Raw genomic sequence first — 72,089 nt, 5'->3', positions numbered from 1 at the left:
TGTGCCATCCTCCTCATCATGCAATATAGCAGAGGTCACACTGTGCCACCCTCCTCATTATATCATATTGCAGAGGCCACACTGTGCCATCCTCCTCATCATGCAATATAGCAGAGGTCACTCTGCGCCACCCTCCTCATCATACAATATAGCAGAGGTCACACTGTGCCACCCTCCTCATTATATCATATTGCAGAGGTCACACTGTGCCATCCTCCTCATCATGCAATATAGCAGAGGTCACTCTGCGCCACCCTCCTCATCATACAATATAGCAGAGGTCACACTGTGCCACCCTCCTCATTATATCATATTGCAGAGGTCACACTGTGCCATCCTCCTCATCATACAATATAGCAGAGGTCACACTGTGCCACCCTCCTCATTATATCATATAGCAGAGGTCACACTGTGCCAGCCTCCTCATTATATCATATTGTAGAGGTCACACTGTGCCACCCTCCTCATTATATCATATTGCAGAGGCCACACTGTGCCATCCTCCTCATCATGCAATATAGCAGAGGTCACTCTGCGCCACCCTCCTTATCATACAATATAGCAGAGGTCACACTGTGCCACCCTCCTCATTATATCATATTGCAGAGGCCACACTGTGCCATCCTCCTCATCATGCAATATAGCAGAGGTCACTCTGCGCCACCCTCCTCATCATACAATATAGCAGAGGTCACACTGTGCCACCCTCCTCATTATATCATATTGCAGAGGTCACACTGTGCCATCCTCCTCATCATACAATATAGCAGAGGTCACACTGTGCCACCCTCCTCATTATATCATATAGCAGAGGTCACATTGTGCCACTCACCTCATCATACAACATAACAGAGGTCACACTGTGCCACCCTCCTCATTATATCATATAGCAGAGGTCACACTGTACCACCCTCCTCATTATATCATATAGCAGAGGTCACACTGTGCCACCCTCCTCATTATATCATATAGCAGAGGTCACACTGTGCCACCCTCCTCATCATACAACATAGCAGAGGTCACACTGTGCCACCCTCCTCATTATATCCTATAGCAGAGATCACACTGCGCCACCCTCCTCATAATGCAATATAGCAGAGATCACACTGCGCCACCCTCCTCATCATGCAATATAGCAGAGGTCACACTGTACCACCCTCCTCATAATGCAATATAGCAGAGGTCACACTGTACAACCCTCCTCATAATGCAATATAGCAGAGGTCATACTGTGCCACCCTCCTCATTATATCATATAGCAGAGGTCACACTGTGCCATCCTCCTCATCATACAATATAGCAGAGGTCACACTGTGCCACCCACCTCATCATACAATATAGCAGAGATCACACTGCGCCACCCACCTCATAATATCATATAGCAGAGGCCACACTATGCCCCCCTCCCCCAAGCTAACTAATACCTGGGGGTACTTCTAGCTGCTTAATACTGAGGATAGCTCTGGCTACCTATTGCTAAGGGACACCTGTAGCTATCGATGACAGGCAAGAGAAGTAAGGAAGAAAAATGACAGCTGAGCCAGCCAGCACACTTGCTGTGCGGTTTGGCGTGGGTTTATAGGTTCCTGTAGGGTGAAGACCAGGGTGCCAGGACATCTGTGCCTACAGGCTCCTGTGATGTAAATCTATATATAAAATAGGAGCCATATATTGTCAGTTTTGCCATGAGTGGAGAATGGACAAAAAGCATGCATACACATTAGTATGCAACACATTGGCTAAGTGGTTAGCACATTCGCTGCAGCGTTGGGTCTCGAGTTCGAATACCAGCCAGAACACTATCTGCATGGAGCTTGTATGTTCTCCCCATGTCTGTGAGGGTTTTCTCTAGGCACTCTGGTTTCCTCCCACATCCCAAAAACATACAGATAAGGGAATTGGCTTCCACCTAAATTGGCCCTAGACTATGATACATGCACTACAGAATACATACATAGACATATGACTATGGGAGGTATTAGATTGTAAGCCCCTCTGAGGAACAGTTAAGTGACAAAATAATATACTCTGTACAGTGCTGCGGAAGATTTCAGTGCTTAATAATAATAGTAATAATAATAATTGATGGTGCCTTAATTGGCTGCCATGGCCACAGGATTCTAGCTTTTTCTTGTTTGCCTTCCCTTTTCCCTACCAATTCACCTTTTTATTTGTTCCCCTCTGAAGGTGTGTACAATGGTCCGGTGTAGCTTGGGACACTGGTGCGGGTCACAGGGAGTTCAGGACCTGGAGTGTTTTTCACCTGGCCGCTGCCTGGGTCCGTTGTCTGTGCAGGTACAGCCCTTGTGGAGTCCACCACTGCTACCCAGGAAGTTGGGGCTCCACTGAGGTAGGAAGACACCGCATTGACCAGGAAACCTTTGGCCTCTCTGGATGCTGGCTACATCCATCCATCCATTAGCTGCTGCTCGACCGGAGCAGGGACACCTCTGGTTTAGCCCCTCCATGATGCCAGCCTCTAAACCGGAAGTAAGGGCCGCTGCAGCTGGACCTTTTGTGACAGATTATCTTGACCAGCCCTGCCGAATGCTGCCCAGGAGTCAGGACCCACCACAGAAATGAACACTACTGCATCTTTTGAACTAGAACACCTTGGCCAGCACTGCCAGATGTCAGCAATCGGGATCCTCAGCAGCCTCAGCCATCACCGCAGGTTTCTATATGAGAACTGGGTCATCACTGCTGAATCTTCACCTCCCTCTGCCTTCTCCCCCATGTCTCCTTAGGGATGACAGATGATTGCCAATTGCGACTGGTGGCGCCGTAGTATGGCAGCCCTGGCTCTTGGCTTTTGGATATTATCCTCCCCATCCTTTAGAAACCACTTAACGACCGCCTAATGCCGATAGGCGTCGGCAGGTCTTAAGTGGATTTACATGGAAACGTTGTCAGTTCACGGAGGGTGTCTCCGTGAACAGCCTGCGAGCCTCCGATTACGGCTCGCAGGCTAATTGTAAACACGCGGGGAGGAAATCCCTGCTGTTTACATCATACGGCGCAGCTGCGCAGCAGCACCGTAAAGCAGATCGGCGATCCCCGGCCTCTGATTGGCTAGGGATGGCTGCAGTCTGATACGCTGAAGTCTATTAGAGGCGGTGCAGGACGGATCTCCGTCCTGTGCCGCCCATAGCCTACAGGAGAGGGAGGGAAGGAGAGGGAGCACAGGATATCACTCTAAACACTCTAAACACATGTAGCCGGCGGTGATCAGACCCCCCCAGCAGGACATCCCCCTAGTGGGGAAAAAAGGGGGGCAGTCTGATCACCCTGCCTAAAAGCTGATCTGTGCTGTGGGCTGGAGAGCCCACGCAGCACAGATCAGCCGAAAATGCGCTGGTCCTCAAAGAGCAAAAACCAATTCCAGGTACAAACTCCCCATTTGTACTTGGCAAAATAAAAGATTCTGATCCTTATGTGCGTGAGGAGGTGCCCATCATGTGCATTAAGGTACGTTCACACTATGTGCATTGCAGTGCTTTCTAATATGTTATAAGTACAGCAACGTGCTGCAATGGTCCCACAATGGGCTCATTCACATTGATGTGTTGGCTCTGTGGTGCATTGGAGGCAAGCTGTGTGCTACTGTACAACAAGCTACTAAATACATTGTCCCACTGTTCTCAATAGCAAATGGGTGCATAGAGGGGCAAATGAAGCACGAGTTTCTACTGTACTATACTTTTTTTTTGGGGGGGGGGGGGCAATTTGTAGCCATTTGCTAGCAGTTTCAATTATACAATTGTTTTTTTACTTAAAAAAAAGAAAGAAGGAGGAAACGATAAATGGTGGTTAAAGGTGTATGTGATGTGCCAGCAGAAAGGACTACAGACAGAACTACAGACAGTATGTTATGCACAGAGGGGACTCTGTGCAGGACAGTGTGGATCTCATGCACCCAGGTGACTGTTGGCTTCCTATGCAGTGCCAGATAAGAGCTGCTGCAGCCTGATTCTGTTGTCAGGTCGCAGGAAGCACTTACAGGAAGGTGTCCATATGCCTGCAGCCCTTTTACCTCCAGGAAGCAGGGGGCTCACTCCCAGCGGAGATGCCTGTTATTTTTCATGTTTATATCCTACAAGTAATAAATCAGCCATCTACCTGTACCTATATATATATATATATCTTTCTCAAATGGCGCTACAGCCAAATTCAAGCCCTGGCCTCCTTCAGTTTCCTACCGCATCCATCTCCGTCTATCACTGCCAGTTTCCAGTTGTGCACCTTTAGTAGGTCTTTGGTATTGGTATTTGTCAATTTTATCTGCCCATCTCTTTCTTCCAATTGGTCTTTGTCCATCCATGCTCCTTGTAAAGATCTTTTCTAGGATACTATGTTCATCCATTCTAACCACATGTCCAGCCCATCTCAGCCGTTGAATCCTAATATAACCTGATAGTGGGAGGTCTTCATATTACTGACAGCTCATGGTTGTATTTGAATCTCCATACACCATTCTCATAGATGGGGCCATAGACTTTGCTTAAAGGGACACTTAAGCCAGAAAAAACTGAGTTTTACTCACCTGGGGCTTCTACCAGCCCCCTGCAGCAGTCCTGTGCCCTCGCAGCCACTCACTAATCCTCTGGTCCTCCGCTGCCAGCTAGTTTCGTTTTTGCCGACAGGCCCGACAGGACTGGCCACGCGTAGCTTCCTCCGCATTCCCGACTGCAGTTAGCGCTATTGCGGGCCGAAACGCGTACAAAGATACGCATTGCCGCATCACCTACACATAGATATTTTTGTACGCGTTGCGTCCCGCAATAGCGCTAATTGCAGTCAGGAAAGCGGAGGAAGCTACGCGTGGCCAGTCCTGTCGGGCCTGTCGGCAAAAACGAAACTAGCTGGCAGTGGGGGACCAGAGGATTAGTGAGTGGCTGCGAGGGCACAGGACTGCTGCAGGGGACTGGTAGAAGCCCCAGGTGAGTAAAACTCATTTATTTTTTCTGGCTTAAGTGTCCCTTTAAAATCTTCCTTTCCAGAGCATCAATTTTACTTGCTAAATTTTGAGTGAGGATCCTTGCTTCACACACATAGGTAGCTATTGGCCTGATTATGTCTCATATACCCGGATTTTGTTGTTTCTTTGGATATACAGTGAGTGAAAATGTATAACAGATCAAAGTAGGCTCTGTTAGCTTGAGTTATCTATCCTTCCATGAATTTCTAAGTTTTCACTCCTGTGATTTCTAGATTGACTCCCAGATACTTAAAATGATTTACAGATTCTAGATTGTCGTTACCTATTATTATGCTTCTTGTCTGTCTTAGAAATTTTGTTTTATCAATATTTATTACCAGGCCTACCTCCTTGGCCTGGTTATTTAGATTGAAGTACGTTTCTCTTACCATTGCCATTGTTTAGCCCATTATATTGATGTAATCTGCATAAGCTATTATCTGTATGGATTTATTTATTAATATATTGTTGGGTTTAACATTTTTCTGATGACATATTCTAAGGCCATAGTAAACAGTACCAGAGCCACACCATCTTCCTGTTTTCACCATCTTACATGATTTTGACATGGTCTGTCAGTTGATTTTCTAGCCATACATAAGCCTTTGTGTCTTTATTGTGATATTTATTACTTTTATCAGTTTGTTAGGAATGCCGAACTCTCCTAATAATTCATATATTAATAAAGGCATATCCTTGCCGAAAAGCTACAAAAATTTGATAGATATCAATATCATATTTCCTTGCTTTTCTAAGACGTTCTGCAACACTAAAAAGTTGGTCTAGTGTGGACCTGCTTGGTGTAAAACCTGCCTGGTATTCGCCAACAATAGGGTTGTTTAATATATATATATATATATATATATATATATATATATATATATATATATATATATATATATATATATATATATATATAATGGACCAAAAAAAATTGTCCGTTTACTGCAATAGTAGGAAAAGAGCCTACTGTATGGTTGCATATCATCGCAACACAATGTGCACACTGAGCAAGGGGTCGATAAATAGAGCCTCAGTCAACTGAGTTTGATTACATTTGAAAATTCCTATGTTGTTCTCACTTACAGTAGCAGGCACATTCAATGTCACATTTTATTTGTTATTGTTCTTTATTAATATTAATAATTAATATTTGTGATATTTTCCTGACTGAATCAACCCCCTCCCCCCAATTTATTAAGGCCACATTCACAGTAATGTGCTGTGGTGGGGTGAACTGACACTTAACCTCCTTAGCGGTAACCCTGTGCTGGACACGGGGTAAGCCGCCGGAGGGTGCCGCTCAGGCCCTGCTGGGCCGATTTTCCTAATTTTTTTTTGCTGGACGCAGCTAGCACTTTGCTAGCTGCGCCAGCACTCTGATCGCCGCCGGCCCCCGCCCGATCGCCGCTATCTGATGCGGCGCGCGGCCCCCCCCCCCCCAGACCCCATGCGCTGCCTGGCCAATCAGTGCCAGGCAGCGCCGAGGGGTTGTTCGGGACTCCCAATGACGTCCCGACGTCGCTGACGTCGGTGACGTCATCCCGCCCCGTCGCCATGGCGATGGGGGAAGCCCTCCAGGAAATCCCGTTCTTTGAACGGGATTTCCTGATCGCCTATCGCCGGAGGCGATCGGCGGGGCTGGGGGGATGCCGCTGAGCAGCGGCTATCATGTAGCGAGCCCTGGGCTCGCTACATGATTTAAAAAAATAAATAAATAAAAAAAACTGCTGCGCTGCCCCCTGGCGGAATTTTTCATACCGCCAGGGGGGTTAATAAGGTGCCCTAGCGCACTGCAATTTACCGCCTATGTGATGTTCACAGTGCAATGGGTGCATTGCGGTATAGTGATGCCTCTGAAGGCTCTCTTAGCTCATAATCCTATTTGGCTTGGAACTGCTTTTGGCCTGAGGAAGCGGGCTTAGACCCGCGAAATGCGTTGCCTGTGCTACCAATAAAATCCTTTGTTTATACAAACGTTTGTCATCATTGAGGTAAGCAACCTCAAACCTTTTTTCGTTTTTAAACTGTTTTTAAACGCTTTTATCTACAACCAGGGCGCCTCTTTCAACCATATAGTTGTTAAGTATACATTATTATCATTATTTAGTATTTATATAGCACCAACATCTTCTGAAGTGTGTACAGAGTATATTGTCTTGTTGCTTGACTGTCCCTCAAAGGAGCTTACAATCTAATCCCTAACAAAGTCATATGTCTATGTCCTGAAGTGTATGTATTGTAGTCTAGGGCCAATTTTAAGGGAAGCCATTTAACTTATCTGTATGTTTTTGGGATGAGGGAAGAAAATGGAGAGCCCAGAAGAAACCCACGCAGACACGTGGAGAACATACAAACTCCATGCAGATAGTGCCCAAGCCGGAAGCCGGGGACCCAGCCAGCACTGCAAGGTGAGAGCGCTATCCACCATGCCACCGTACTTTACATTGAGTGTATGCTTCACTGTACCTGACAGGACATGAGCATAATGCCCAGTGCAGCTCTCCCGATCCTCTGCATCACATTCTGATGCTGCAGGGAACACAATACAACAGGGACTGTGACACATGTTAAATTATAGGTAAACTTAATAAATCCCAAATTAAAAATGTAATTATTTTTCAGTAGTGATGTTATGCTGGGTACACATGATGCAATTTTCTGTAGTTGCAGTTGCATTGTATGTACATGCCCAAACTGCTCCTGATTGATAATAAGATCGATTTTCCTGTGATAACTTCAGGAAATCGATCTCATTAACGAACAGGAGCAGACCACACATGATTGAAATAATCATCAGATTCCTCTCATGCGGATGGGAAATTGCATCGTGTGTACCCACCATTGGGGGGGGGGGATGGGTGAAGCTTGATGAAAGCCACATATTGTTTCTAAAGCAACTGGAGAATCCACTTGGAGGCCTCGTTCACATCTAGGGCCTGATTCACAAAGCGGTGCAAACTTTTTCGCGGACTTTTGCGCGCGCAATTTGCCGCAATTCGCGCGATCGCGGACTTTTGCGCGCGCGGCTAATTGCGTGCGCAAAAGTCCACAATCGTGCGAATCGCGGCAAATTGCGCGCGCAAAAGTCCACGAAAAAGTTTGCACCGCTTTGTGAATCAGGCCCCTAATCTCATAATTGCAAATGCAAGTGATTTTGTGCGCCTTTTTCTCCCCCTCCCGGCACTCCACTGCACACTGCACTGTTTTCTAATCCCTTCTCCAGAGCGGTTTTGTCATTCACTCCTTGATGCAAGTCAGGACGTGAACTCTTTGACCCGGAAACGAATAAATACAATGTATTCTAAAAAACGCAAATGCAATCGCCGCATGAAGCAGTTTTGTGAGCGTTTAGCTCTTTTCCTATATCTTTCATTATAGCAAAAACGCCCCAAAAATGGTACAGGCACCGCTTTGCGGACCGCAAAGTGGACGCAACATGCTGATATGAACCTTCTCATAGAGATTCATTGCTCAAGCATTTTGTGGGCGATTTTGAAAATCGCCTGCGCTGGAAAAAAGGGCAAAAACGCCCTTAGTGTGAACGAGCCCACAAATCCGGTGTATAAAAATAACAATCGGACTTGTGTATACTCATGCACACCTTTCATAGGTTATCCTATATAGTGCTGTGTATGGGATTGTCGTCCTATCCCCTAATGTCCTGCCGGCCTGTCTGGGCAGCCGGAGTGCCTGAATATTTTATTGCCTTCCAGCCAAAGTCTAAACACAATTCATGGCTGGGCACTGAGGCTGTGCTGTCTCCATGGGCAGACAGGACCAGGAGCCAAATGAGACGAGGAGCTCTGAAAGCTGATCCTGTGGGAGCCAGAGAGGGTAAAGCCTGCTCTCTAAACACACGCACAGACCCTGCTCTCTGGCTAGGTGTGCTTCCTCTATAGAGAACACAGTCTGATTATAATAACCTGGCTGCAGAGTCGCCTCCTATACAAGTGTGTGCCTATAACAATCTGGACCTCTCCATCCTTCTCGTCTCCATGGTAACCCCAGAATCTCAATAATGATCTTACAGAAATCTATCCCTAATATGGTGCCAGGCAAATACATGCTAGACCCAACAACAGCTAGCTATGAGGTTTTATTAGACAAATGGTTAGTGATGGATATACTGCTCCCCCTCTCACCGAATACAGAGGTATTGCGAGTGACACTTCTGCTCTCAGGCACAATACACATCACAGGATTGGGTTACCCTAGAATTAATCATTTCTAATACACAAACAAGTGTTAAAGCAATGATAAATTCCCCAGCTCGGGGCTCCGCCGTGGACTGGGAATAATTACAGCATTCATCTAGTGTTTGATTTTTCAGTTTTGCTAGTATTTCTGTCTTCAGCAGTGTGCAGACCAGAGAGGCACAGATGATCCCCCCTTACCCACCCTACCCGGCATAGGGGGCCTGTGTCATGGCTGGGTAAGTAGCAGGCTAGATGCAGGAGCACTACAAGTCCCAGCACACCGCACTCCCTGTACAATACTCTGCCGGTGTGTCACCTTCTAGGCACTAATCAGAGAGGGAGAAAAGCAAACAGAGCCAGCAATGAGCTGAGGAATTTTCTCCTGTATATAATCCAGATTGGCAGAATATGGACGATGTTTACTTAGTGGGTTTGACAGGAAAATATCGCTATAAACCCGGGGGAGGCGTTCAGTATAATCGCTCGCTCTGCTTTTCTTTGGGGTCTGGTTTTTGAACGCATTTCCCACAAAACAATACAGAGGGACAATGTTACTTCCATAGCAAAACATCATAAACCGCAATGCGAGTGATTTATACATCAGTGCCACCAGCCACTCAGGGCCTCCGTGCTGAATTATTCATTATAATTATCAAATAAACGCTTAAGTTATTGCAGTTCTATTTGCAGCAGCGCCTACTAAACTTGCTAATGTCCTAATTGCTGATTGCCGAGCAGCATTCAGTTTGTAACAATATTAATAACATAATGTAACAATAATAATGATAATAATAATAACAACAATAATTAATAATAATAAGGACAAAGTGAGCACTCCACCTTCCTTTAGCTCTACAATTATGGATAAGACCCTTTTGAGAGTTTTCTGATTATCAGATATTAGATAATAGGCCATATGCAATTCCCTTTTTCTCCTAAGCTTTCTCCTAGGTGATATTTCACACTTTAGCAATACAATGCCCTTTAAGCCATTAAAAAACAAGAAAATACTCAGAATAAGTTTTACAGTACCTTTTCACCTACTTATTAGTATTGTTTCAATCACAGCTAAAAAATAATGCTAAGAAGCTATTTTAAACACAAGATGAAAAGGATCTGCTAGGAGAAAACATAGGAGAAAAGGTGAATTGCATATGGCCCAATAAGAACTATTTGTCATTTCACCATTTTCACCAGTAGGCGGAGCTTCCTAAAAACTGAATGGTTTCCTGGCAACTGGAGATCAGGGCCCTGGGGCTATATGCAATTAACCTTTTTCACCTGAGTTGTCTCCTAGGTGATATTTTCACACCTTGTCAATAAAATGTCATTCAGACCACCAGCAAGCAATGAAATACTCAAAATAATTTTGACAGTACTTTTCCACCTACTTTTTGGTACTTTTTTTAAGTGCAAAGTGCTGAAAATTATTGTAAATAGAGGATGAAAAATGATGTCCTAGGAGAAAACTCAGGAGAAAAAGGTAATTGCATATGGGCCCAGATCAGCAGAGGATGGATATTTTTGGTGAAATTACTTCCAACATTCAATAAACAACAGTGAAGTCATTGGATTGACTTTACACATTCTATCATTTGCAGAGATTGTTCCTTGGTTATTGAAGTCAACAGAGTTATTGCCCAGCCCCTCACTGCACCTTTCTGATGTCTAGTAGGGGAGTTGCCACTAGAAATGGGATATGTATTTTTGGAAATACCATCTATAATGTTTAAAATGACTGAAACAGACTAGATAAATGTAACATATAGTCATATTTAAAGTAAGAAAACTTCACATTTTAATTTCCTTCAAGTATCATTATTATTATTTAGTATTTAGCGCCAAGTAGCATCATGTTTGCTGGTAATGAAATCTACGGTGTAGAAATAATTGAGATGAGGTGACAAACACTAGGAGGTCAGTGGCTGTGACGGAGGACCATTTGAAGCTCACTTGAGAAGCTCTGATTAGGGAACCAGTGAAGTCCTGGAAGTGGATATATTTTCATGCAATCGCATAGCAGACTAGCCAGCTCCATAACGTGAACTGGTAATCTAATAACGTGAGCTATCATCACTGCACACAATGTTGGAGTGTATCTGATGATAATTAGAGCAGAGACGTGTAATCGCTGTGTGTAGGTAATCTGAAGGCCCTCTGATCTGTGACTGCCCCCAGTGTCACAATGAATCCACATCTAGCAAACACCTCTCCAGAAATTGGAAGAATTACATTAACCTCCTCACCCCTGGCCCCAGCAGTGGCTCAGTTTAAACACAGCCAGAGATAACATCCCGCCGCCGTTTGAAGCCTTCTCGATTAAGAAGCAATAATGTTCTCAAAGCTGTCAAGGTTCAAGGACCCAGACTGACTGAAGCTGAGGGATTCCTGCGTGGTTCTATTCTCACAAGTGGACCTGTCAGGGTACAGCGACCGCTAGAAGAGATTGCAAGCTCCCTGGGACAGAGGTCTCGGCAGGGGATTTCGTTCTGCACGGATTTCCAGCCTGCTAAGAATTAGTGTGGGTGAAACTCTCGGGATGATGGATGATGGAGAGTCCAGGAAGGGTTAAGGTCCTGAACGTTCTATGGAGACTCGGTGAGAAGAAGCAGGTAATTAGATAGCCCATAACTATGGCGATGAGTATACAGCCGTAATGATTCATTCTAACGATGAGGATAGTGCCCTAGCATTTATGACTGTAATTTACTAGCAGATGTGATACATAATGTTCCAGGGTGGCTTTCTCTAATATTAATCGCCGTGTTTAATATGGAGGAGAGTAATGATAGAGTTATGGGTGTTGGAGATTGGAGAACAGCGGCGGTTTCAGGGCCTGTTACTGCAGTGTGAAATATCAGCTGCACACTGCTTTATGGAGACTTTAAAGAAAACTCATTTATGGTGATAAAAGATTTGGGTTCCTCATGCTATTACTGCTAAGAAGCCATGGTTATGTGGAGACAGGGCTTGTCAGGCTTGTGGCCTTTTTCCTTGGTCATTCCATAAAAAATAATGGCTTTCTTTTTGTACAAAATATAGTCTATCTGGAAAATAACCTAAAACAGTGATAGGCAACTGATCAGAATGCAAATATTAGTATAAGAAACCCACACCTGTAATTTAGTGCATATAAATATGTTTTATCTTAATTTTATATTCTATTTTATATATAGGAATAGAAAAATAGATCTGAAAAATAACATTTTTTTAGACTTAATTTTCTAGAAAGGATGGTCAAGGATCACTTAATACAGCACTGCTATATTATACCTATGGGCAGTACCATATATATATATACGATATAACTATGGGTAATGCTAGAGTAAGTAGAGGCATATGTAGTATGTCTATGGGTAGTATGGGGGTAGGAAGAGGTATGTGGTATGTCTATGGGTAGTTCTGTGGTAGGCAGAGGCATGTGGTATGCAGGGGCATAACCTCCTGTTGACACTTTGGATGCATCCCCCGCCAACACTCCCCCCCCTCTGCCAACCCCCCCCAACAGAAATTGAATAGCAGACATGTTATCATATTTAGAAAGGGGGAGCCGAGAGTGCTGGAGGTGGGCCTGAGGTGAGGGAGGGGGGACTAGGGCCACCCTCCCCACCGCTTTGTGCCTACTGCACCCCCTCCAGCACTGCGCCCCCTCCAGATAAAAATGGCCCTGGGTGGGCCTCCAAAAAGGCTTCACCCCCCACCATTGGCCCCCCTGCGCCTGTATTCCTGGCAGGGGCTATTGTTATGGCCTTGGTGGTATATCTATGTGTAGTACTGGGTAATGTAATATGACTATGTTTAGTAGTAGGTTAGAAAAATGCATATGGTATGTCTATGGTTAGTAGTACTGGGGTACATAGAGGCCTGTGATATGTCATTGGGTAGTACTGGGGTATTTAGTGGCCTGTGATATGTCTATAGGTAGTGCTGGGGTAGATAGAGACCTGTGATATGCCTATGGGTAGTACTGAGGTAGGTTGAGGAATGTAATAGGTTTATGGGTAGTACTGGGGTAGGAAGAGGCATATGGTATGTCTATGTGTAGTAGTACAGGGGTAGATAGATGCCTGTGACAGGTCTATGGGTAGTACCGAGGTACATTGAGACCTGTGATATGTCTATGGATAGTACTAAGGTAGATTGAGAACTGCTATATGTCTATGGTCAGTTCTAGGGTAGATAGAGATATGTGATATGCCTAATAGTACCATTAAGGTTAGTAGAGACTTGAGATATATATGGGTACCGCTGAAGTAGGTAGAGACATGTTTTATATATACCTATGAAAAGCAGAAGTATGTAGATATATGTGGTAGACAGGAAAGTTTCTAGGCTATAGAGCTCCCAGGGCAAGGGCCTATAAATAGCCAAAGAGCCCCCACTGTAGGGAGCCATGTAGACCTCCTTTAGATAGCTAGAGATCCCCTTCATAGATAGCCAAAGGGGTTAAAGGAAACCAGGGAGACCCTCTTTAGGTAGCCAGCCAGAGACACCCTTGATAGGTAGCCAGAGACACCTGTTTTAGGTAATCAGAGAGCATCCCCTATAGGGAGCCAGGAAGACTCTATTTAGGTAGCCAGAGACCCCTTGTTTGGTAGCCCCAGAGTCCCCATTGTTGGGAGCCAGTTAGACCCCCTTTAGGTAGCCAGGGATCCCCCCTCCCCGTAGGGAGCCAAAGAGACCCCTTTAGGCAGTTATAGACCCCCTTGTTAGGTAGCCAGAGAGCCCTCCCCTGTAGCCCTGTAAGTAACCAGGTAGACTCCCTTCAGGTAGTCAGAGACTGCCTGGTTAGGTAGCTAGAGAGTTCCTGCTGAAGGGAGCCAGTGAGTCTCCTGTTAGGTAGCCAGGGATCCCCCCTCCCCGTAGGGAGCCAAAGAGACCCCTTTAGGCAGTTATAGACCCCCTTGTTAGGTAGCCAGAGAGCCCTCCCCTGTAGCCCTGTAAGTAACCAGGTAGACTCCCTTCAGGTAGTCAGAGACTCCCTGGTTAGGTAGCTAGAGAGTTCCTGCTGAAGGGAGCCAGTGAGTCTCCTGTTAGGTAGCCAGACATCTCCCCTCCCCGTTGGGAGCCAGAGAGACCCCTTTAGGCAGTTATAGACCCCCTTGTTAGGTAGCCAGAGAGCCCTCCCCTGTAGTCCTGTAGGTAGCCAGGGAGACTCCCTTCAGGTAGTCAGAGACTGCCTGGTTAGGTAGCTAGAGAGTTCCTGCTGAAGGGAGCCAGTGAGTCTCCTGTTAGGTAGCCAGGGATCCCCCCTCCCCGTAGGGAGCCAAAGAGACCCCTTTAGGCAGTTATAGACCCCCTTGTTAGGTAGCCAGAGAGCCCTCCCCTGTAGCCCTGTAAGTAACCAGGTAGACTCCCTTCAGGTAGTCAGAGACTGCCTGGTTAGGTAGCTAGAGAGTTCCTGCTGAAGGGAGCCAGTGAGTCTCCTGTTAGGTAGCCAGACATCTCCCCTCCCCGTTGGGAGCCAGAGAGACCCCTTTAGGCAGTTATAGACCCCCTTGTTAGGTAGCCAGAGAGCCCTCCCCTGTAGTCCTGTAGGTAGCCAGGGAGACTCCCTTCAGGTAGTCAGAGACTGCCTGGTTAGGTAGCTAGAGAGTTCCTGCTGAAGGGAGCCAGTGAGACTCCTGTTAGGTACCCAGAGAGAGCCCCCCACCCCATAGAGAGCCAGAGAGACCCCTTTAGGCAGCCAGAGACCCCTTGTTAGGTTGCCAGAGAGCACCCCCTCCTCCATAGGGAGCCAGGGAGACCCCATTTAGGTAGCCAAAGGCCTCCTTGTTAGGTAGACAGGGAGACCCTCTTTAGGTAGCCAGAGACCCCCTTGTTAGATAACCAGAGATGCCCTTGTTAGGTAGACAGAGACCCCCTCCTGTATGGAGCCAGAGAGACCCTCTCTAGATAGCCAGAGTGCCCCCCCCCCCCCCCCCCCCGAGACATGAAATATCTTCAACAGGAGAATTATGAGGGACAATTTGCATTCTTATACATAGGCCAAGGGAGTAACTTACTTTGTGCTACAGACATGCTGTGTGTGAGAGATCGTGGAAAAGCCGCCGCATGTACTGGCAGTAAGGCAGCTGTTTCCACGTCCAATGCGGCGGTTTGCATGCAGCAGCATGCGTCTGGTGTGGCTGGGTCTGTTAGTTCACACAGATGGAGGAGAGCTACGCGCGCCAGAAGTCAGGATTTTTATACCAGCAGCAGAGGTATCAGCTGATCCGGACGATCAGCTGATTCCTGCTGGACTCCTGATTGGCTGAGTGACTCGGGCGGGGCGGCAGAGTCCTGCAACTATATATACAGCTTGCTTGTCAGTTGCTGGTTGTCTGCCATTGCGAACACTTACGTGGAAGCATTCAGACCGTAGTCAGATCCTACAGTGTGCTTGAACCAGGAGGACCTGGGAATTCACACTGAGCCAGATTACTTTTGTTTATCATTGTATTATACTCCAGACTAGTTCCAGGGTGCTGAGACCACGGACCTCGCACCCAAGACTAGGGAACTGTATTATCATTTGTGTTATACTCCAGACTAGTTCCAGGGTGCTGAGACCACAGACCTCGCACCCAAGACTAGGGAACTGTATTATCATTTGTGTTAGTCTCCATACCTGCTTGTGACGCCCATCTTCCAGGGGTCACTAGCCACCGGGTCTTCTTGCTATTCAGCCTGGGACTCCGCCCCTTGGATGTCTCAGGCTGCTGCAAGATCTCTGCACTTCCAAAGGGGGGTATTTCTCATACTGCCAAGGACCACCTGCTCCTCGGGTGGTCCTCACTCAAAGTTATTACTGTTGCACCAAACACTCACACTATATAGGTGTCCAGAGGTTAGTAATATATCTGTATTATCAGTGATTCTGCAGATCATCAATAATCGGGTGTATATCTGTATTCTTGGTGATACTGCAGATCACCAATAATCAGATTCTCTCTGCGTGCTGACACCAATCGTTACACTGTGAAGAACAGTTTGATCACATCAAGGACTCAGTTATGTGTAGAGAAGTTCTTTGTGTATTCTCCTTTCTCTCCATTTAAATGATTGATTGTTACACATGAACCAGCTTATTGTATAGAAATTATGAATTGAGGATACTCCACAACCCCATAGTGCATCACAACTGCCACTTGCATTTGATCTTGGTGTTTATCTGGTGCTTGTGTGATGGTCATAAATGGAATGCAGCTGCAGGAGTAAGGATGATAAGCAGGTGATTGCAAAATGCTAGCAAAATTTATAAAGCGCCTACATATTCCATGGCGCTGTACAAAGTAAGAAATGAACACGGGGTACATAATAATACAGACAATGGTGAACATTGGATATTGGACATTTTTGCGATTTTTTTTTTAGCAATCATCATTCGCAGTTCTTACATTTCTGTTGCGATTGCTCTAAAATCGCGAAAAAGCTCTGTTTGCACCATGTTTGCATTCACCACAAATGATAACTGCCTTATACTTTTAATTACACTAGCGCTTTTTGAAGCGCTAGAGATCTCAAATTGCCCCAGTGTGAATGAAAACATTCACACTGGGCACCAAGCGAAACACTTGAAACACTTGAAAAAAACTGTGTTTTCTGCTCCTAATGCTGGGAATACACGGCTCGTTTTTGAGCCATTAAGATGGCTCGATAGATAATTTCCGACATGCCCAATCTTCCACTCGATCATTTCGCCGCTCGATTCCTGATAGCAGTGAATGGAAAAAGATAAGAAAAACAAGCGGAAGATAAGAGAATCGACTGCAGAATCCAGCGGCGAAATGATCGAATGGGAGAATCGTGCGGCAAAAACAAGCTGTGTATGCCCAGCATTAGACAATGGAGTCCCAGGTGAATTCTGTCCCTGATGTTCCTATAGACTACTATGGCACTTATTTTCAAAGTGACAAACCAATACTTTTTGATATGAAAATGAGCACCAAGACATTTGTGTGACTAAGTTCATTACTTCATCTTACTGTTATTCGCTGCATATCTGCTCAATAGTAGAGATGGCCTGAACCTCCGATTTTCGTTTCGCGAACTGGGTTCGCAAACTTCCGAAAAAGTTTGGTTCGTGTGAACTTCCGCGAACCGCAATAGACTTCAATGGGGAGGCGAACTTTGAAAACTAGAAACATTTATGCTGGCCACAAAAGAGATGAAAAAGATGATTCAAGTGGTCTAACACCTGGAGGGAGGCATGGATGAGTGGGATAGACGCCAAAAGTCCCAGAGAAAAATCAGAATCTGATGCAAAGCAGCGTTTTAAGGGCATAAATCACATTGCACGATAAGTGGCAGGCCTAAAGTTCTTTAAAACATCTTGCATGTGTATACATCAATCAGGGAGTGTAATTAGTGTACTGCTTCACACTGACACACCAAATTCACTGTGTAACGCCAAGCAAACAGCTGTTTGTGTTGTGATGGCCGTGCTGGACTGGTGCGCACCATGGCCAGAGTGCAGGCCGTGGCGGTTTTCAAGCCCAGTGCTTTAAAATATCTTGCATGTGTATACATCAATCAGGGAGTGTCATTAGAGTACTGCTTCACACTGACACACCAAACTCACTGTGTAATGCACCGCAAACAGCTGTTTGTGTTGTGACAGCCGTGCTGGACTGGTGCGCACCATGGCCAGAGTGCAGGCCATGGCAGTTTTCAAGCCCATATGGTCACTGCGCTGTGGTAGCTCAATGATAGAATAACATTGACTGTCAGGTAAGTATATGCAGTGATGGGTATTACAATGTTCACCTGTCACACACAGACAGGTACCGGACAGGCACAGTGACACTGCGTGCGCTCACATAGGTGGGTGGGTGCACAGTGAACAACAGGTATGCAGTGGGTATTACAATGTGCACCTGTCACACACACAGGTAGTAGTCACTGAATGTGCTGGGCCTGGCAGTGGCACACACAATAGGAATTAGCAAGGCTGTCTATGCAACACAAGTGTCAGTGGGACACACAGAAAAAAAAATAGATCACAAGAACAAGATTAGCTCTCAAAAGAGCTGTGTTGTGGGGTGCTTTTTTAACAATAAGAATCAGCAAGGAGCAAGCTAACAAGCCTACAAGAGCCTGCCTAACTAAGCTTTCCCTATGAGAGACTGAGAGTCTGCAGCAGCTCTCCCTTCACTAATTACTGAAGGCACACGAGTGAGTGAAAATCCTGACGTTGCCTGCCTTTTATAAGGGGGTGGGGCTCCAGGAGGGAGTGTAGCCTAATTGGCTGCAATGTGCCTGCTGACTGTGATGTAGAAGGTCAAAGTTGACCCTCATGATGCAGTATGGGGGCGAACCGAACCTATGGAAAAGTTTGCGGTTCTTCACGATTGCGAACCACGGAAGTTCGCCGGGAACCGTTCGGGCCATCTCTACTCAATAGATCACCCCCACAAAAGGTCCCTTTTGCTTATTTGATCAATGGTAAACTGATGAATAATGTCTATAATGCCCTGATAAACATGGAATATTTTGATGTTTCCCTCTCTGTGTAATTACCTGTAACAACTTTTCACCACTACCATTTAAGAAATAAGGTGATTTAACACACAAAGGTGAAAAAAAGTTGATAAATAATCCACTCTAGTTATAAAACTGTCCACGGTTAATTTTGGTATGTCAGATCATCAAAATTTACCAACAATTCATGTTCTCATTGGGTTACATCAATTATCCATTGTTAATGATTGTGGGATGTTTATTGTGAGCAAATGATTGCTAAAATTATAATACTAATGCTAGTAAAATACCAGAGTGAGTATATGGAAATTGTTTTTGTAGACCCTGAAACAACATTTTAACCAGCATCACTTGGAAGATGTTGTCTGCCTGATCCACATGCTTCTGGCTGGACTGGGTAATAGCGCCATGTCTGTGAGCACTTTGTAGACTTTGTAGACCAGGCTGCCTGAAGGCCCTAAAGAGATGAATGGACCCTTCCAAGCCAGCACCAGCAATATGAGGAAAGCACACCTGAATGTTATTATTTCAGCATCAGAAAGACTTCTATAGCTTTATATTTCTGTTCATTATAAGTAACTACGCCCTCCAAGTGATGCTTAGCCTAGGCTGACTAGAATGTGTAATTTTCAGCCCCAGAGTATTCTGGGAGATATTTTGTACTGGCTCCGTAAATCTCAGAAACAAACATTCCACAGAGATCACCTGTCAGTAGTAAGTATGTGGCTGCCTGTGATACATTTCAGAGTATAAATCGGGGAGAGGAAAGATTTTACAATGGACAAACACTGACTAATTAATTTATAATTAGCAGGAGGCGGCGAATCAGCTTGGTGTGCGCTCACGCGGAAGTCTGGACGCATGGCCGCATGAACGGCGTCTAACAGGAAGCATACACGAAGTCCGGATCTGTAGGAGTCCCAGCTAGGGGAGCGGTGCAGATAGTAGGGACGCCTCTCCGCAAGCCCCCTGAAGTTGCGAAGGGTTTGAGACCAGAAGGTGAGATAAGGACCCTGTGCGGCCGAACGCAAATACAAACACGTTGAAGTCTCTCCACCACAGTTAAACGCCACAAAACCGTGAGTCATCATTGAGCAGCCGCAGTGCCATGGTCAGAATATTACAAGTATATGTGTATATCCCCATTGAGATCAATCATGTTGAGCTGAATTTAGGGAGTTGTGACACAGTTCCAATCGTGTCCTTTTGGGAAACTGACTTACAGCAAGCGATTTAAAGGGGACATTGTCATACAATTTGAAAAAATCTCAGATTTTAACAGGGAATGAACTACCCAAGTCTGCACTAAAGTTCCATCTAGGACAGTGGGCATGCTCTTAGGCCTCGATGTGCGTCGGTGGTGGGGCCACATACGACCAATTAAGATTGGTAGGCAGTCCATTTTTTGCATAGGCTGATGCTGGGCGATTTTGGACAGACCATATACCATCTTTTGGTTCGGTGGCAAATTATAGACACGTTATATCGGTTTGACCGAGGAAGATTGTAGTGCCTCCCATCTTTGTGCATAGGTTTGACACTAGGCGATTTGGGCTTCATTGCACACAATCCAAGGTCTAACAAATTACAATCAAATGTGCTCACCAAGCTGATTCATGTTTTTAGGCAAGTTTTAAAGTTTTTGTCCTTGTCTTGACCAGTACATGTTGTAGTAATCGTCACATAATAAAATTTGTATCTTTTTTCAGCACATGCAGCAGTATTAGTTATCCATGAATGTTTTGTCACAGTATACCAGTATTTAACCAATACAGCTCCTCTTCGCGGAGTAGTGCATTTTTCAAATTGGGTTGGACGCTCATAGTATATATATTGTCGATTAAATTAATTTATAAATTCATATTGTAAAAAAATTAGCAATTTTATTGAATACGTTATTTTCACTACAGTTCCTCTTTTAGCTTGTCCAGCAATAAAACGTTAGACATGCAGGTGGCAGTTGGAAATCATAACTGCCGTTCAGTAAGTGCTCTTGAAAATAAAGAAAACCATGAGAATGCCCCATGAGGAGATGCACTGGTCCAATATTTCAGATCTGTCAGCTTTACACTACCTACTGTAAGGCCCGGTTCACATTGGCGGTCGCCGTCCGGAATCGCCGTGCCGGAGCCGGACCGCATGCGGAACGGACGGAACGGACGCACGGCATAGCAATGAAAGTCTATGCGTCCGTTCACATGCGTCCGTTCCGTCCGGACCGGAGCCGGACCGGATCCGGACTCCGGCGTAAGACCCAACATGCGCTATTTTTTGGTCCGGCTCCTCCGGCTGACGTATCCGGAGCGGAGCCGGACTGTTGCATCCGGCCAATAGAAACCAATGAGAAACGGAGAGCGCACAACACACTGGCTATAAAAACCGGACGTTCTACCCCACTTCCTATGCGTATTGTAGCGGCGATTTTGGATGGGGACACATGGGCAAGCATTTTGGAGTGGAGCAGCAGTGACTTTAAATGTGCTGGAGATGTTGGCAGTATGTCGGAGGTGGAGGTGAGTGCTAAACAGCGGAGGGCCTGATTCCACAGGTCCACCTTCTGCTGACCTCCCAGATCCCAACATTTTTATTTTATTTCTACTATCTTTTGCCAAACGGATCCGGATCGCATCCTGATGAACACCTGATGCAACCTGACCGCATCCGGATCGGATCCGGATCAGAACCGTACAGTTCCGATCCGGATCCGGTCAGGTCATCCGGTCCGTTTGGCAGAGAACCGCAAGTGTGAACGGGGCCTTAGTGACAGCAACATAAGAAGAAGGTGATTCATCACAGTATGTATTTTTACTTTTACAATTTTTCAGAATAGTAGTTGTTTAATTAATAGCTGACAAAGTAATGCCCCTGCAGATTATTACAGTGAGGGAATAATTATCCTAACATCCTGATCATCCTCATCTGGAAGGCAGAAGCTGAGCTAGCAAATATCTACTTAATTAATACTCCAGTTGGATAAATGAAGCAGCTGCTACAAACTTTGATTTGCTAATCCACACTCCCCTCCTATCTTCTTTGTAGGGCTAATTAGCAGATTGGGAGAATGTTCTGCTTGATCACTAGACCCCATCTCACACAAAATGAAAGCTCTGTCTATCAGATGTCGTCTCACTTAAAAAAAGGAGGCAACAAGGGTGTTAGCAATGAGATGGCTGAATTTGTATGAATGAGTTCTAGAATTAGCACAGTTCAGTACATTTTCAGCCATGGCTGCTGGCTGATGAAATGAGAATGATCAGTCAGATAGAAAAATTGTTCCAACTGCTATTGATCCTCAGTTTTCCCAAGAAAAACAGCCCTGGCAACATGTGGTAACATGTGGCTGCACCTTACTCAATAACTCTGTATAGGACACACACGCTCAGATGAACAAGAAACTCCATGCTATTTACATTTCATTATTATTCTATTATTTTTAGTATTTATATAGTGCCAACATCTGCTGCAGCGTTTACAGACTATGGGCTCGATTCAGTAAACGGTGCTAACCCAGTTAGCACGCCTAAAGGCTTTGGGCATGCTAACTAGGGTGCTAAGTAGTTAGCACATACAAACTACTTAGCACCGTAGTTAGCACATGCAAACTTAGCACCGTAGTTAGCACATGCAAACTACTTAGCACCGTAGTTAGGACATGCAAACTACTACTTATCACTGTGCTAACTAGGGTGCTAAGCTCCATGGTTAGATACCCCTGGTCTTGCTAATTATGATCTTGTAAAAGATAGAATATTTGGAAATTTAAATTCAATCTGAGCTCTATATATTATGTGATGATCATTATATTATTGTTAATTACACCAGAGAGAAAATGTGTGCATCAACCAAGTGAACCTGACAAATCTGGCTTTGCAAATTTGGCCTATTGGCTAATCACGAGACATTGCTCATGCAAATATGCATTTGCTTTCACATGCCTAAATATGCAGGGTCAAAAACCAAAACCGCAAAACAATCGCCCTACGGGAATTAGTTCATGCTGTATTAGCACTATCCAGGGGCACCACGAGTAGGCTTCCCATTGCCCTAATACAACCGGGGGGCCGCGGGGGTCCCAGGCTCTCTCACCGCCTGGAACCCACACAGCGGCACCCGGAGGGGGAGGCTGGGGGGTGCAGGTGATCTCCCCAGCGTGGCCAGCGCCGGGAAGAGCCGTCCGCACACACCTCCCAAGATTAAAAACAGGCACTTACCTTAACGTCCATTGCGTTCTGCTACATGCGCATGACCTGGGCGCAACACATAAGGGGAGGACAGGCGCAAACAGCCTACTCCTGGGCTCTCACCTCCTAAAACAAGCCATTCACCACTTGCCTCCAAAGGAAAGAAAATGCAATGCTAATTACAACAGAGAGAAAATGTGTGCATCAACATGTAGCAGAATGCAATGGACGTTAAGGTAAGTGCCTGTTTTTAATCTTGGGAGGTGTGTGCGGGCGGCTCTTCCCGGCGCTGGCCACGCTGGGGAGATCGCCTGCACCCCCCAGCCTCCCCCTCCGGGGTGCCGCTGTGTGGGTTCCAGGCGGTGAGAGAGCCTGGGACCCCGCGGCCCCCCGGTTGTATGGGGGCAATGGGAAGCCTACTCGTGGCTCCCCTGGATAGTGCTAATGTAGCATGGACTAATTCCCGCAGGGCGATTGTTTCGCGGTTTTGGTTTTTGACCCTGCATATTTAGGCATGCGAAAGCAAATGCATATTTGCATGAGCAATGTCTCGTGATTAGCCAATAGGCCAAATTTGCTAAGCCAGATTTGTCAGGTTCACTTGGTTGATGCACACATTTTCTCTCTGGTGTAATTATCATTATATTATTGTTAACAATACCTCTCATCTTCCACAGTGATAATTGATGCTGAAGCTACTGTTGGAATAGTTATGAGGCGCACCTCTACACTGCATATTCTGTCATATGTTCCTTTTCTTTGTTGAATAAACACTGATTTTTTTAAAAAAACTAGGGTGCTAAGTAGTTTACATGTGCTAACTACGGTGCTAAGTAGTTTACATGTGCTAACTATGGTGCTAAGTAGTTTGCATGTGCTAACTACTTAGCACGTGCAAAGCATGTTAGCACATGCAAAGTGGCTTTTCACTGGCGTGCTAGCACTTAGCACCCTTTTCTGAATCAAGCCCTATGTATGTTATTGTCACTAACTGTCCCTCAAAGGGGCTCACAAACTCATCCCTACTGTAGCCATATGTCCATCGTAGACTTGGGCCAGATATTAGGGAGAATTATTTATTTTATTTATTTATTTATTATATTTATAGGCGCCAACATATTACGCAGTGCTGGACATTATTTAAGGTTACAGACAATATTTAGGAGTGACATACAGCAATATGACAATACAGGAATACAAGAAAAACCAGATCACGCAGCACAGTATGAGTACAAGGTAATGCTTAGCCAGTCACTGGATGGGAGCATGGAGATTAGGCAAGTTGAGTTCACTCAAATGCATAGCATGGTTGCACAGTAATTAAGGTTCATGATCAGGTAGGATACAAAAGGAGGAGGACCCTGCCCAAAGGCTTACAATCTAGAGCAGGCATGGGCAAACTTGGCCCTCCAGCTGTTAAGGAACTACAAATCCCACAATGCATTTGTCTTTATGAGTCATGACTGTGGCTGTCAGACTCCTGCAATGCATTGTGGGACTTGTAGTTCCTCAACAGCTGGAGGGCCAAGTTTGCCCATGCCTGATCTAGAGGGAGAAGTAGGGACACAAAAGGTAGGGGACCAGAGTTCAGCTGCTGGTTTAGAGCACTGGTGAGGGGTGGTAGGCCAGAGTTTTGAGGGCCTTCTTGAAGATGTTGAAGGAGGGGGCTGCCCTAATGGGTGGAGGTAGGGAGTTCCATAGTGTTGGAGCAGCTCTTGAGACGTCCTGGAGGCGTGCATTGGACTGGGTGATGTGGGGGGAGGGCGGTCAGGCGAAGTTCATTCGAGGAGCGGAGTGAGCAGCTAGGTGTGTACCTCTGAGTAAGATCAGAAATGTAGGTTGGACAGGTTTTGTGGACAGATTTGTAGGTCAGACACACTATCTTTAATCTGATTCTGGATTGGATAGGAAGCCAGTGGAGGATACATGGAGGGGAGCCGCCATGGTGGAACGATGGGAGGAGTGGATAATTCTGGCTGCCGCATTCATGATGGACTGCAGCGGGCTATTCGGGTCATAGGGAGACCAGACAGAAGGGCATTGCAGTAGTCAAGGTGGGAAATTATGAGGGCATGGATGAGGAGTTTGGTGGTGGCAGAAGTCAGGAAAGGGCACATCTTGCAGATGTTACGAAGGTGGAAGTTGCAGGACTTTGTGAGGTTTTGGATGTGGGGAGTGAAGGAGAGTGCGGAGTCCAGGGTGACACCCAGTCAGCAGGCTTGAGAGGTAGGTCGAATGGTAGTGTGGTTAACAGTGACATGCACATCTTAGAGGTTCAGGGATAGCCAGTGTGGGAAAATCATAAATTCCGTTTTGTCTTGATTTAGTTTCAGGAACCTAGCGGACATCCAGGAGGAGATGGCTGATAGGCAGCAGGAGACCTTGTCCATGGTAGTGGGGGATATGTCAGGGGTGTGGGGGTAGATTTGGGTGTCATCAGCATACAGATGATAGTTAAAACCCATGGAGGAGATAACCTTGCCAATGGAGGATGTGTATAGGGAGAACAGTAGGGGGCCAAGGACCTAGTGTTGGGGGACTCCCACCGAGGGACGGCTGGGTGTGGATGAGGACTCATTGAAGGAGGTTGTGAAGGAGCGGTTGGAGAGGTAGGATGAAAGCCAGGTCAGGGCAAGGTTGTGAATGCCCATGGACTGAAGAGACTGGAGGAGTAGAGGATGATCTACTGTGTCAAAAGCTGCTGAAAGGTCAAGGAGGAGGAGCGTTGAGTATTTACCTTCAGCTTTAGCTAAGGCAAGGTCATTGACCACTTTGGTGAGAGCTGTTTCGGTTGAGTGGGCAGGCCGAAATCCAGATTGCAGTGGGTCTAGCAGTGAGTTGGCATTGAGGTACTGGGTCAGGCATTTGTGAACCAGATGCTCAAGGAGTTTTGAGGCAAAGGGGAGGAGGGAGATACAGTGGTAGTTGGAGGGTAGTGAGGGGTCGAGGGAGGGTTTCTTGAGCAGGGGTAGTACAGTGGCCTGCTTGAAGTCTGAGGGGAAGGTGCCTGTGGATAGGGAGAGGTCAAACAGGGTAGTGAGGACTGGGGCCAAATCCGTGAAGTGAGGCTGGAGTAAATCAGAAGGGATGGGGTCAAGGAGGGAGGTAGTGGTTTGGGAAGTTTGCAGTAGGTGGTTGACTTCCTCAGTGGTAGTAGGAGTGAAGGAGGTGAGGGGGGATAGGGTGGAGAAGGAGCTGGTTGGGAGGGGGTGGGAGGTGAAGATTAAAGATTCGATATTTCCTGATGGATGGAGACAATTTTGTTGGTGAAGTAGTTGGCTAAATCTGTGGCAGAGAGGGAGGAAATAGAGGGTGGGGGTGGGGTGAGGGGGATTCAAGCAGGGAGTTGAAAGTGGCAAAAAGACACCGGGGGTTTGAAGCTTGTGCTCCGATGAGCTTGGTAAAGTATTCTTGCTTCGCATCAGCAAGGGCAGTGTGGAACTGCAGCAGGTTAGTCTTGTACTGTAGGAAATCCTGGTTAAGTTTAATTTTCCTCCATTTCCATTCAGTGGCGCGTGTTACCCTCTGGAGGTTGCGAGTATGGATAGTGCGCCAGGGCAGGGGGTTAGGGGGGCGGTTGCGGCAGAATAGTGGGGGAGCAGCTTTCTCTAGGGCTGATGAGAGAGTTTGGCGATACTGAGCTGCAGCAAGATTAGCACAGGTTAGGGTGGGGAGAGTGGAGGAGAGGGCATGGAGGGGGTCAGCAAAGGCACTAGAGTTGAGCTTGTGTAGGTCTCGCTGCCATCGACTAGGTGGGTGGGCAGGTAATATGGAGGTGCCTTCTGTGAGGAGGTTGAAGGTGAGAAGGTAATGGTCTGAGGGTGGGAAGGGTACAATGTCAAGGTCTGTAATGGTGGTGAATTTAGTGAATATAAGGTCGAGAGTGTGAACTGCAGTGTGGATGGGGGTGTTGGTGTGTTGTACTAGGCCAAGTGAGTTGGCTATGGTGAGTAGCTGGGTAGCGACAGAGTCGTTGGGTTCATCGATGGGAATATTGAAATCCCCGAGGATGATTGTGAGAAAACGCGGAAAAGCCGCCGCGAGTACTCAGAGCAAAGCGGCTGATTCCGCGTCCAACGCGGCAGGTTGCGTGCATGGGTCTGCATCCACTGGCATGACGGAGCGCGAGGAAACCGCCGCATGCTTTGTGAACAGGGCGGCGGATTCTGCGTCAGACGCGGATGTTAGCACGCACAGGCATAGTTCTGACAGTACTGCTGAACGCGGAAGAACCGCCGCATGCTTGGACAACGGTGCGGCTGGTTCCGCATCCAACACAGCAGAAACAGTACAATACATGTCTGGTGTGGCTGGGACTGATAGTCCACACAGGTTCAGGAGGACGCGCGCGCTGAGAGGCAGAGCCTTTATGACAGTTAGAAGGGCGTCAGCTGATCAAGCCGGTCAGCTGACAATTCCAGCAGTTTTCATTGGTGCTGGCACTTAGGGGTGGCGCCGGAGAGCGCTTGTGTATATATACTGGGTGCTGGTCATTTCTCTGGTGTCTGGCGTTGCGATCACTATGTGGTAGCACTCAGACCTTCTGTCAGTATCTGTGTTATTATCTAGATCAGTTTCTAAGGTGTTGATGACCAAGGAGCTCACACCTTAGTCTAGGAATCCTGTTACCATCTGTATTATTATCTAGACCAGTTCCGGGGTGTTGATGATCTAGGAGCTCACACCCAAGTCTAGGCATTGTTGATTATTTGTTATGACCTTCTGCTTTCCTGACCACTCTTCTGATCTCTGATTAGGTACTTCACTATATCTGATACTCTGTTGCCAAACTCTGCTAGTCTTAGGATTCCGCTTCTGTCTCCTGTCTCTGTACCTTATCTGTCTGTGTGTTACGACCTGGCCTGTCCGACCTCGAGAACTATCTTCCCTGTTGGAAGATAGTTCCCAGTACTGTCAGTGACACTTCTCCTTTGGTGTCACTCACTTTCTCATCCTTCCCACTCTCAGCCTGGCTCCGCCCCTTGGGGAGCTTCAGACCAGTGGAAGGAACCTGTTCTCTGAGCAGTATCTCGTACTGCCCAGCACCCTCTATGCGGGTGCTCTCCTCAAAGTATACGGTTGCACCAAACACTCATATTACTCAGGTGTCCAGAGGTTAGAGATATATCTGATTATCGGTGATACTGCAGATCATCAATAATCGAGTATATATCTGCATTCTCGGTGATACTACAGATCACCGGTAATCAGATCCTCTCTGTGTTACACCGATCGTTACAATGATGGTGGGAGGTCAGAGGATAGGATCTGTGGGAGCCAGGAGGCAAGGTTATCGAGAAATTGTGGTGTGGAGCTTGACTGATTGTAGAGGCGGATAGTGTGGACCTCGAATTATGTGAATTGCAGGGAGGGAGGTGGAGTGAGGACACATAATGTGCAGGATGGGGAGAGGAGCAGACCCACCCCTCCCCCGGGCCTGTTGTATGGTCTGTGAGTGTGACTGAGGTGACGCCCACCGTAGGAGAGGGCAGCCTCTGCGGCAGAGTCAGAGGAGGTGTGCCATGTCTCAGTGAGAGCAAGGATGGTGAGGAATTTTGAGAGGAAGAGGTCGTGGACCGCTGTAAGTTTATTGTGGACAGATCTGGCATTCCAGAGACCGCAGGTTAGGGGGAGCATGTGTTTGAGGGAGGAGCCAATTAATGTAACTTATCTGTAGAGATGGCTCAAACCTCTGATTTTCGGTTTGGGAACCTCGAACGCGAACCTCCGCAAAAAGTTTGGTTCGCGTGAACTTTTCGAACCGCAATAGACTTCAATGGGGAGGCGAACTTTGAAAACTAGAAACATTTATGCTGGCCACAAAAGTGATGGAAAAGATGTTTCAAGGGGTCTAATATCTGAGTTTTTGCATGGCGGAGTGGGATACATGCCAAAAGTCCTGGGGGGAAAAATCTGGATTTGACGCACAGCAGTGTTTTAAGGGCAGAAATCACATTGGATGCTAAATTGGAGTCCTAAAGTGCTTAAAAACATCTTGCATGTGTATACATCAATCAGGGAGTGTGATTAGTGTACTGGTTCAGACAGACCAAACTCACTGTGTAACGCACCGCAAACAGCTGTTTGTGTAGTGACGGCCGTGCTGGACTGGTGCTGGACTGGTGCGCACCATGGCCAGATTGCTCTTCCTCAGTGATATCAGGTAATGTCTGACTGCCATCAACTTTCGATGGTTCTTTCTCTACCATTGTTGAAGCTTACATCTATTTTTTTAAATTACTTTTTCTGCTGGCTGTTCAGTACCTTTAACAAGAATCTGTTATGGAGGGCAAGTCTGCCATTCATTCAACTGTGTGAAACTTTCGATGGTACTTTCTCAGTACCACGGTGACCACGGGTAATGGCCGGGGAATCAGGGTTCGAATCCAGTCCGGAGTGGGAGCCTGAGAAACGGCTACCACCACACATCCAAGGAAGGACCCATTGTGCTGTATAAGTAATGTACCTGCCCTGACCGTGCTTTGTAGACCAGACATTGAGTAACGGGAGTAATAGAGGCGCCAAACAAGTAAAAAATAAATTAAAAACCGTCTAAAAGGAGGGAAATGGGTGGATTCACCTCCCCCAGATGCAAATGACCAGGCTAATATAGCCGTAGGATTTATAATTCTATTTATTAAAACAATTCTCCAATAGATAATTTGTAGACCAGACATCTGTGGTCACATGGACCCTTGACCCAACGCTGTGTGCCAGAGATGACACCACTTGCCTTTAACGAGAATCTGTTATGGAGGGCAAGTCTGCCATTCATTCAACTGTGTGACTGATAAACAAGTTTCCATATTACTTTCTCAGTACCATGGTGACCACGGGTAATGGCTGGGGAATCAGAGTTCGATTCCGATCCGGAGTGGGAGCCTGAGAAACAGCTACCAGCACACATCCAAGGAAGGCAGCAGGCATGCTGTGGGAAAAGGAGCAGGAACGGCTACCACCACACATCCAAGGAAGGCAGCAGGCATGGCATGCAAGTCCCGACTCAGAGAGGTAGTGATGAAAAATAACAATACAGGAGGACTTTCGAGGCCCTGCTGTATATGAGACGAATCAACTTTAAATCCTTTAATGAGAATCTGTTATGGAGGGCAAGTCTAGTATTTCAAATGTGCAGCTGTCACACACACAGGTACCATGAACAGGTGCTGTGACTGGTATATAATACAACACTGCGTGCACTCACGTAGGTAGGTAGGTGCACTGAACAGGTGAGTATGCAGTGATTGGTATTACAAATGTGCAGCTGTCACACAGACCGGTACCGTGAACAGGTGCAGCAACTGACTGGTATGTAACACTGCGTGCGCTCATGTAGGTAGGTAGGTGCACTGAACAGGTGGGTATGCAGTGATTGGTATTACTAAATGTGCAGCTGTCACACACACAGGTAGTCACTGAATGAGCTGGGCCTGGCAGTGGCACAGTAGGAATTACCAAGGGGCAAAGGTCCAGCAGCTGCGACTGACTGACAGGTCTGTATATGCAACACAAGTGTCTGTGGGACACACACACAAAAAAATAGATCACAAGAACAACATTAGCTCTCAAAAGAGCTGTTGAGGATGAGGAGTGCTTTTAGCAATAAGTATCAGCAAGAAGGAGCAACCTAACAAGCCTAACACAAGAGCCTAACTAAGCTTTCCCTATGTCAGCAGGTTCTCTCCCTTCTCTAATTACTGCAGCCACATGAGTGAGTGAAAAGGCTGACACTGCCTGCGTTTTATAAGGGGGGGGAGGGGGCTCCAGGAGGCTGATGTGGCTACCCTGTGTCTGCTGACTGTGATGTAGAGGGTCAAAGTTGACCCTAATGATGTAGGGGCGGTTCGAACTCGCATATAGTTCGAGGTTCATCGCGAACGCGAACCACCGACGTTTGAGTGAATAAGTTCACGGTCGAACCATTCGGGCTATCTCTACTTATCTGTATGTTTTTGGGATGTGGGGGAAAACCGGAGTGCCCAGAGGAAACTCATATAGATATCAGAACATACATACAATCTTTGTGCAGATAGTGCCCTGCCTCTGATTAAAGTTGGGGACCGAGTTCTGCGAGGCGAGAGTACTATTCACTACGTCACCATGGCTCCCTTTATGTATGTAGACACATTTGTTGGTAGTCTATCATAAAGATACAAGAACCGTCAGTTGTCACTGAAATAATTAAAAACTGACATGTTAATTGGTACCCATTGTGTATTCCATAACTTCTCAACTCATGGTACATGTACCCATAGGGGTACTTATACTGAGCTCATGGGGTATTTAAATTTGTCAAAGTCAATGCATTATAGCAAGTTTTGAGATTAAAATAATGATAAATCATTAATTAGTAACCTGAATACTTATAGTTCATTAAAAGCATCAAAGAATGTTTGGAATTGGAAAACCTTTATAAATTATTATGAAGCACTCCTAACTCCTATAATGTTACCCACAATTGGGGGTACTTGGCCAACACTGTCATTAATAAAGGGTTACAAATTAGAACAATGTTGAGAAACATTGTTATATTCCATTTTTAACAAAATCAAACTTAAATTTAGAGTCCCCACACGCCCCCTTTTAAAAAATATAAAATCCTACCTGGCTCTCTATTCACTTCAGGGTGAGTTTCAAGTTTATATGCCTGTCGGAGCTTATTCAGTCAGATATATACCAGGCTGGCCCCTCCGGTCCTCCAATGACCTATATCTAATTGCACTGCACATTTCCCACTCTTATGCAAGCCTGCAGGCTTGCCCAAGAGCTGCCCCCACCCTATGGAACTCTCTTCCACTGCCCATCAAACTCGCTCCTTCCTTTAACACCTTTAAAAAAGCCCACAAAATGAATCTCTTCATGATGGCCTACCCACTCTCTACTTTCCATAGCTCCTTTTGATGTACACCTATTCTACAACCCTAGCTAGTATGTTCTTCTCCCCTCCTATTACAATGTAAGCCTTTGGCAGGGTCCTCCCTCCCCTTGTGTATCCTACTTGATCATGCGCCTTCAACGTTGGGCACCTTTCCCATGGACTGACTGACTTGAATTACTAGATTCTTGGATCTCTGTAACCAGCTCCCAAGTTGCATGATCATGTTTCTTGAACCCTGGTTGCCTTGTATAACCTTGTCCTACATTGTATAGTCTTGTGCTACATATGTCTGCCTACCATTGTATGTACCCCTTTTTATTGTTCAGCACTGCGTAATATGTTGGTGCTTTACAAATACAATATATAATAACAGATTTTAGATCCAAGAGAACATTTAAAAACTTAACGGAAAATCAGAATACTCAAATGTTTTGGATGCTTATAAATATTTGAGTCGTTGTCCTATTTGACAATCCATGAGCTGCAACTGAGAGAGAGGTTTTGGATGCTCTGGTTTGCTCCAGAATATCTTGATCATCTTGAGATTCGTAGTTCTTCTCTGTACAGACTCCAAGCACCACATGTCAGATAAAGCTCAAGAGCCACAAAATATAGTCAAACTGCTTCCATGTCTCAAAGTAGGTATGTCTATTTCTTCAAAGCTTTGTTTTACATCTGTTTTAATTTGTAGACATTGAGCCGATGTGACTTCCCAGAAAGCTCCAGTTTTATTTTTAATCTATTTCAACAGTGTAGTCTTCCTGGTTATCCTTCCATTGAGCTCATGGTTACTAAAAAGCAATGAATAGAGTAATGAGAAACCCCTTGACCTTGGAGGTCAGCTTCTATTTCTTTGAAAGTTGTCCTCTGCATTTTGTGGGTATCATTCTCACTAGTCTTCTGTTCATTTGTGAGTTAATTTTGCCTTTGTGACCACATCCAGAGGGGCTGGCTACAGTCTGATAGACCTCAAACTTCCTGACAATATTTGTAACTGGTTTCACATAAACACCAAGCTGCTTCTTTTTATATTTTTTTTTCTGGTATCTTCAGACAACTCTCTTCTTTGCTTTCAATGGTCATGTTAAATGTTTGATACATGATGAAACAACTCCGTTGAGTTACTTCTCTCCACCTCAGTAGGGTGGATAGCTGATTCCATGATCGGGGAGTTGGACCTGTAATACAAACAAAGTATACAACTGAAATATCATTCTAATCCAATTATTTAAGATCCTGTCTTGAAGTACTACTAACAAACATGTCCAGGCCATTTTAGAATACATATGTAGAATAAGCAATATGCTATCTCTTTATACCTGCATTGTTGATTTGATAATATATTAACCACTTCAGTATGAGTGATCTCTGCCCCCTTAAGGACCAGAGACCACTGGCACCAAAACCTGACGCATACCGCTGAATCGCTGCTACCACTGAACATGCCGCACACCCGTCACCTAAGCCCACCCCCTCTGCCGTCTCTATGACGGCCGAGCCCTGTGATCAGTGTAAGCCAATGGAATTTGCTCACATTGATGAAAGAATCAGGAGTGAATGAAATTGGCTCCTGACTGGCTCACAGAGCTCTGCTGTCATACTGACAGCAGGGCGAGTGAGCTGTGGTGGGCAGAGAGCGACGTAATTGGCAGGAGTGATGAGAGCGGTAAGAGCGCGGCAGCAGTGAGGTGAAATCTACGCCCTGGCAGGAATAACAGCCTCCACAAAAGGCATAGATTTCAATCACCGCCATCCAGAAGTGGTTATTATTATTATTATTTATTGTATTTATAAAGCGCCAACATATTACGCAGTGCTGGACAATAAATAGGGATACATACAATATTTAGGGGTGACATACAGCAAAATGACAATACCTGAATACAAGAAAGACCAGATCATGCAGCACAGTATGAGTACAAGGTAATGCTTAGTCAGTCACTGGAGGGGAGCATGGAGATTAGGCAAGTTAGGTTCACTCAGATGCCTAGCATGGGTTCACAGTAATGGAGGTGCATGATCAGGTTGGACACAAAAGGAGGAGGACCCTGCCCAAAGGCTTACAATCTAAAGGGAGAGGTAGGGACACGAGAGGTAGGAGACCAGAGTTCAGCTGTGGGTTTAGAGCACTTGTGAGGGGTAGTAGGCCAAAGTGAAAAGGTGAGTTTTGAGGGCTTTCTTGAAGATGTTGAAGCAGGGGGCTGCCCTAATGGGTGGAGGTAGGGAGTTCCATAGTGTTGGAGCAGCTCTTGAGAAGTCCTGGAGGCGTGCATGGGACTGGGTGATGCGGGGGGCGGTTAGGCGAAGTTCATTGGAAGAGCAGAGTGAGCGGCTAGGTGTGTACCTCTGAGTAAGATCGGAAATGTAGGTTGGACAGGTTTTGTGGACAGATTTGTAGGTCAGACATAGTATCTTGAATCTGATTCTGGATTGGATAGGAAGCCAGTGGAGGGATTCAAGGAGGGGATCCGCCATGGTGGAGCGATGGGAGCAGTGGATAATTCTGGCTGTCGCATTCATGATGGACTGCAGTGGGGCTGTTCGGGTCATAGGGAGACCAGACAGCAGGGAATTGCAGTAGTCAAGGTGGGAAATTATGAGGGCATGGATGAGGAGTTTGGTGGTGGTAGAGGTCAGGAAAGGGCGAATCTTACAGATGTTACGAAGGTGGAAGTTGCAGGACTTTGTGAGGTTTTGGATGTGGGGAGTGAAGGAGAGTGCAGAGTCCAGGGTGACACCCAGACAGCGGGCTTGAGAGGTAGGGTAAATGGTAGTGTGGTTAACAGTGACATGCACATCTGGGAGGTTTATGGATGTCCGGGGTGGGAAAATCATAAATTCCGTTTTGTCTAGGTTTAGTTTCAGGAACCTAGCGGACATCCAGGAGGAGATGGCTGATAGCCAGGAGGAGACCTTGTCCATGGTAGTGGTGGTTATGTCAGGGGTGTGGAGGTAGATCTGGGTGTCATCTGCATACAGATGATAGTTAAAACCCATGGAGGAGATAACCTTGCCAATGGAGGATGTGTATTGGGTGAACTGTAGGGGGCCAAGGACCGAACCTTGGGGGACTCCCACCGAGAGGTGGTTGGGGGTGGACATGAAAGTATAAATGGGGCAGATGTTTTTATTTAATCACCTTTCAGGAGGTATAAAGCTCCTTTCCAATTATCTGTAATGGTACAAACAAATTTATCCTAGCCTGTATTTAAACATTTTAGCTATCTGCTAGCACCTCCATCAGTGTGGGAGTCTTGCTCATTGTGCAGACAGCTGCATTTTTGCAATAAAGGTTGATATGTACACTTTCACCATTAAGTGATGTCAAAGGTACATACATAGGCGGTTTATGCCTAGAAATGTCTATGTGCCCAACAACAGACCCTCCTCCTTCAGCCATATATTTACATTGAAATGGGACTTTCTGTTTTTTTCAGTATTTTTCTGTGTTCCTGAATTTCTGTAGTGTGCATGGGAGTAAAGTGTGTTAGTGTGAATGGGTGCAGGCAGTTTTTCTTATTTTCTTATTTTCTCTTATTCAGATATATATAAAAAAATGTAATATCGAAAACAGATCAATTTTTAATTTAGTGTTGATAAGGATGAGTGAGTGAATGCAAAATGAAACTGACTGTTTCTATATGCGGGTTGCCTCAGTACGGGTTAGGCCACCTTGATAGCCATTAGCCTCCTCTGGCTGCAGCGCTCCATGCTCCTCTGCATCTTCCTTCCTGATACTTCCTCCTTTACAGCCAGAAGGAGGAAATACTGGAATAAGAATGAGGAAGTATTGGGAGGATGTAGAGGGGCATGCAGTGCTGTGGCCAGAGGTGGAGATCGAGGTGAGTTAACTCCCACTGCCGTGGCCCACATACATAAATGCTCAGTTTCGTTTTACATACACCCACTTATCCCTAATGAGCAATGCTAAAAAACAAAATAGATCTGTTTTGGATATCTTTTTTTTTGTATCATCCTTATTGATAACATTTCCACAGTGATTTACAGAACACTTTGAATATCACTCATGTCCCTCACAGAGACTTACAATTTATTGCCTCTGTTATAGCCTAGGGCCAATTATGAGAAGAAATCAGGGACCCTACAACTATATTTTTGAATGTTTGGGAGCAAATCAGAGCATCTGAAAGAAACCCATGCAGTCTGATTATTAAAATAGTCTAAAAAATAAAACATCTCCTTCCTTTGTGTGTATATGTTTCAAGTATTGCTGACATGAAAAATGTGTATTTCTCTATATACTAGAAAAGAGAAATTCTGGGTTAGACAGTTTATTAAACTATAGTCTATTAGCCTGTTGTCTATCTTTTAACTTAAATAAATATGTGACAATTTGAATTATAGCTGTAATTCACTTGTATGGCGCTGACTCATGCTAATCCAATTAGAAAAATCCCACTCTGGTTATGAAACAAATAGTCAATAAAGTTCAGGAGAGAAGTTAATTGTTGTTATTATTATAGCAGTAAAAGGGTGTTAATTGCACTGTTCATTAGTTTCCCACCAATAAAACAGTTGAAACAGAAACCGTCCATGTGGAGCAATGATCTTTACTTGATCTGACCTGATTAATTCATTCTAGCATTACAAAACATAACACCCCTAAAACAAAATCATAAAAAGGCAAACACCAGGAGAATGGAGAATCTAGTGTAAACATAGGCAGCTTAGCTAATTCTTGCACAAACCGCTTCATATCATAATAAATAGCAGCATAGTAAATTTGACACCCAGATTTATCTGTGATCACAAATATATTCTTTGTATGTTGAGCACTGTAAACAGTGGCGTAGCTACAAACCTCTGGGCCCCGATGCGGAATCTGGATGTGGCCCCCCCCCCCCCACGGCAACAACAGCCCCCCTCCCCCGGCGCAACACCCGACGCACACACATATCCGAATCCCTATAGCCAGCTATAGGTCCCCCCAGTATAGGTAGCCAGGCATAGGTAGGCCAGTATAGTTGCCCCCGGTATAGGTTAGCCAGGTAGGTGCCTCCAGCATAGGTAGCCAGTATAGTTGCCCCCAGTATAGGTTAGATAGGCAGGCGCCGCCAGTACAGGTTAGCTAGGTGGGTGCCTCTAATATAGGTAGCCAGAATAGTTGCCCCCAGCATAGGTTAGATAGGTAGGTGCCCCCAGTATAGGTTAGTTAGGTAGGTGCCTCCAATATAGGTAGCCAGTATAGTTGCCACCTGTATAGGCTAGCTAGGTGCCCCGAATACAGGTTAGACAATTAAGTGCCCCCAGGTTAGATAGGTAGGTGCCCCCCAGTATAGGTTAGATTAGGTAGCTGCCCCCCAGTATAGGTTAGATGAGGTAGGTGCCCCCCAGGATAGGTTAGGTAGCTGCCCCCCAGGATAGATTAGGTAGCTTTCCCCCAGGATAGGTTAGGTAGGTAGCTGCCCCCCAGGATAGATTAGGTAGGTAGCTGGCCCCCCAGGATGGGTTAGGTAGGTAGCTGGCCCCCCAGGATAGGTTAGGTAGGTAGCTGGCCCCCCAGGATAGGTTAGGTAGGTAGCTGGCCCCCCAGGATAGGTTAGGTAGGTAGCTGGCCCCCAGGATAGGTTAGGTAGGTAGCTGGCCCCCCCAGGATAGGTTAGGTAGGTAGCTGGCCCCCCCAGGATAGGTTAGGTAGGTAGCTGGCCCCCCAGGGTAGGTTAAGTAGGTAGCTGCCCCCCCAGGATAGGTTAGGTAGGTAGCTGGCCCCCCAGGATGGGTTAGGTAGGTAGCTGGCCCCCCAGGATAGGTTAGGTAGGTAGCTGGCCCCCCAGGATAGGTTAGGTAGGTAGCTGGCCCCCCAGGATAGGTTAGGTAGGTAGCTGGCCCCCCAGGATAGGTTAGGTAGGTAGCTGGCCCCCAGGATAGGTTAGAGTAGGTAGCTGCCCCCCCGGATAGGTTAGAGTAGGTAGCTGCCCCCCAGGATAGGTTAGGTAGGTAGCTGGCCCCCCAGGATAGGTTAGGTAGGTAGCTGGCCCCCCAGGATAGGTTAGGTAGGTAGCTGGCCCCCCAGGATAGGTTAGGTAGGTAGCTGGCCCCCCAGGATAGGTTAGGTAGGTAGCTGGCCCCCCAGGATAGGTTAGGTAGGTAGCTGGCCCCCCAGGATAGGTTAGGTAGGTAGCTGGCCCCCCAGGATAGGTTAGGTAGGTAGCTGGCCCCCCAGGATAGGTTAGGTAGGTAGCTGGCCCCCCAGGATAGGTTAGAGTAGGTAGCTGCCCCCCCGGATAGGCACGGAAGCGCTGTAGGCGGAACTCACCTCCGTCCCTGCGCCGCTGGTCTCCTCCCGCTCTGTATAGATGTTGTTACACACTGCTTCCTGTTTAGCCGGAAGCAGTGTGTAACAGCAGATCTATGCAGAGCGGGAGGAGACCAGCGGCGCTTGGAACGCAGGCAGGTGAGTTCTGCCTACAGCGCTTCCGTGCGCTGCGCACTCTGCATCTGAGGGGGAGGGGGGGGGCCCGGGGAGAGGTCGGACTGCCCTCCCCACGGCTGCAGCTCCCCCCTCCCAATAACGCACGCAGGGATCCCATCTCCGAGTCCAAACGGACATGGGCCCCCCGGGCCCTTCCCCCGCCTCTTCAGGAGCCGGGCCCGGTCGCCGAGGCGACCGTTGCGACCACAGGCCCTACGCCCCTGACTGTAAAATACTTCAGAAATGATTGCTATTAATGTAATCAATTGTTGCATGACAAGAACATAGGCTAAACTAAAAATGAATCTAGGTTTTTGTCGCTCATTATAATTATATTTCTAAACATAATATACTTTAATAATCAGAAAAAAATGTAACGTATTACTTATTGCTCCAAGGGCGTAGATATTCGTCTATGCAAGTTAATGAGAAGCGAATGAGTGGTGAAAATTGCTCTGGTCCTGAAGTGTTTAATTGATTAAAATGTATTCAAAATAAATACAAGAGGTTTTAAAATTCCACAGTGTCTATAGTAAAAACCCAGAAAAGTGCATGCAATTTTTTATGTTGATAAATTACATTAAGATATCTATGTAACATCAACTAAAAACTGCAAGCCAAGTGAATGAAATTACTGCTTTAATAAATCAAGGCCCATAAAATAGCTAAAAATATCCGGCTATACCAATTAAGTTACATAAGTATAAACTGTACACTTAGCAGTTGACAAATATTAGGTAGTGCTATCTTAATGAACTACTTATCATTCCACTACTTTTTAATGCTAATATATCTTCGTCATTTTCACTGATGTATGTACAGATTATAATGTTTTTCAGGATCCTATATTTTTTACGGTGTCGGCGTGATTTTCTAGATGATTATTTATTTTACTGTAATATTTTATATTAGCTGTGATAGGCGTACATACCAATAAATGTTATTTTAAAATACCATAAGATCTTTTATTTCTTTTAAGAGAATAGATAACTTACAATACAAGAAATACAGGGCATCTCCCCTTCATACAATACAAAGCCAGTTAAGGTTACTATCCCATAAGTAGCTCAAGCATCCTATTTAGGATGGAAATGATGTTAAATGGTAAATAATGATATGAGCCACTTTATCCATGAGTATCAGTGTGTTGGTTTAAAAATAAGGTTAACAGGCTTACAGTAGCTTTGTACAGTCCTCTCTGTACCTTTAAGAAATGGTAGAAAACACATTTTTCTATTTTTTAAATCTAAAATGACTCTTGTTAGCTTTAGGCCAACCATACGCTATCTTTTGTATTTCTACTTTTCAATAAACATCTATAATTGTAAAAAACAATAATAATTCAGTACAAGTTTGGCCATTTACATAATTTTATTTTGAAAACACATCTCATCTGCTGCCTTCCCAGTGTTACATCCACTTACAGAACTCTCTATAATGCATATTGCTCCACATTACTAATTATTCTTCCCATTAATAAATATCACTCATAAAAATGTACATTGTTATTTATAATAAAAATAATTGAGGAATTCTTAAAAGGTATATGTTTTTACATATCTGTGGCTGATACGAATATACAATTATTCTATTTTATAATATCTGATTTGACACATTACTTTTTTAAATTTGCTGTCCAGCTAATCCTATACAATAAAATCCCAGCGTCGCTGCATCCAGCTGTCCCTGCTTTTTCCTACTGTGCATGTGCGCAGTAACGGACAGCTAGACGGGACCAGGGGGCGAGGTGGGCGAGCGAGGTGGGCGGGCGGGCGAGCGAGTTGGGCGAGGCAAGCGGGAGCGTGTGCGGTGCGTGCGTGCGGTGATTGCGTGCGCGCGTGGCACATGCGCACTGTCGGCGGTGGCAGAAAAAAGACCTAGAGCCCGTTTTTAAACTGGCTTGGGTCTACTAGTATGATATATTTTTCATAGTTCTGTCCTGTCACCCAGGCACAACACACTGCCAACAGCTAATTCTATAAAATGTCATTACATGGTCACAGCAGCAGACTTTAAAAGGATGATGATGAACTTATGTTGTAGAAATCGAGTATTGCATTTTTCTAACATCTTGTTGTCAGAATACAGGTATTGAGTCTGAAGAAGGCTTATTAGCTGAAAGCTTACTCTTTTTATTTTACGCTAACCAATAAATGGTGTGATTCTGATTCAAAACTTCTTGAACTTTTGTTGGTGTCCGCTAGAGTTTACCATTTGTGTTATTAGCTATTTTAACAGGGATGTATATTTTTTATATAAATGTGCAGCTCCTAATCTGTATTGCTCTCTTAATAACTAATAGAGAGTATTAAAAGATCAACAAAAAGATCAGCTTTTGAACATGTACTGATGGGGGTTGGAGCAAATTCATTTTCGCAGTTTATTCCATTTGTGTAAATTTGAGTCAGTCCAAGTGCTAATTATGTCAATTGGCAAAGATGTCCAGAAGATCTCTTATCAGTTAATCATTGTTTCATTTCTGGGTTTATTGCCAAAGGAGACTTCTTCTTTTATTATTTGAATGATGCTTTGTATTATTTTATGTTATTTAATGCTATGTTAGGAATAGAAATAGTGACCATGTAAAGATAGACACGTATATGGCAAACATCCCAAAAGATTACACTGCAAAAGGACTTGGATTGAGCCTGCCTTGGAATCCTTAGAGCAAAACTGCAGGAAGCAATTAAAAATCAGCACTGGACTGGTGGAACTGGCAACATGATCAGCAGAGTGGTGGTTTTGCATTGCAATGAGCCATACAAATGCATGCAGTGCGGCCACTATGATCAATTCTAGAAGAAATATAATCGTAATATCCAAGCAACCATTTATCAGTTCACAGCACCAGGAAAGTATTTTTATTAACATAATTACTAAAACACTTACAAATACAGTGTAGGTTAGACAGGTACATTTTGGTGTAATGCTATATGCTGTCTACCTCCTTAAAATTCTGCTACCTCTTAATGTCCAGCTACAGACACAGATTTAACTATATCTTCTCATAGATTTGTAAGCGGAGTACACAAATGTTATAATTCATTAACTGAAATGAAACCTCTGTAAAAAAAATGTGTTTAACAAAATGAATCACATGACATGAAGCTGCTGAGTTGAGGGAGTTAATGTCATGCCCACTGGGTGAGATTGCTTTAGCTTGTCTCACATAATCCTGCTGCTAAGACGGCAAATGGGTGGTCCCCAGAGTGACATTTCTGGCTGCACCAACGGAGGATAGGGCTGTAAGAAATGTTTAATCAAAGATCTTCAACACAAAAAACAAACTAACAATACAAAATATATATTTAGTGCCTACAAAGTACTAGGCATGTGGGAACTAGTTGTGCCTGGACTTGGGCTCTAAGATTTTTCTCCCCTTCATTTTTATAGATACTAATAATAAAAATAAAAACACCATTCCATTGGGGAAGCACAGAAAAAAAACATCCCAAAGCCATAACGACAGTTGCAAGGCCATGATATCAAACATTCATTTAGCCCATAAAAATTATTTTTATAAAACCAGTAATTTTATTTGTAAATGGGAAAATGCCCACAAATTTACAGTAGAAATTATGGCCACAGGCTTGTAAAACTGCTCTGGCCCTCCCGAAGCAGAAGTACCAAAAAGGATTATTTTTGACTGTTAATAACCATGATGCCTGTAATCTTTCATGTGACAGATTTACTTTAACAAGCAAGGACAAACTCTTATATTAGAGATAACATTCATTTAATTATGTTTTTCTTTAATAATGCTCTGTGTGCTTTCTATAGGGTAAGGGTGTTTTTTTAGACAACCATGGAAAGTTAACATTTACATCATAATAAACTCTCTTTGAAAAATTGTTTTCAGGACTGTTTAGCTGAATAAATAGACAAAGGACATAGACTGGAAATGTTATGGCGCAATTAAAGTAATGTTTAAGATCTGTTTAGACCACTGTGGATGCCATGTAAAAACTGTCCAAGAAAAAAATTGTTTTTAAAATGGAATTTGATACATTTTTGATGATTGTTAGTAAAGGCTGCAATAATGCTTCAGGCTATGAATATATAAAAATCCAAAATTACAGTCACCGTACATTTTTCATGTGTGAGAATGTCTCTCCATCCTGCGTTTATTAGAATTCTATATATATGCTATGCTCAAAATAAAAATCTATGTGTAAAAATATTTTTGTGTGTGTTTATTTTTAAATAAGTATAAAATGCTACAAGGACCGAGGCCACTCACTGGGTATCATCTACCAGAAAACTTTATGTAATACATACAGACTATCTACGCAGAACTACATGTACTGTATATATATATATATATATATATATATATATATATATATATATATATATATATATATATATATAAAACAATATGTTTTTCCAAACTAAAATCTTAGCATCGAGAAAGTCCATGCCTGATGACAAACAGGTCATATACACACCAAGGGTTTAGCCTCATGAAAGTCTACCTAAATGCTTGGATAAATAGGCACAAAAAGAGGGAGCCGGACCTCTGAGGTCTGATTAATCTCATTCACTGAAGTAATTAGATACTCCCTCTTATTGTGCCTATTTATCCAAGAATCTAGGTAGCCCTTCAAGGGTATGAGCTATGTCCCTGGCGTGTGTATGGTGCATGTGACAACAGGTGGGGGTTTTCTTTCCCAGTGTTCAGATTTTATTATGGAGAAGTGGGTGGCAATATATACTGCTATATATACTGCTTATAGGACTTTGTGGATAGTTCATATGGATTTAATCACGTTTTCTAGTAGATGTTACCCAGTGAATGCGCCCGATTCTTTTATCTCTTTGGTTACAGTTTGAAGTTATGATGGGGCAGTCACCAGATGTCTAAGATTTTAATAGTTAACACATCAGGTCTAAAGTGGTATGTATTTGTGAAATTATAAAATGTTATGACTGCATACTTGATATCTACTATGTGATTAGTAGTGTGTTGGGCTCTAAACAATTTAGGTTGAAAAAAGGATGCCTTATTTTATTGGTGCTGAGAGACATAATTAGCCAACAATGCAAACAAAATAAGGTATTCGGCTAAGTCAATATCTTGAATTCTGTCCACTGAATGTTAAATAGGCATGATGCTACTTGTTATTAAGAAACACATGAAGTTTTGATAAGTGAGCAATATGACTGCACACTGCGTTAAAAAACAAAGTTTAAACATAATCAGGACAAAATATAAAACATCAATTGTGTGAACATTCCAGAAAACAATTAGCTTGAATAAACAAGAATTGAACTGACAAAAATAAAGTTTATTTTTTTCTTAAAGTTCACCAAACGGCATCTTTCGGACTGGCTTGCTTAATAATGTGCTGTATTATGTACTGCAGGATGAGAACGCATTTGATGATGTGGTCTCTTTCATGTGCTGTTCTCAAGGCCTTTTACCCTGGTGAAGAGGGTGTCTAAGTGATCTGAAAGCCGGATTTGTGTCTGTATTTTTATTTCTCTGTCACATGAGATAACTATACAATATTAATATCTGCATACAATCCATTTGCCTTCTTTAAAAGCAAACTACGCTTGTTGTAAGTCTGTTTGATTTAAATATTTTGGAATGCTAACAGGACTACTGACTGAGTTTTTTTTGTGGGTCAAATTTCTGTTATAAATATATGTTGGAGTTTAAAAAGAAATCACAACATTAGTTCCCAGTGTACAGCTATGTACTCACCTCGCAATGCAGGGAGATGGATTCAGTGAGTCACGTCTCCCTGATGACCCTGAGCACTCCCCCGGCGGTGACATTACATGACGGGCGTGAACGAGACTTCATTAAATCGTGGTGCTTTGTGCGGGAGTCGTTGGGAATCTTAAAGATCAGATCCACCATGATGGTCCTTATCACCGCGTGATGCCAAGCGATGTTTATGTGATTGTGCGCCTGTACCCACATTGCGAGATTGTGTAAATGACTGCTCATCGCTCAAAAAAATCACCAGTCATTGGAAAAACGATTGGGAAAATTGTGATGTGTGTACGGGCCTAACAAACAGCATGCACTAGGTTTAGTGCAATAGATTTCTATACACTGCCTTAACTACCTGAAGAGTGCTCCCCGCCAATGGGCATGGCCGCGGCGGCTGCCCCAGGACCGCCTAACGCCAATTGGCATTAGGTCCTGGAGCCGGCTACTGAAGGAGATCGCGCGCAGGGTGCGTGCACAACTCCTTCTCGAGGGGCGGAGCTCCGCCCCATCTTCAGTCTCCGAGCGGCTATTGCCGATTGGGAGACTTTTACACGGCGATCAGCAGCAGCGCTGTACTGGGGACAGCTGTGTGACACAGCTGTCCCCCTGGGGCACAAAAGAGCGATCGGCAGTGATAGGCTGAAGCCTATCACAGCTGATCGCTGTGATAGGCTGGCTGGGGGAGGGAGGGAGGGGGGCTGGCTGGGGGAGGCAGCAGAAACGTTTTTTTTTAATAAACAGACACTATAAATATTTATATAAAAAAATAAACAACTGGGGTGCAATCAGACCCCACCAACAGAAAGCTCTGTTGGTGGGAAAAAAAAGGGGGGGGGGGGGGGAATCACTAGTGTGCTGTGTTGTGCGGCCCTGCAGCTTGGCCTTAAAGCTGCAGTGGCCCTTTTAGTAAAAAATAGCCTGGTCTTTAGGGGGGTTTAGCACTGTGGTCCTGAAGTGGTTAATGACTGACTTTGTCTCTAATCTGACTACACAGCGCATTATAATTCATTTACCTCAGCCTCTGCTCAGGCGGTCCCTCTTCAGGTTGTGCATTTTAAACATACAATATTCATATAAAAAAAAGCAGCCCCAGGACCGCCTAATGCCGGCGTAAAGTCCTGGAATTTGCAGGAGATCGCGCGCAGGCTGCGCGCGCATCTCCTGCTTGGGGGGCGGAGCTCCACCCTGCCTTCAGTCTCCGAGCGGCTATTGTCGCTCTGGAGACTGTTAGACGGTGTGATCACCGTCTATTTACATGTACAGCGCTGCGATCGGCAGCAGCGCTGTACTGGGGACAGCCGTGTCACACGGCTGTCCCCCTGGGGAACAAGAGAGCGATCAGCTCTCATAAGCAGAAGCCTATGGCAGCCGATCGCCATAATTGGCTGGCTGTGGGGAGGGAGAGGGGGAGGGAGGGGAGATATTTAAAGAAACAGGTTTTTTTTAATAAAAACAGTAACAATAATATTTATTAAAAAAAATAAACACGGGGGAGCGATCAGAGAGCTCTGTTGGTGGGGGGAAAAGGGGGGGGGGGGATCACTTGTGTGCTGTGTTGTGTGGCCCTGCAGCTTAGCCTTAAAGCTGCAGTGGCCTATTTTACTAAAAGTGGCCTGGTCACTAGGGGGGTTTAGCACTGCGGTCCTCAAGAAGTTAAAGGCACCCTGAGCAGTGGCTAATAAATTAATGAAATTCTGAACATACCTGGGGCTTCCTCCAGCTCCCCGTAGAGCGCAAGGTGCCTCAACATCCTCTGAGTCCTCTCTGTGCTCCCGAAAAGTGCGTTACTTTGCCTGGTGTCGTGCGCAACTGCGCATGCACTGCCCATCCACGCCCCAGGATCGATCATGTGCCGGTTGCCTTGAGCATTCTGCGCAGATGCAGTTCAGTCTTTTCAGAACCTTGCTTGTGCAGAATGCGCACATCGTCGGGCCCGCACCTTACGGAGCCGCCAGCGGGAGCACGGAGTGGACCCTGAAGACATCAAAGGACACACGGCGAGTTTGGGGAAGATCCAGGTAAGTTCAGAACCCCATTTTTAGCCTTTGCTTAGGGTCCCTTTAAATAGTGGTCACAATAAATCAGTATCAACAATTAAAACATGTCAGGTACTGTTTATTAAGAAACTCCTGTAAATGCATTAAACTCTAAAAGTATAGTTTTCGTTTTCATTGTGGTGAGCCTCGTGGCAGCTTCTGTAACTAGTTAGCATTCTTTTTAAAGACGCTGCGCCTTCAGTGAGCACGTATTTTGTCCCAGAACATGGTACAGAGTGCTCAGGCAGAGACTGAGTGAACACCCCTCCTGCTGGTTAATTGCTATCTGGAGACAGGAAGGGGGGAGTCAGTTTTCACTAATTATTTTCCTAAGACGCCTAATTGGGACTCATTAGAAAATAAAGTATTTTTGAAGCCTGTTTATTCCCGGATATCTTCCTTTAAATGCTTGGACGAAAAGTACAATGCCTTGTTCCATTTTTACATGAGGAAACATTATGTGACAGACAAAGTAAGGGCATGGACAGGATTTCCAGAGGGTACAAAACTTTAGAAATACTGTAAAAGTAATGTCCACTGCAATGTATTCTGTGAATAGTTCATGTGACCATCGTTACTGTTTATTGTGAATTGTACAGCCTACACATTAATCAACTGAACTTAAAAAATGCCATAGTTAGTTGTCAATGTTAGTCAGTGTAAACAAATATTTTTAGGTCAAACTAACTGTAATTGGATAGCGAAAGAAGCATCTATTCTCTGGATGTGAGAGAATTTTAGACTAGTAGTAAGTGTTGTGTCCTGTGACGTTTCCCAGGTCAATAGTGAAAGTGTCTCCCCGGTTACAAATTCACTACAATTACTATTATTATTTTTTTTACTTTGCCTATAATCTGCTTGCTTTTGCCTATTTTCTCTGTGTCTTGTGACTTTGTACAGATCTGTGAATTTAATGTTCCAGATCTGTGAATTGTACAGGTATGTTCCATTTCCCTTCCCCTCCATGCTAGCTGTATCTACAATGATGAACAATTTCTTCCAGACACAACCCAGCCATTCTATTTTCTCTGGAGCTGTCTTTATTAATTTTGGAAATGTCAATCAAACATTTGTTTACATCACTTGAATTTCCAAGTAGTGAGCCAGAGAGCTGGTTAGATATACAATCTAGGGAATATTCAAAACTTTGTAGTTGATAACTTTTGAAGGACATAACATTATAGGTGTTTCAGCAGCATCATATCTAATACAGCCAGTGCCAGTGTAGCATAGTTTTTCCCTGTATTGACTTACTCAAAGCTGATTATGGAGACAATAGCAGGTTACTAGGTTTAAAAGACAACTATAGTGAAAAATTACAATATGTAAAACACATACATATAACATGTACATTTCCCCGAGAGTAAAATGCACTATAAATTACCCTTTTGCTATGTTGTTTTCACTTACAGTAGGTAGCAGAAACATGATATAGACATATTTTGGACTACTCCATCTCCTCGTGGGCGGTTCTCAGTGTTAACTTTATTTTTACAACAACACTGCCTGGAAAAGACCTATATAAAGATGTCAGTTATCTTCCCAACTCACTTGCTCACTATGTTGGCAATTAGACTGAGCAACTGTAGTTCAGTGCTTTTGTAAAGAAAGAAATAACTGAGAACCCCCCATGAGGAGATGGACTAGTGCAAAACCTTTCAGATCTCTCAGGTTTCTACTACATATTGTAAGTGACAGCAAAATAGCAAACAAGTAGTTTATAGAGCATTATATTCTGTGAAAAAGTACATTTTATGTATATGCATTTTACATTTCAATTTTTTTTGTCCTTTATTTCCAGCTGTTGTTTGCATTGTGAATTTTCCATGAATATCCATCTAACTTTAAAACCAAATGCATATTTTCATTGATTTCCCGGGTAGCTGCCAGTATTTTTCCTGTTAAAGGCCCGTGGTATGAGCGTGGGGGAGCCCGTGGCCGGTGGTGGGCGGTGTATGTGTTTTAAGAAAAGGTGGGGGGGACAGGCTGCGCGTCCCTAAACACATGCTGCAATTGAATGGTTAATCGCACAGGCATACACCGCCTCTGCTAGACTGAAAATGCATGCCCTGCATCCAAGACAAGTGCTAACATTTATTAAACTAGGAGGAACTTTAGCTTCAAATATGGTTTGCATGCAAAGTATATTATACTAGACACTTGTGCCACGGTGAGACAAACCTCCAGGCAAGTGACCTAACCTAAATTTAAAACCTTGGGAGCAGCTAAGCAAAAAAATGTGTAACTTACATTTGGTTGAACAGCGAGGAGAACGTCAGCGCATACCACTAAGGCTGCATCCGAAATGACCACCAGCTCAGTGTGCAGCACCTAAATAGATTTCCGGCACACTTTGCATTCAATTCAGATGCAAATCATATGCAAATCTGCTACTACTTATTATGCAAACAGGAAACTCAGGAGGAGGATAAATGTTAGCGCTTGTCTTGGATGCAGGGCATACATTTTCAGTCTAGCAGAGGCGGTGTATGCCTGTGTGATTTACCATTCAATTGCAGCATGTGTTTAGGGACGCGCAGCCATTTCCCCCACCTTTTCTTAACTTTGTAACTATGTAGCTGTCAGGTTAGCTGCTCCCAGCCCCTCCTCCTGAGTTTCCTGTTTGCATAATAAGTAGTAGCAGATTTGCATATGATTTGCATCTGAATTGAATGCAAAATGTGCAGAAAATCTATTTAGGTGCTGCACACTGAGCTGGTGGTCATTTCGGATGCAGCCTTAGTGGTATGCGCTGGCGTTCTCCTCGGTGTATATGTTTTGCCATTTGTTGCAGAGGAGTTGAGCCCAAAATGGAAATTGCCACCATTTTCCTGTAGCCCTGCTCTGGCTGTCAGTGTGGTAGATTTGCAGCGGGATGAAGATTGGTGAGCAGCAGCATTGGAGGACAAAAGAATAGTCACCTGCCAGGTCAGTATTTTTCTTTTCAGGTGCCACCACCGTGGCAGGGACATTAGAGGGCACTAACTGGGAGGAGAAAAAGAGATTATTAAAGGGAAACTTTGCATCTATTTAATGGGGGAAATGCTGCCTAATGTATATTTATATGAATTTTTGGGGATAAAGGCAGCCAATTGCATACATTTTGGGGGATACTCTGCCCCATTGTGCGTATTTTGGGAGATGTGCCGCTGCATTAGGTATATTTTGAAAATATGTGCTGCCACACTATGTGTATTTTTGGGGATACACTACCGCATTGTGTGTACTTTGGGGGTACGCTGCCGCATTGCAGTGATGCTCCAATAACCCACAATCACGGATTCGACTATTCGGCCGTAGTTGAAAAATAATCCGGGGTGTAATTAATTTCCAGATTTGAAATGAACTCACGAATTTGACCCGGATTTTTCCCGTGAATGAGGCAATCACGGAAATTCATGGCCGTGATCTTGGAAAAGCATTTTAGCTAATAGCAAAGCCCCCATACATGCTACAATCACCAAAACTGCATGGATTATAAAGTTGAGATGTGGCTACAACTAAAAAAAAATTCAAAAAGAAGTTTTAGTTTTTGAGAAAATCGATTTTAAAATTTCAAACAAAAAGGTATTTATGATTAAAAAGCAACCAAAGCCCGCCGACTTTAACAGTGAATAGCAATTCCCCCTTACATGGTAGGAACAGGAAATTCGCCAGATTGTTAAGAAGAACAGTGGGAACAAGAGGAACTTTTTTTTTCAAAAAGACCTTATAGTTTTTGAGAAAATCGATTTTTAAAATTTCAAAGGAAAAATAGTATACATTTATATGCAGCAAGTGACAGTTCTCAGTGAAACAATTCTGGCTGACTTTAGCAGTTAATAGCAAAGGCCCCTTACATCCTAGCAACACCACATTTGCAGGATATGTTAAAAAGATAGTGGGAAAAAATATATATTTAAAAAAAATATTTTTTTTGTGCTGGGAAATTAAAAACAAAACAAAAAATGAAATGACGTGGGTTCCCCCCTTCCCCAGCCTCTGTAGCCCCTTGTCCCCCAGGCAGGCTGGGATAGCCAGAATGCGGAGCCGACTGGGGCTTTGCACGCTGAACTATACCAGCCCGCATGGTCCATGGTATGGGGAGGCTCCGGGGGAGAGGGGCGGCCAAGCCTTGCCCTCTCCAGCAGAGCTCTTGTCCATTCATACATATCCTGTAAATTTGGTGTTGCTAGGATGTAAGGGGCCTTTGCTATTAACTGCTAAAGTCGGCGGGCATTGTTTCACTAATAACTGTCAATTGCCGCATTTAAATATATACTTTGTTCCTTTGAAATTTTAAAATCGATTTATTTTCTCAAAAACTATAAGGTCTTTTTGAAAATGTTTTTTCCTCTTGTTCCCACTGTTCTTCTTAACATATGTGGCAAATTTGGTGTTCCTACAATGTAAGGGGGTTTGCTATTAACTGCTAAAGTCGGCGGTAGATAATCACAAATTAATTTTTACCATGATCACGACTGTGATTGCATTCTGAATACTTGTAATCACGGAATTTTTGTGGCCAATTTCTGTGATCCAAAATCGATCACGGCGTCGAATACCAAAGCCAAATAGTGAAAAAATGCTCGTAAATCATGGCTATTCCGTGATCACGGAAAATATCTGCCCATCACTGCCGCATTGTGTATATTTTGGGATATACGGTGTTGGATAGCGTATTTTGGGCATATGTTGCTGCATTAAATGTATTTATCAGATACACTACCACATCCTGTTTATTTTTGGGAATACGCTACCACGTTGTGTGTATTTTGTGTAGAAATGCTGCCACACTATGTGTTTTTTGGGGATATGCTGCTGCATTGTGTGTATTTTGGAGGATATACTGCCACAACATTGTATGTATTTTGGGGATATGCTTCCACATTATGTGTATTTTGGAGAATATGATGCCACATTGTGTGTTTTTTAGGGTATACGCAGCCACAATAGCATCTGAGCACTTAATAAACACTTCTCTTTCAAGGTATAACAGTAAATTCATCTACATCAGGGGTCCTCAAACATTTTTGGTCGAGGGCCGGGTCAACGTACTTCAGATGGCCGGGGGGGCGCAGAGTATACATAAATTGATGTAGAAGTCTTTGCGGACCAGACAGTGAAGCATACCCAGGTGACAACCTGCAGTGGACAGTGGTGTCACCTGATGTGGAATTTGATTGGAGGCCAGCGAATGACTGCTTTCTGCTTTCCATGTGGATGGGTGGTGCCAGAACTGCTATTTTATATGTGTACCAACAATATTTAAAGATGTAGCTGACCGCATCTATAAGTAATACAATTTGTGTGTGCGGGCCGGTACAAAATGCTCAGGGCGCCACATTCGGCCCGCAGGCCTTAGTTTGAGGACCACTGATCTACATGAAGCTAGTAGTTAAGTTTTCTTTCTGTCTGGAGTTGGGTTTTACTTGCACTCAATTACATGCAAGTCTGGAACATAAAGAAGATGTTGGCTCTACTAAATTTTAAATTAGTCACTTAGTATGTTATTTTAGCCAGCTAAAAACAGATATATCTATATATCTGCTGCATGATCCATGTTGTAAATTCAGTTTAATAAACTTTACTTTTCCATTTCAATTTGCTGTCACAAACTATTTTTTAAGAAACATGATTTTTTTTGTCAAAATAACAAGTTGAGTACATAATGCATGTTGCACTATTTGCACAATGAACGTTATTTTTATGGTGTAAACACTGATAAAAATATTTGCGCCCATATTAGGACTGGGAGTGCAGTGCTACAGACTACAGTACAGTACTATTATAACTTCCTACTTAGCACTGATTAAAGAGAAACTGTAGTGTAAAACATAATGAATTATATATATATATATATATATATATATATATATATATATATATATATATATATATATATGTGTGTGTGTATAAACTATTTAGTCAGTGTGTGCCCATTGTAATGTCGTTCCTCACCCCGATTTACATTTTGAAATTTATCACAGGTGGCAACACCTTTAGTCCTGTCAGGTGATCTCTGCAGACTGTTTGTTTACTGAGAGTTTTAACTACTTAACAACCACCTAACGCCAATGAGCGTGATCAAGGTGGCAGCCCCAGGACCGACCTAACGCTAGTTGGCATCAAGTCCTGGGGTGGGGATTTGCAGGAGATTGCGGGCTGCGATGCGCGCGCATCTCCGCATGGATGACGAAGCTCCGCTCTGCCATCAGTCTCCCAGTGGCGATCGCTGATAGGAGACTGTTAGAGGGCGAAAACGCCATCTATTTACTTAGTACTGCGCTGTGATCCAAGGCAGCGCTGTACTGGGGACAGCCGTGTGACATGGCTGTCCCCCAGGGGGACTCAGGAGCAATCCACTGTGATAGGCTGACAGGGGGAGGGAGGGTTAGAAAAAAAAACGGAAATTTCATTAACAAAAAATTTAAATGTAAATATATGCTAAAATGTCTACAAATGCACACAAAGACAGATACTGCACAAAAGATTGTACGACAAGTGCATAAAAAAGCATGCTGAAGTATGAAAGGTCCTCTGGGCAAGACTACATGGAATTGATCGAAAACTATTGAGTAAGAAATTACAGTATAGTCATCTAATGTCCTTGTAATGTCTACAGTCAGCTCAGAGGCGATTGTTTTTACCTCAGAAAGAGTTTCACTTTAAAACGTGTCAATCTCCTTGTAATATGGTTAATCTGGAAGGAAACATGGATTTCACTCTTATAAAGACCAGATGGCCCAACTAGCCTGTGCTTTGTCTTCTACCATTTTTTTACCCTCATTCTGCGTGAATTAAGTATAGCAAAGCTGCATAAGTTGGAGTATGTTTCCCAGTAACTATGGCTGCTCTTCTTCAGTATCATTAGCTCGTCACTTTGTGGTCCGTCTGAAATTTTCCTCAGAATCTCAGATTACGCAGGCTTGTGTGTGATGTGTAGACAGTGATGAGCTATCTAGGTGGATGGTAATAATAACCCTTACAAGGCATCAACACTAGATGATTCTGTAACCATCTTCAGACTATCCATACACTCCCAAAGCAATGACAGATTAAAGTGTATGGATGGGCGGGTCTCCTGTGGGTTTGTCTCAAATAATGAATGCAGGAATGAGTAGACAGCTGCCTTATGTCCCAGCTGCCACCCATTCTACACTATGACAGATATATTACTTATATCACACAAGGACACAAACTCATGGTCGCCATATATACAAAAACTGCTAACAACTACTGGGGACTTTTACAGTTTATTACAAATAAGAGTGTAGATCATCATAACACATAATATGGAAATAGTTAGAAACCAACCCATGCATGAGGCTGGAAACACAAGGTTACCGGTATATAAAAAGTGCTATTTTTTCCTTTTCCTTTTTTTTTTTATACAATACCAAAAATAGATCTGTTGGAAAACAGATCCCAAGCTGCTATTGTTTGGAGTGAGACTCAAGTTCACACGAAATGCAAGGCAAAATACAAGGCCATATCCAGGGGCGTAATTACATATCAAATTTCACACCCTTTCCCTTGCCTACCTTTGGTGACCCTCACAGGCTCTGGGCCCATCTCACAAGGGTCATAAAAGAAAAGTGGGCATCATAATCTCCACACCAATAACAAGTGTGACCTGATATGAGGGATGGACCCTTATATTGGTAGAAAAGAAGGTTAATAGTTGAGCCCCTCTTATAGCTCGGGGCCCCCCTGCAGTTGCAGAGTCTGCTCTCCTGTAGTTAAGCCCCTGGCCGTAGCCCTGTTGCTGCACCTCTGTTTTAAGTAGGTCAAATTCATCAGATTCCCCACCAGCCTGAGCAGGTCAGGTCGGTTAGGGCTGCACTGACTCTCCTGCAAACCATGTAGCTGAAAAAATGCTAAAGTACTTTGGGGATATAATGTACATACAAATAATAAGCTTTTATATTTTGGCATTGTAACTGTAATTACGATAAAAATGCAAGAAAGTATGTTTTGAATAAATTCTGTCAAGAAATATGTTTAATTGATAAACAATACAATAGTCTAGGGCCCCATTATGAACAAAAGAAAGAAAAAGAAAAATGATCATGAAGTAATCTGAAATGTGCTCTAGCATACGGCCATTCAGGATGATGGGAACAGACCTCTGACTGAAACAAGTGTCTGAGGGAGCAGACATTGCTCTGCTCTCCCATACACTCCAGTACCTCAAGCAGTTGTTGTTGGGCCATGGAGTATTCTCCCCAAGTCCTATTCAGGGTTTCATCACAATCAGACTTGTTCCCATATGTTGGCTGCTAATCACTTCATAGGAAATATGCCACTAAATAAGTCTGCCTCTTTGTCATATATAAAGCACTGGTTTTGTTAAAGAAAAACTGTAACTTTAAAAACCTCCCCCGGGGGATACTCACCTCGGGTGGGGGGAGCCCCCGGATCCTATTGAGGCTTCCCCCATCCTCCTCGGTTCCACGGTGCCGCCGATAAAGCTCCCCGAACAGCGGGGTTGTAAATATTTACCTTTCTGTCTCCAGCGCAGGCGCAGTATCAGCTCTCCACCGCGGAGATAGGCGGAAATAGCCGATCGCTGTCGTGCCGCTCTACTGCACAGGCGCAAGTGTCCTACGCCTGTGCAGTAGAGCGGACCCGACGGATATCGGCTATTTTTACTTATCTCTGTGCGGAGAGCCGCAACAGTGCCCCCGCTGGAGCCAGGAAAGGTAAATAAATCAGCGCTTATCAGCGCTTGTCAGGCTTGTGGAGGGAGGATTCCGGGACACTTCGGGGGAGCCAGTGCTGGACTGCCTGCAGCTACAGGGGTGGGGGAAGCCTCATTGGGACCCTGAGGCTTCCCCCTCCCGAGGTGAGTACCCCCCAGGGGAACTTTTTTCGTTACAGAATCTCTTTAACCCTTGCAATGGAAAAAAAATAAACAAACACGAGACCCAAGCAAGTTCTTAATAGGATTGGTACTACGATATGTCACATGTAAGTTCAGGTTAAGGTTCAGTTACATACTATATAAGGATGGGGCTAATGTTAAGGTGGAGATTAGAATTATGAATCAGGAAAAGGGTAACATTATGAAGGCTAGCTTTGAGGTGGGGTATTCATAGGGGTGGCATTTCCAAATGTTCGTTTTTAGAAAAATATGTCTCCAAAAGGTGTTATCACCCTTTTTCATATTGTTTCAGAGTTTCGGGGCAGATTGCCCTGACTTTTTCCAAAAAAGCATACTATTCAGATCTCCATTTCACTTGTTCAATACTTAGGGCCTGCTGCATGGACCGCTGGTAATTACTGGTCCTAACAACAGCAGAGTACTGAATGATGCATAATTTGCATGATCTTGGGCACATGGGCAACACAAGCATTGCTATGGTAATGTCCTTTACATTACATGCTTAAAGCGGAATATAACCCTGCATTTCAACTTTGCTCTAAAACATTATTTACAGCATATTATATGCAAAAAGCATTATTTAACTAGACCAGCATTGGAAGGGTTAAACACAGAGGTTTTAAGTTCCGTGCAGACGTTCAGATAGTTACATTCTATTTAGTTATATGTATATATTTAGAAATGTTACACACTCTTTGGCTGTCCTCCAACTCCTTCTCAGTGAGAGAGATGAGTCACAATAAACACTTAGATACATTTGTGTAAACAAAAAGTATCTAACTCAAGTTCGGATGCGTCTGCAGAAATCTCTAGGGACTTTAAAGCCCTGTGTAACCCTTCCAATGCTGGTCTAGTAAAAAAAAAAAATGCTGGTTGCAAATAATATACTGTAAATAATGTTTTAGAGCAAAGTTGAAATGCAGGGTTATATTCCGCTTTAATGCGTGTTACCATAGCAATGTTCACATACTCATGTATGGCAATATTAATGGCGGTTGCTGCATTAGGTCCTTAGTCACCAAGAAATCAAGGCAACTAGTTTTAACAGTTACCACTTTGTAAAATAGTTTTAGCTGCAGAAGACTACTTTCTTACACAACAGTTAACACTGAGGCATTGGCCTCAATTCTGGTAGCTATGTGAGGAAAATATTTTTTTGTAGGTAAAATACCTCATGAGGTGTTTTCCTCTTTTTTTTAGCAATTCTGAAAGATTTTTCTCCATTTCCGAACATGAGATAAATGCATAAAGTGAGGTAAAACATGAGGTAAATGCATAATGTGAGGTAAAACATGAGGTATTTCAGCGGTAAGCATGCAGTAAATAAATAACAGTAGTCTATAACTTAGGATAGTCTCTGGAAGATTTTTTTTTTGAAGGGGGAAGGTGTATTGGATTATGTAGCAACCTATGAAAAGTACAGTATATTTATAGGCATCCCTTATATAAATTCCAGTAAATATTTGGAGTTTTATTTCTACTATTCTTTTCGATTACACAGCCTGAATAGGAACAACATTAAAACAGCAATAGAAACTCCACTAAAAACTGCAAAATGCATACAAATTGACTTTATCTCCAGGTACAGGCAAGTCTTAAACTGATCGGTAAATTATGTGCTAACATGCCCCCAATTTCCATGAGAATAGCTATTTTCAGTCAAGTTAATGCAAATTACCTCATAATTTACCTCATGAGGTAAAACATGACTAGAATCTACCTCACATGAGGTAATTTGTTTGATAACCCTACCAGAACTGAGGCCATTGCATTTACTAAGCTATAAGATTATATATTCATATCGGAGTCTAGAGTAGAGCTTCAGCGATGTACAGCAAGTTTGTACGACCATAACCTATGTTATAAAGAAATCCATTCTGACTGCAAATTTTCACCACTTTTACCTGTGTCATTAGCAAGCAAGGGATTGCTTCTCTTTACTTCTATACATTGTGGTAAGGAAGGGAATGCAGTTCTAAACAGACTAAAGAAAGCACTAAGCTGATTTAAATCTCCATTGACAGCAGTGTTATCTTTACTGGGTCTTATCTGGAGAGTTTGCTCTACTGTAAAGGAGGAAACTTGTCAATACCTTCCTCTTACTGCCACCAACAGGGCCTGGGGGAGAGCGAAGTCCTCTGCTCCGCTGCTTATCTTGCTCTGCATTTCATTTAGATCCTCTACCACATTGAAAGGTCCCTTTGACATGTCAGTGTTGAGAAAAAATATCCTGTCAACATATTTTCTAAGTTGCAGTTTTATGACACCATGCTGTGCACATGCTAATAGATCAAGAGCCCTGATAATAGCACATTAATGGGATGTGAGCCAACCCTTTGCTCTTGGATGTAGTTTGCACTAAGAATGGAGTTGGTAATGGTGACAGGGTCAGGGAACAAATCTGCTCTTTAACACTGCATCTGTACGTAGGCTACTTCAGAGGAAACAATCACCCTGTTCAATTATCCCGGTGTGAAAGTCTTCTCCCAACTTGTTATAAAACTTTCAAGTTAAATGTCTGTGAGTCGACAAGTAAACTCTGTGATGGGCTGAGTGAGTTCTGCAGAGGCCCGGGCCTCTCCCATCTCAGCAACTGCACTGCCACTTGATTAGTACGATTATTAGTCCAGAAATTCATGTTAGTGGTATCATACACTGATCTTTATTTACACTTCAGGACTACTCATAATAAAATCTACTGACCTTATATGAATGCTAGTCAATGGCTCATAGTAGATTTTTACTGCAGCAGTCTTGAGCATTCTGTCAGCTGACATCTTCTGGAATGAACGAGGAGCCATGCTGATTGGCTCCTGATCACATGATCACTATGCTCACATAATTATGACATTTTCTCTCTTAAACTTCCAATTTCCACCTCTGTTTAATGCCCCTGCATTGTACCTAAAATAAAAAAAAATACAGATCCACACAATTTTAGCATCTTTGCTTAGAAAGCATGAAATAATCAATTTCTGAAAGTTTTACTGCTGTAATCTGAGATACAGTAAAGCATTGGATTGCAAGTAAATTGACGAGCAAAAATGTTTATGAAATTTTGACTTAATAAACAAACAACGTCTTGATATACAAACAGAAAACATATACTTGCATCACATCCCCACAACTAAGAGGTCCATCCTTCTCCTTTTGACGCTGCAGGATTGTACTTCAGTGTACTTAAAGGGGAACTTTAGCCTAAACAAACATACTGTCATCAAGTTACATTAGTTATGTTAATTAGAATAGATAGGTAATATAATATCTTACCCACCCTGTTTTAAAAGAACAGGCAAATGTTTGTGATTCATGGGGGCTGCCATCTTTGTCATGGGGGCAGCCATCTTTTTGGTTGAAAGGAGGTGACAAGGAGCAGGAGACACAGTTCCAACTGTCCTGTGTCCTGATTACCCCTCCCAGCTGCACACGCTAGGCTTCAAATGTCAAATTCAAAATGTAAAAAAAAAAAAAAAAAAAAAAAAAAATTGCACCAAAACAGCAGAACGAAACCAACAACATCAGAAATCCCATCATGCTTTGCACAGCATCAGTGGAAAAAAGCCCGGACAGTTTTCTTCTGTGCAGCTAAAAATGAGGCTTGTGTAAGAGAAACAAAGTTCTGATGCTGTGAAACTGTTAAAGAAACACCAAGCTTTTTCAGTGCTGCTGAGTCGATTTTTAGTCCGGAGGTTCACTTTAATCTGAGTGTAGGGACAGTACAATGTCACATTTCCGTGAAGTCCTCAAAATTATGCAAAAGCAATTTCCTTGTTAAAGCCACATAATAAAAGGTTGGGGTGAGCCAACAGATAACAATAATTATGTTAGCTAAAGTAAAAGTATTTTTTAGACCTTATTTTATACAGTACTTTGTATTAAATATTTTTCTATAAATGTGTTTGGCTTGTGAAACGAATCACCTGAGTTTCCATTAATCCTTATGATGAAATTTGCTTTGAAATAAGAGTGCTTTGGATTAAAAGCATTATTCCAGAATGAATTATGCTCGCAAACCGAGGTTCCACTGTATTTACATATTTTTGGTTGAAAATTTAGAACATTTTAATGTTGACATTTTTACATCATACTTTCTCTTTAAAACACAAGCAAATGCCAACACAAGCAAATTCCAGATTTATTGTAATTAAATGATATTAAAATAAAGGCCTATTTGTCTTGAAAAAACAACAACAACTAAATGTGTTTGGGTAGACTAAAAATTGCCTGAGATTATTTCAACTCAAGCAAAAGCACAGCAGAAGTGTAAAAATTGCCTTGGTCCTTTAGTGCCATACAAGATATTTCAGTAAAGGTTCCATATAACTGGGCCATAGTGTGTCCAAAGAAAAACAAGGTAGCATCAACTGGACACTTTTGTGTTCTAGCATTGGAGTTTTCACTCCTACTGAGGAACTTCTTCAGTCCTGTTGAGAAAAGGGAATTCCTGGGCAATTATAAGTACAGTTATTCTACTTGCTTAATTCAGCAAACATCAATCTTGATAATTGACACTATTATACAGGTGTTTATTTTCAAATGCTTGGGTGAAGGTGTGCACTGTTTTCAGAATGTGCAGGTAAACATGCTAAAGCATGCTAAAGCAACAATCTATGTTGATGACAAATGGTGCTGAAAGCACCCCTAGGTGTTAAGGCATGGTTATGATTTGATATATTGTATACTGCCCATTTACACCAGCCATTTGTGAACCAGTTTTATTCTCCAGCAGAAAAAAGTAGCCATGTAGTATTAGTGCCACTTCTTTCCAGATCTCCAATAAATTCACATGATCTGTGGCTATAGTTACACCTCAAATTCCTGAAGTTTATTTTATGAAATTGAATATTACCATACATTGAGAATTCCATGATGCATTAAAGTGGACCGATCTCTAGCACAACTGCACAACTGCACAATGAAAAGTCTTTATTTCACAAATGGTTGCTCAATAAATTCACTGGACTGTGCTCTGCTGCTCTGTGTTTGTTTAGCTAGATCAGAGTGTCTTATCAGCAGCTCTGAATCAGAACTGTGAGTTGTGTGAGGTCAGCTCTCTGCTCCGTGTAAACACAGGCTTAGCCCTTTCAGTACTTTTAATGAAGTGAATCCAATCTGGAGCATCCACACATCTCCACCAGTGTTCTTCTGGACCCACGTAGTGTGTATGCCCGGTCCACGGGTCTAGGTGGGACTAATACTCTATACGGCTGTTCTTACCAAATGGGTGAGACCTGTCCAACTTGGGCAGTCCCTGTTACTTTACACACACTGTGAACACTCTCTCTTGTTTTACTTCTATTTTCAGTGCATTACCTTAGCTGCCCAGTGCATACGACATCGCCAGATTGCACTACCATCTAGGGTACATCCTGCCCTAACCTTGACTTGCTCTTTTAGAACATGTCAGTTATTACCATTCATTTTTAAACACCTTTTTTCCTTGCTTGTAATCCATATTATAGGGTTGCTAAAACAACCTGTTCTATCTATGCAAAGTTTGTGTGCCAAGAATTTTGTCTAACTTCTCTGCAACCGTATAACGCAGAATGGCGGCCACAGAGTGGCTCTGTTGTTCCTCCGTCACGCCATATGGCATCATCTCGCGAGGAGCGAGTTTAGACAGGAGCTCACACTCGCTCAAGCTCCAGTCTGTAAACACAGTGGGATATAATGGTCAGTCTGCCAGTGGCCAATCAGCGCTGGCAGGCTGTGCTCTGTATTTATATATAAAATAATATGTATATACCGCTGGCATCTTGTGCAGCACTATACAGAGGAAAGCCTTGTTGCTTAACTATTGTAATGATCCGCTCAGCTGGATGCACTGGCAGTCAGCTGTTTGACCATTCCTCTAGTCTGTGGGCTGCAGGTCTCTGCAAGAGAGACCTGTTTTTCCATTACAAGTTTCTGGTTTGTCCTGCTGCTGAGGAATTTGCATACACTCGTTATGCAAATCCCTTACCTGCCTCCTTTGATGACTGGCAGTATAAAGAGCTATGTTTCCCAGAGTCCTTTGCTGGTCATAAGAGTTAGTCCTGTGGAACACTCGCCTGGAGTGTCAGCCTTGCTCTTTGTTTGAAGATTAGCCTAGAGTAATTCCTGGAACTGCACTAGGCAGATTCCCTAGTGCAGTTAGGATTGCCTATCTGTTTTGTTTGTCTGTTGCGATTGTCCTGTCCCAGCGGTGGTCGTCAGGAAGTCGTTCTGATCTTTGTACTTGGAGTATAGCTGGAGCAGCGGTTGCTACCAGCTATCTCATCTGTTCTGTCTTGCCAGGATCGCACTTGCCTTGCGCTAGTGCTGTGGATCCGTCTGATCTCCATCTCTCTTTCTATGCTTGGATCGCACTAGCCTCTTGCGCTAGTGCTGTGGATCCTTCTGCTCTGTCTTCCTGGATCGCACTAGCCTCTTGCGCTAGTGCTGTGGATCCTATCTCTCGCTTATTCCTGTTTTCGTGTATCTGTCTTGTCTGCTACGAACGCTTGCTGGAGGCTCGGTGAGGTAACCGTTAAGCAAGCGCTCGCGTCCTCTGTTTCATGTTTGTCTGTCCATGGTTAGTTAGGCGTGCTTGTCTCTGTTGTGCTTAACACGCGGAGACCGCGCATAAACGCGTGCACTGTTGCGAATGAGTGCGGTGTTCGCGTTTAGCTAGCGTTTGTTATTTTCCTTATCTTCTCATTGTATGATTTGCTGTGCCTTTGCTACTCTCGTGCTCTGCCTTGCTGTAGCCTTGTGTCACCTCTGGCAATCGCCTCTCTCGCGATTGCGTTCCTACTTCATATCTGCTGTTGTGTATGCACCGTCGCGGGTTGGCGACTAGTTTGGTGCACACACATACAATCTGTCCCTGTGCTCATTCTCTTCCGCAATCGCTTCTCTTTGCGATTGCGTTCTCACTTGGTTTCTTCTGTTGTGTGTCCACCGTCGCAGGGTGGCGGCTAGATTGGTGGACATACATACATTCCTCATCTGTGCTTATTCGGTCTTGTGTCGCTGTTAGCAATCGCCATCTCTGGCGATTGCCTTCTCACTTTGTCTTCATGGTTGTTTGTTCATCGTCGCAGGGTGGCGACTAGTTTGGTGGGCACACATACCCTCTGTCGCTTTGATCTCTCTCTTTCAGGGCTATCTTGCCCTGCGTTTCTTCCCTTCGTACAATTCCTGTCTTGCGTCTGTGGCAGGGCAGAGGAGCGGTTCCTCTGCACTCCACAGCTCCACCTGCCGACAGGAATTTCCCTCTACAGGTGCATTGCACCTTTTGCTGGGTTCCCGCAAATTATACGCTTGTGGAGGATTTCCGCCGTGTCAGCGCACGCCTTGTGCGCTGATCACGGAGAGAATTCCACAATCGTTACAGTATGACCAGCCAAACCGAAATTCCCAGTGTAGAGGGAATTTCCGATTTGTACGATTTGGTCAAGTATGGGTCCTGTGTCTTTAAGAGCTTTAAAAGGCTAAACTCAGAGACCAAAGCGGAATTTCTCTGTGAATGTGTGAGGTTTTGCCTGAATCCCACCTTTCAGATTACTGATCCGTCCACGTCGGCTCTTCAGTTTGCCTATGTGCTCTTAAAAGGCGATTTGTTCACCTGGGCGTAAAATGTGCTAAAAAACAATTCTTGGAATGATAATCTGTATCAGTTTCTTGCAGTGATATTCTCTCACTGGTTTTAACTGCCTGGCTTACCACCTGCTCTGATTGAATGTGTAGCTGCTGATAAGTCAGCTGATCTTTCCCTTCCATGCAAAACCTTTCAGTATGACAATCAGTTCAATGTGTTGGTTGCCACTTCAGGTTTTAAACAGCAGACATGCAAAGTTGCAAAGAAGGGGAAAACTAAAAAACGCAAGCATCGGAATAAAACACTCCCTATAGATGTTTACAATGATGTTGTTCAGTCTCTGGGTTTTTTACCCCAATCCAAACCTTATGTGGATCCTTTAATAGGCAGAATCATTTTCTATATTAAAGGAGTAAGAAAGTCTATGCATGTACCTGACCCCAACCCATATGAAAGCTACTTAGATACAGGGTTATTTGAGCCCCCATTTGCTTCCTGGGATATTGGGGCCTTGCTGGAGGAATTTGATTTTGATTGGAAAGCCTTTTGCAATTTTTACATCGCAAAAAGCGAAGATGTCTTGAATGATTGTCTCGATTCTATGTACCTTTTGATTGATTCCGATGAGTGTGACAGGTGTTTTGTGGATCCAGTGATGTGTGTGTGGCAGACGATTTTGGATGAGTTGCACACACACCAATCAATTGATTCCAATAAAGAGACATCGTTGTCGGATGATTGTTCCTGCCTTTCTGGGGTAAAGCATGTGAGTCGTGACATTGTGCGATCTGAAATGAGTGGGTGTGCCACTGTGGTTGATTCCTGTGCGAATCCTGGAGGATTCTCTCCTGACTGTGTGCAGTTTGAATCTGTGCGATCTGATGCCTGTTTCTCTGATGTTCCTGCAGATTGTGATCGGCATGAATGTGCCAGTTTTCTCAAGGATGTGTGGGATCCTTTGTCATTTAGAGACAGATCTTTAAGATCTTCCATCTGTGATCCTGCTATGGGGAAAATTCCTAAATTATGCAGCATCAAAAGGAAAATTAATATGTCTAATAAAAATTTTCCTGATGTTGTCGCTATTTCTACTGCAAATGCGTCTTTGTCTCACCCTGTTCACACCTGTAAGAGCCCGTTGCCTGGTGACAGTTGCTCCAGTGTTTCTGTCCTGAACGCCTTACAGTCTGCCCCGCAGATCGCGGAGGTTTGCGCTATGGAAGCGTCAGTTTCACAACCTAAAGCGATTTTTGATTCGCAAGTTTTGCGTTCTGACTCCTCGGATTTGACATGGTTAGCCGAATCTAAGAGTGAGACAGCGCTTCGGTTTTGCGAATCTGATGCTGAAGCCTCTTTGCTTTGCCCAGAGAAGCTTTCTCTGACTCTGCCCTGTACCATGAATGAAAACATGATCTCCACTCGCACTGACATTTGTGAGTCCCTTTCTTGTTCTGAGGAAAATACTGATTCTGCACCCTGTACTCTGGATGAGTTAATATGGCCTTGTTTAGAGTCTCCTGCAGTGTCCCTAGAGGCTAGTTTGACTGCTACGCAGAATTCTGGGTGCAGTGAGATTAAAGTTAGGGAGTCAGTGTGTGTTCCAGTAAATATTCCTGTACATTCCGCTCATGATGATGAAATTCAGTCTCAGTTTATGGTGGAACCTTCCCTGGGACATCTGCCCTGTCCACAAAATAAAGTTCCAGTTTTGCCCTGTAACATGGATAGTTCAGAACCCTTCTTAGAAAACTTGGAAAATGATGTTTCTGAGGTCTTGTCTGATGTCCTGGAGACCTCTGAGTTCCTCCCAAAGGGTGCAGAACTTGTAGGAGATGTCTCCTGCCCCCCAAATCCTTCTGAGGTGTTGCCCACTTCAGTAGGCATTGCTGTTGTGCTGACTACCTTTGCAGCTCTGGTGGAGCCTCACTCATATGTAGTCAATGAAGATATTACAGTCACAGAAAATTCTGAATTTAAGTCCGAGTCTTCTTTTGAAAGACCAGTACCTGTGACCTCTACTCATGATGATTTTCTGCCCGGTACTGGTTTTGGTCTTGTCGTGTCGGACTCTGAGGTTAGCAGTTCCCCGACATGTTCTGAGGTTTCTCCTGTGCTGGTGTACCCCAATGTGCTCTGTGACCCAGAAAGCCCAAGTGTGCCTCGGTTACCAGCATGCTCAGATGCTTCCTCGGTGGAGACATGCTTAGTTTTGGGCGAACAGTGTTCGCCACTGTTCGGGTTCTGCAGAACATCACCCTGTTCGGGTGATGTTCGAGTTCGGCCGAACACCTGATGGTGTTCGGCCTTTTTAGTTCGGGTTCGCCCGAACTACTCAATGCCCGCCGAACAGGGCCCTGTTCGCCCGAATACGGCCCCCCTATGGGGTCGCAGGCATAAGGGGGGAGCATGCCCCGATATCGGGGGGGGGGGGGGGGTTAGGGGTCGGAAATTCCCCCCACCCCCTCCGCTAGCGCTCCCCCCTCTGCCCGCTTCCCCATAAAAAAAGTTTGTTGAAAGTTAATAGTACCGGTGGCTGGCTCAGTGCAGTGGCTGGCTGGCAGTGGTGTGAGTGAGGAGGAGGACTCCGACTAGGACGCGTTGAGGCCGGGCAGCGGGCGGTTCAGCGGTAGTACCCTTGTGGTACTTCCGCCCTTTCTCTGACCTCACGTCCTCTACGTGATGACGCATACGAGGGTACGCATCGCGTCACCTCGTATGCGTCATCACGTAGAGGACGTGAGGTCAGAGAAAGGGCGGAAGTACCACAAGGGTACTACCGCTGAACCGCCCGCTGCCCGGCCTCAACGCGTCCTAGTCGGACTCCTCCTCCTCACTCACACCACTGCCAGCCAGCCACTGAGCCAGCCACCGGTACTATTAACTTTCAACAAACTTTTTTTATGGGGAAGCGGGCAGAGGGGGGAGTGCTAGCGGAGGGGGTGGGGGGAATTTCCGACCCCCCCCCCCCGCTATCGGGGCATGCTACCCCCTTATGCCTGCGACCCCATAGGGGGGCCGTATTGCGGCATGTTCGGGTCCCCATTAACTTCCATTGAGTTCGGGGTTCGGGCCGAACATGCCGAACATCTGGCCCATGTTCGGCCTGTTCAGCCCGAACCCGAACATCCAGGTGTTCGCCCAACACTAGACATGCTCTGATATGGCCTGCCTGCTTGCATGCCCAGAAGTGGTCCCTGAAATTCCTGATCTTGATGGGTGTCCTCGTAATTCTGAATCCAGAATAGTCATTGGTTCCATAGGAGGGCTTGATAGTTCTCCATGTGAGCCTGGTGATTGTTCTGCCCTCTTGGGATCTCTATGGAGCTACAAAAGGTTCTGGGAGATTCCGGGAGAAATTTTGCTTGGTACCCTGGATAAGATCAACAGTGGCTTTTGTGTTGTAAGGGACACTTCGAACAGGTATTGTGGCAGGTTTGGTATTTTCGGACGCTCCCTGGAAGGTGGTGGGTATTGTCTGGAGGGTGTCGATGGCTTCTTCTCTGGTGTTCACAGTCCTGATGGGTGTTATACTGAGACTGGTAGTACTGATGGACATGTTTCGGTGGCGTTTGCTTCCGATGAGGTCGGTTTCGGCTGGACTGACTCTGGAATTGGGCCTTGTCGGGCTGCCCCGACCTTCATGAGTCTTCAGTTAGAGTCTTTTGTTAATATCAGTTTAGAGGCTCGTCTGGAATCCGACCCTAGAGGGGGGGGGGGGGGTACTGTAATGATCCGCTCAGCTGGATGCACTGGCAGACAGCTGTTTGACCATTCCTCTAGTCTGTGGGCTGCAGGTCTCTGCAAAAGAGACCTGTTTTTCCATTACAAGTTTCTGGTCTGTCCTGCTGCTGAGGAATTTGCATACACTCGTTATGCAAATCCCTTACCTGCCTCCTTTGATGACTGGCAGTATAAAGAGCTATGTTACCCAGAGTCCTTTGCTGGTCATAAGAGTTAGTCCTGTGGAACACTCGCCTGGAGTGTCAGCCTTGCTCTTTGTTTGAAGATTAGCCAAGAGTAATTCCTGGAACTGCACTAGGCAGATTCCCTAGTGCAGTTAGGATTGCCTATCTGTTTTGTTTGTCTGTTGCGATTGTCCTGTCCCAGCGGTGGTCGACAGGAAGTCGTTCTGATCTTTGTACTTGGAGTATAGCTGGAGCAGCGGTTGCTACCAGCTATCTCATCTGTTCTGTCTTGCCAGGATCGTACTCGCCTTACGCTAGTGCTGTGGATCCGTCTGATCTCCATCTATCTTTCTATACTTGGATCGCACTAGCCTCTTGCGCTAGTGCTGTGGATCCTTCTGCTCTGTCTTCCTGGATCGCACTAGCCTCTTGCGCTAGTGCTGTGGATCCTATCTCTCGCTTATTCCTGTTTTCGTGTATCTGTCTTGTCTGCTACGAATGCTTGCTGGAGGCTCGGTGAGGTAACCGTTAAGCAAGCGCTCGCGTCCTCTGTTTCATGTTTGTCTGTCCATGGTTAGTTAGTTGTGCTTGTCTCTGTTGTGCTTAACACACGGAGACCGCGCATAAACGCGTGCACTGTTGCGAATGAGTGCGGTGTTCGCGTTTAGCTAGCGTTTGTTATTTTCCTTATCTTCTCATTGTATGATTTGCTGTGCCTTTGCTACTCTCGTGCTCTGCCTTGCTGTAGCCTTGTGTCACCTCTGGCAATCGCCTCTCTCGCGATTGCGTTCCTACTTCATATCTGCTGTTGTGTATGCACCGTCGCGGGTTGGCGACTAGTTTGGTGCACATACATACAATCTGTCCCTGTGCTCATTCTCTTCCGCAATCACTTCTCTTTGCGATTGCGTTCTCACTTGGTTTCTTCTGTTGTGTGTCCACCGTCGCAGGTTGGCGGCTAGATTGGTGGACATACATACATTCCTCATCTGTGCTTATTCAGTCTTGTGTCGCTGTTAGCAATCGCCATCTCTGGCGATTGCCTTCTCACTTTGTCTTCATGGTTGTGTGGACTAAAACACACTTTAAGGGGACTGACAGGAACGGCTATATCCCAATAGGCAGTTCCCACCACCCACAATGGTTAAGAGCTGTGTCTAAAGGCCAGTTCCTTCGACTGAGACGGAACTGTTTAAGCATAGATGACTATAATCAACAATCTAATATGGTGGCAGAACGCTTTTGTGATAAGGGGTATAGCCCTACCACAATTGAGCAAGTAAGAAAGGATATAGCCGGCAGGGATAGAGCTAGTACTTTCATTACAAAAAGCAAGACGGCAGAGGGAATGGACTTTGGGTTCCTTACCGATTTCAGCAAACAATATAAGAAAATGGAGATGATGATGAATAAACACTGGGCCATTTTGAGACAGGACCCTATACTAAAAAGAGCCATCCCAGATAAACCAAAATTTAAGGACTGTTTAGCCCCCAGCTGTGTGAACCCCCCAAAGAAATTAAGTAACCCATGGCAGGAAGATGGATTCTACCCTTGTAGATCATGTAGAGCCTGTGAGGAGGGACTAACGTATAAGTGTAAGACTGTGCAATCGCACCACACAGGGAGAATCATAAAATTAAAGGGTTTATTACATGCCGTACTAAGTATTCGGTATACCTGATTTCTTGTGGGTGTGGCTTACAATACATAGGGCGTACCACCAGAGCCCTTTACAAAAGGTGGGGTGAACACATTTGCAATTCAGCCAATGGCTTTCAAAAGCACAATCTGTCCAAGCATATGGGAGAAAAGCATGACTGTAGTATTAAAAGCTTAAAGAGAACCTGTACTGAGTAAAAATATTTAAAATAAACACATGAGGTAACTTCAAATGAACATTGCATACTTACCTCGCCATCATTTCCTCTCAGAAGCTCATCATTTTCTTCTGACAATAATCCCTTCCAGTTCTGACAATATTTTGTCACATCTGAAATATATCAGTTGCTGTCAGTAAAATATCAGTTGCTGTCAGTTATAGCTGAGAGGAAAACAGATGTACCAGGTAATGTCTATGTTTCCCTATGGCTCAAGTGGGTGATGTTACAGTTTAACTGTGTGCTGACCACAAAGCTGTTATGGGTAATGGTCATTTTCAAAATGGAGGACGGAAAATTCCCTTGATCACAGTGAACAAACAGGACGCGGGACAGGAGAAAGACACTGAGGAGTAGACTACATGGAAGGTAAGTATGACTTGTGTATGCTTATTTTGACTTTTAATTTTCAGTTTAGGTTTTCTTTAAGAATATGCGGCCTAGAGAAACTTACCCCTAATTGGAGAGGCTGTAATTGGGAGAGATGTATATCCCAAAAAGAAACAGAGTGGATACATAGAATGAATTCTCTGGTGCCACGGGGGCATAATGTGGATATCGATCTGAATTGTTTTATTTATGATGGGTGATCATAGGGGGTAGCCTGCATTTAGAGAACAGTCACCGTAGTTATATGTAATTCAATTTTTCCTTCCATATATTAGTGTACATGGTCCAAAAGGGTGGGGGAGGGGTTTAACAGGTGATTGATGTTAGGGGGGTGCAGCGGAACGCTGTGTGAAGCATGTCTAAAAGAATTGCCTACCAACTTGCCCTTAGTTTGGGGGAACATTTGCTCTTCTGGGCTCTTTTTAAGTCCCTCACTATTCGGCTGGTATAATCAGCTGATGGATACAAGTATGTACGGAGTGCAGATGCGCTATAGAAACTACACTACCCATAAGCCTTGAGGCTAGTTCCTATTATGGTGCTGTGTCATCGGTCCGCGATAGACGCGGACGGATGGACGCATGCGCCACGCTCTTTACAAACTACATTCCCCATAAGACTTAGGGTTACTTTTTACGCATGCGTGGGGTCATCATGCCGTGATAGAAGCGGATGAATGTACGCATGCGTAGTAAATACATAAGTACGTCGCATGCCGTAGCTCCGTACCCCTGATGAGTTGCTAAGGCAATGAAACGTTGGGCGGAGCTATGGAATGACGTCATTCGCACAGCACCAGCCGGACGCGGCTGACTGTATGTGCGCGGAGCTTTGAATTTTATCTACATTACCAGCACCAGTTAATGGCGTTTTCCCCGATACACCTAGGGGATTAGCTAAGTGGCAGAGGCATACGCCTTGCCATCAGCTGAGCACAGTGCGACCCCTGCACCCCCTAACCCGCTCTAGTAGTGGATATTTTGTGAGGGTACTGGTTGCAATAAGACATTGAGACTTTTTGTCTGCATTTTTATTGGAGTTGCCAGCCAAGCGGGCTGAGCTTTTAGAAGTTTATGCAAATAAATTTTTATCTACTTTTACGCTATGAGGAGCTCTTTATTTGCTCACACAGAACTTCAACTGAAACAGGAGGATTGATCGTGAGGCTGCGGGGTGGCCAATACCCCGAAAGCGATTACGGGCCCTTAAGGCCGCAACATCTGGTGAGTCACCCCCGGAAGGGGGGCTAATTGCCCTATCTTTCATCTGCTATCTGATGTGAAAGTTATCCTGAGCGCTTGTCCGTTTTCTATCTACGTTAAGACTTCATGGTTGTGTGTTCATCGTCGCAGGGTGGCGACTAGTTTGGTGGACACACATACCCTCTGTCGCTTTGATCTCTCTCTTTCAGGGCTATCTTGCCCTGCATTTCTTCCCTTCGTGCAATTCCTGTCTTGCGTCTGTGGCAGGGCAGAGGAGCGGTTCCTCTGCACTCCACAGCTCCACCTGCCGACAGGAATCTCCCTCTACAGGTGCATTGCACCTTTTGCTGGGTTCCCGCAAATTATACGCTTGTGGAGGATTTCCGCTGTGTCAGCGCACGCCTTGTGCGCTGATCACGGAGAGAATTCCACAATCGTTACAACTATCCCTCGGAAAGGCTCACAATCTAATCCCTGCCATAGACATATTACTATGTATGTGTAGTGTAGTGTATGTAACTTAGTGTATGGCCACTTTGGGGGGGTAAGGGGGGGAGTAAAAATGTAAAAGGTCTTTTTATATTAATAAAAAAACCCTACCAATTGCAGCAACAATAAAATATCACCAAAAGAAAGTTCTATTTGTAAGAAGAAAATGGAGTAAAATTCATTTGGGTGCTAAGTTCTATGGCCGAGCAATAAACCGTTAAAGTTGTGAAGTGCAGAATTGTAAAAAATGGCCTGGTCACTAGAAGAGTATAAACCTTTGGTCCTCAAGTGGTTAAATGGGCTTTCATGACACATTTTTACAGCTCCTGCTGTGTTTACAAATACAATCGATTACTCTCAGACAGAACCCAGCCATTGCATTGTTTCTCAAAGTAAATCTATGAATGGACCTGTCTCTTTAATCATCTATACAACATTTTCTGAGGCATTCATTGGAATTTGCAGTATGGCAGAGTTTAAAGAATAATAATTACCAGTTAGGAAGGCAAAAAATGGTGGGTCGTATGTAGATTAGAAATATCCTTTGACTTTATTTTTCAAAAAGGTAACATTAAAAAAATGCCTTGAATCCTAGATGGCCACTCCAGATCCCCTAGCATACATCCACACATCGCTCACTTACATACATGCCCCCACACCCATTGATATGTACTGTATATATGTGTATCACAATTACTTCATCACTATGGATAACTGAATTCAGCATAAGACTCCCCTAGTCAGAGGGTCTAGAGAGAAAACCATACTAGTAACAATGTCACTGAGCATAAGAATGATCACTAATTTTAGTGAAAGCAATCCAAGAACAAAGATATTTTAATAGTTGAAAAATGGCAAATCTTATTTGTTTTCAAACTAATCCTGAAACACTTAATGAAATTCTAATTTAACTTATCAATTTCCCTACCTCAGGTTTTTTCCCCCTTCAAAACTAAAGCAATTTTCACATCACACTCCTCCCATTCATTAGTGAATGACTTTATCTCTACCTATCACTTCAAAATGATCTTTGTATTGTTTTGTTTGCCACAAATTAAACTTTCTTTGGGTGGTACTTTTTGCTAAGAATTATTTTATTTTATATGTATTTTACAGTGAAGAAGAAGAAAAAAATTGAACAAAACATTATTTCTCAGTTTTCAGCCATAATATTTTAAAAATAAAAAGTTCTACAGTAGATAAAATCCACACATTTTATTTGATCATTTGTCCCGATTATTACAATATTTAAATTATGTCAGCAGCACAATGTATGGCATCAATATTTTAATTTGAAATAATGTTTTTTTTTCCTGTTTTGTGTTTCTGTATCGTATATCAATAATTACAATCCCTTATTTGCAAAAGTAACAGTAACCCCTGCGACCCCTGCAGGGGGGCCTGGAGGTTTTGAGGGTTCCTCCCTCTTTCCAACCACAAGTGCAGCCAATTAGCAAACCCCCCATTTCTTCCCAAAAAACGTCCCTGCCACTTTCTCCCACCATGCAGAGTAGTGAGTAGTAAGAGGGTCTGCAATTGTTTCCTGCTTCCAGACGCTGCTTCACAGCAGAACCCTCTCTGCTGTCAATCGCCGGCTCTGGTCATGTGACCCTCATGGGGTTCGGGGACCAAGGGGCCCCATGCTATAATTTTTGCAGGGAGGCCCTAGTAAGTTTAGTTACGCTCCTTAATATACCCTCATAATATGCATATTAAAAAAGCTAATGTATGCACTTTCTTAAATGCTGTCACTTTCCAAGTGTTTTATGGTGTTAACTATGAGCTAGGGGAGTGAATGGGTTATATATATATATATATATATATATATATATATATATATATATATAAAATATATATACTGTATGTGCTCCCTGTGTCTTTATCCCTGCCCCCTGTGTCATTAT

The sequence above is a fragment of the Hyperolius riggenbachi genome, chromosome 1, assembly GCF_040937935.1.
Source record: "Hyperolius riggenbachi isolate aHypRig1 chromosome 1, aHypRig1.pri, whole genome shotgun sequence".
NCBI classification, from domain to species: domain Eukaryota; kingdom Metazoa; phylum Chordata; class Amphibia; order Anura; family Hyperoliidae; genus Hyperolius; species Hyperolius riggenbachi.
Note: the sequence above shows the minus strand (reverse complement) of the source record.